Source organism: Anguilla anguilla, chromosome 1 (genome assembly GCF_013347855.1).
Source record: "Anguilla anguilla isolate fAngAng1 chromosome 1, fAngAng1.pri, whole genome shotgun sequence".
NCBI classification, from domain to species: Eukaryota; Metazoa; Chordata; class Actinopteri; order Anguilliformes; family Anguillidae; genus Anguilla; species Anguilla anguilla.
Genome location: NC_049201.1, coordinates 512,501 through 571,598, shown reverse-complemented (window position 1 = coordinate 571,598; position 59,098 = coordinate 512,501). Strand labels below are relative to the sequence as shown.

General features: G+C 48.4%; 4 protein-coding genes and 1 long non-coding RNA gene across 6 annotated transcripts; 2 read left to right on the top strand and 3 right to left on the bottom strand.

The window, feature by feature from the left end:
• Window positions 1–12,313: 12,313 nt before the first annotated feature.
• LOC118223867 lies at window positions 12,314–23,862 on the bottom strand. Its single transcript, XR_004764514.1, has 3 exons — window positions 23,691–23,862; window positions 23,200–23,271; window positions 12,314–13,064 (listed from the first exon to the last, which is right to left on the bottom strand). It is a non-coding gene; the product is annotated as an uncharacterized LOC118223867 (long non-coding RNA).
• An 86-nt stretch (window positions 23,863–23,948) lies between these two features.
• LOC118223858 (T-box transcription factor T-A-like) lies at window positions 23,949–30,343 on the top strand. The gene is made up of 8 exons (XM_035410869.1): window positions 23,949–24,257; window positions 25,403–25,667; window positions 27,657–27,791; window positions 28,250–28,311; window positions 28,454–28,515; window positions 28,991–29,164; window positions 29,603–29,726; window positions 29,997–30,343. The coding sequence occupies exons 1-8, from the start codon at window positions 24,073–24,075 to the stop codon at window positions 30,250–30,252; spliced, it is 1,263 nt and encodes a 420-aa protein (XP_035266760.1). The 5' UTR covers window positions 23,949–24,072; the 3' UTR covers window positions 30,253–30,343.
• Window positions 30,344–34,252: 3,909 nt separating this feature from the next.
• Window positions 34,253–37,981, bottom strand: gpn2 (GPN-loop GTPase 2). Of its 2 annotated transcripts, none has more exons than XM_035403584.1 (6): window positions 37,842–37,981; window positions 36,759–37,242; window positions 36,343–36,499; window positions 35,720–35,880; window positions 35,265–35,395; window positions 34,253–34,824 (listed from the first exon to the last, which is right to left on the bottom strand). In XM_035403584.1, exons 2-6 carry the CDS (start codon window positions 37,185–37,187, stop codon window positions 34,752–34,754), a joined length of 951 nt encoding a protein of 316 aa, XP_035259475.1. In that variant the 5' UTR covers window positions 37,188–37,242; window positions 37,842–37,981; the 3' UTR covers window positions 34,253–34,751. The 2 variants fall into 2 exon arrangements, with proteins under 2 accessions (XP_035259475.1, XP_035259485.1); XM_035403594.1 differs by lacking the exon at window positions 37,842–37,981 and adding an exon at window positions 37,681–37,794.
• A 643-nt stretch (window positions 37,982–38,624) lies between these two features.
• On the bottom strand, window positions 38,625–43,536 carry gpatch3 (G patch domain containing 3). The gene is made up of 7 exons (XM_035381055.1): window positions 43,050–43,536; window positions 42,251–42,720; window positions 41,871–42,045; window positions 41,628–41,687; window positions 40,116–40,237; window positions 39,541–39,668; window positions 38,625–38,821 (listed from the first exon to the last, which is right to left on the bottom strand). Exons 1-7 carry the CDS (start codon window positions 43,486–43,488, stop codon window positions 38,656–38,658), a joined length of 1,560 nt encoding a protein of 519 aa, XP_035236946.1. The 5' UTR covers window positions 43,489–43,536; the 3' UTR covers window positions 38,625–38,655.
• An 8,679-nt stretch (window positions 43,537–52,215) lies between these two features.
• nr0b2a (nuclear receptor subfamily 0, group B, member 2a) lies at window positions 52,216–54,288 on the top strand. Its single transcript, XM_035405960.1, has 2 exons — window positions 52,216–52,971; window positions 53,547–54,288. Exons 1-2 carry the CDS (start codon window positions 52,404–52,406, stop codon window positions 53,786–53,788), a joined length of 810 nt encoding a protein of 269 aa, XP_035261851.1. The 5' UTR covers window positions 52,216–52,403; the 3' UTR covers window positions 53,789–54,288.
• The last annotated feature ends 4,810 nt before the right edge of the window (window positions 54,289–59,098 follow it).

Below are 59,098 nucleotides of genomic sequence, written 5' to 3'. Positions count from 1 at the left end.
AATGCACTTTTAAGAAGGCATTGGCATTATGATGTCACAGTGCGGTAAGAGAACAGAGGCAGAGGGACATCAGCAATAAGCTTGTGATTAACTCCCCCACACATACGCACACAAACACAAAAGCACACACACACACACACCAATTTCATATCCACCCCTGGACCCATGGCATCCTATGAGTGTGGGGTGGGGGCGGGGGGGGGGGGGGTAGGCTGGGAGAATGGGAAAATTTTTAATAATTAAACATATTCTTAAGAGACCAGCCATGATTTCTGTTTACTTACTTTCATTACACCATATGTCAGGATAAAAAAGCCATTCAATTTTGCTCAGTAATTCTGTTGTATTTCTCCAGAGATTGTTTTGTTTCTGAAATCATTTTTCAATCTAGTACTTTAATTTAGGTGTTATTGCTGAGGCAGGAGAAACAGGGCCGCCGTGGATCACAGCTGCACAAAGGCCTTCAGCGTAATAACGCCCAGCAGAAAGGCCTTCAGCATAATAACGCCCAGCAGAAAGGCCTTCAGCGTAATAACGCCCAGCAGAAAGGCCTTCAGCATAATAACGCCCAGCAGAAAGGCCTTCAGCGTAATAACGCCCAGCAGAAAGGCCTTCAGCGTAATAACGCCCAGCAGAAAGGCCTTCAGCGTAATAACGCCCAGCAGAAAGGCCTTCAGCATAATAACGCCCAGCAGAAAGGCCTTCAGCGTAATAACGCCCAGCAGAAAGGCCTTCAGCGTAATAACGCCCAGCAGAAAGGCCTTCAGCGTAATAACGCCCGGCAGAAAGGCCGGGCTCCTCAGGGAGGAGGTGCAGGCTGGGCTCCTCAGGGAGGAGGTGCAGGCTGGGCTCCTCAGGGAGGGGGTGCAGGCTGGGCTCCTCAGGGAGGAGGTGCAGGGCTGGGCTCCTCAGGGAGGGGGTGCAGTTATGGGTGCGCTCAGTTCTGCAATGGTATGTGGGGGGGGGGGGCATGTTTCCATAAGACTAATAGCCCACTAGCATGTGGGGTTTGGAGATCTGTTGGTTGGAGGTGTGAAATGGTGTGCAGAGGATGATGGGGTGCAGGTAGATATAGAGGTACAGGTAGAGGTAGAAGTACAGGTAGAGACAGAGATACAGGTAGAGACTGTGGTTAGGGTTAGAATGATTACCTCTCCTTTCCTCCTCTCTTTTCTTCCCTCCTTTCTCTTCTCCCTTTTCCTCTCCTCCAGGTACTAATCTGTGCCCTGGGCCTGGGTCTCAGTTTTGTTTAAGCAGGTCTTGAGAGGGGTGGGGACTACGCCACCCTCTTGTGATTGGTCAGGGTAGTGGGCCTCTGTCACCCCCAAGTCTGCCCCCAGTTCCCACCATCTGTGTAGTTTCCCTCCAGTGAGAATGACCCCCCCCCCAAGCCGGAACGTGCCCCCCCTCCTCGGCTCACGCCGGCACACTTCAGGCGTGACCCCCCCCCAGCCCCCACTTAAAGGGTCCCGCACACCCCAGCAGCTGTCTGTGTAAACAAAAGCAGGTCTGGGGGGGCGGGGCGGTGCTGGGCAGGAGGGGGCGTGGCCCCGTGCTATTATCCCATGTGACCTGGAGATTACTGAACTTGGAGGCGGGGGGGGGGGGAGGGCTCTCAAACAGTCTCCATTCAAACTGTGATAAAGGAGCACGCCCCCCCCCCCCCCACTGATTGGCCTGCCAATCACATCAGACTTATTCTCCTCTGCCAATGCTTCTCTTCCTCTACTCCTCTTCCTTAGCTGTTCTTCCTCAACTGCTCTCTCACTGCAGTACAGGACATGTTATACATGAAAGGTCTAACTGCACTGTGTGTGTGTGTATATAGAGAACACAGAACATAAGAATACAATCATACATAATCAGAAGAACAGGCCATTCTACCCATCCAAGACATTCAGAGATGTGTGTCAATTCAAGAGAGCAAGTATCCTCACTAGGATGTTCTCCCAATATCTTAGTCTGTTATAATTATCTTCCCGGCTCTGTAGCCCCAAAACCAGGCAGACACCAGAGCCCGTCCTTACCCAACACCGTGCAGGTAATAAAGCGGGTTCCAAACACATCAGCTAAGAGAACACAAGCTACACTAACAAAGCGGGTTCCAAACTCATCAGCTAAGAGAACACAAGCTACACTAACAAAGCGGGTTCCAAACTCATCAGCTAAGAGAACACAAGCTACGCTAACAAAGCGGGTTCCAAACTCATCAGCTAAGAGAACACAAGCTACACTAATAAAGCGGGTTCCAAACTCATCAGCTAAGAGAACACAAGCTACACTAATAAAGCGGGTTCCAAACTCATCAGCTAAGAGAACACAAGCTACACTAATAAAGCGGGTTCCAAACTCATCAGCAAAGAGAACACAAGCTACACTAACAAAGCAGGTTCCAAACTCATCAGCTAAGAGAACACAAGCTACGCTAATAAAGCAGGTTCCAAACTCATCAGCTAAGAGAACACAAGCTACACTAATAAAGCGGGTTCCAAACTCATCAGCTAAGAGAACACAAGCTACACTAATAAAGCGGGTTCCAAACTCATCAGCTAAGAGAACACAAGCTACACTAACAAAGCGGGTTCCAAACTCATCAGCTCAGAGTGTGGAACACAGAGCCACAGAGAGAAAGAGTGTGAGAGTGAGAGTGGACAGAGAGAGAAAGAGAGTGAGAGTGGACAGAGAGAGAAAGAGAGTGAGAGTGAGAGCAGAGGGAGAAAGAGAAAGATAATGAGAGCAGAGAGAGAAAGAGTGAGAGCAGACAGGGAGAAAGAGTGAGAGAGTGAGAGCGGAGAGAGAGCGAGAGCAAGGGAGGTAGAGGAGGCATCTGCATGCCTGCTTACTCAGTCAGTGAAAGAAAGAGAGAGAGATTGTGATTATAAAAATACTTTATTAAATAAAACTGCTCCTCTGTACAATTAGAGAGAGAGCCAGAGGAAGAGACAGAGAGAGCAGGCGATGGGGGAGAGAAAATATAGAAAGAGAGACAGAGCAAGAGAGAGAGGGAAAGAGAGAGAGAGAGCGAGAGAGAGAGAGGCCAGCAGTCTCTCAGACAGTTTTGTAGAGGCACAAATTTAATGTAAGGCTCGGCTCCCTCTGTGGGGCAGAGCGAAAACCTGGCATGGATCAGGGGCGCATGAGGAGGGAAGCCACACACACCCCCAGTTCCCACAGGGCTATAGGGCTTCCCGTTAAAACACAGGGGCTCACTTTCCCCATCTGATAGCCAGCTCCAGTGAGTCAGCCCCAGCCCCTGAGTCACCCCCACATCCAGGCAGCCAGAAACACAAATCCAGCGCACACGTCCCCCAGGAACATCACGTTGCTCTGCCATTTCCACAGCCCCCTCTTCATCTTTAATAACCGGCTATCAAAAACATCATCACATACTGCCATACAATACCATCATCATTATCACACACAATACCATCATCATCATCACACACTGCTATACAATACCATCATCATCATCATCACACACTGCCGTACAATACCATCATCATCATCACACACTACCATACAATACCATCATCATCATCACACACTACCGTACAATACCATCATCATCATCATCACACACAATACCATCATCATCATCACACACTGCCATGCAATACCATCATCATCATTACACACTGCCATACAATACCATCATCATCATCACACACAATACCATCATCATCATCACACACTGCCATACAATACCATCATCATCATCACAAATTGCCGTACAATACCATCATCATCATTATACACTGCCATACAATACATCATCATCATCATCATCAACAAGAACAACAATTCAACAACAACAAAAACAACACCACAACAGCAGTAATTTGTTTATGTATATTATGTATATATAAAATACATATACAGTCAACTGTCATTATCTATTATGCAATAGATACGATTCCATACCATTTTAGTGATATATGATTACACCATGGTTATAACCAGCAGGTACTGTAGACCTTCAGAAACTTATGATGCTTGTGACCAACAACCAAGATCCCACTGGTCTGGCGTTCATGATGTTGCGTAATTTCCTTTATCAAATCGCACTTCCTGTTGAGGATCAGGCTGCAGTACTTACTGCTTCCTGTTGAGGGTCAGGCTGCAGCGCTTACTGCTTCCTGTTGAGGGTCAGGCTGCAGCGCTTACTGCTTCCTGTTGAGGGTCAGGCTGCAGCGCTTACTGCTTCCTGTTGAGGATCAGGCTGCAGCGCTTACTGCTTCCTGTTGAGGATCAGGCTGCAGTACTTACTGCTTCCTGTTGAGGGTCAGGCTGCAGCGCTTACTGCTTCCTGTTGAGGATCAGGCTGCAGCGCTTACTGCTTCCTGTTGAGGATCAGGCTGCAGTACTTACTGCTTCCTGTTGAGGGTCAGGCTGCAGCGCTTACTGCTTCCTGTTGAAGATCAGGCTGCAGCGCTTACTGCTTCCTGTTGAGGGTCAGGCTGCAGCGCTTACTGCTTCCTGTTGAGGGTCAGGCTGCAGCGCTTACTGCTTCCTGTTGAGGGTCAGGCTGCAGCGCTTACTGCTTCCTGTTGAAGATCAGGCTGCAGCGCTTACTGCTTCCTGTTGAGGATCAGGCTGCAGCGCTTACTGCTTCCTGTTGAGGGTCAGGTTGCAGCGCTTACTGCTTCCTGTTGAAGATCAGGCTGCAGCGCTTACTGCTTCCTGTTGAGGATCAGGCTGCAGCGCTTACTGCTTCCTGTTGAGGGTCAGGTTGCAGCGCTTACTGCTTCCTGTTGAGGGTCAGGCTGCAGCGCTTACTGCTTCCTGTTGAGGGTCAGGCTGCAGCGCTTACTGCTTCCTGTTGAGGGTCAGGCTGCAGCGCTTACTGCTTCCTGTTGAGGGTCAGGCTGCAGCGCTTACTGCTTCCTGTTGAGGGTCAGGCTGCAGCGCTTACTGCTTCCTGTTGAGGGTCAGGCTGCAGCGCTTACTGCTTCCTGTTGAGGGTCAGGCTGCAGCGCTTACTGCTTCCTCGGTCACTGTGCAGCACCAAACTGCAGCTCCAGCAGCAGGAGAGATGCAGTGAGCATGTGCACCTCACTGTACCCCACTGCACCCCACTGTACCCTGCTGTACCCCACTGTACCCCACTGCACCCCACTGCACCCCACTGTACCCCACTGTACCCCACTGTACCCTGCTGTACCCCACTGTACCCCACTGTACCCTGCTGTACCCCACTGTACCCTACTGCGCCCCACTGTACCCCACTCCACCCCATTGTACCCCACTGCACCCTTCTGTACCCCACTGCACCCCACTGTACCCCACTGCTCCCCACTGTACTCCACTGCACCCCACTGAATCCCCACTGCACCCCACTGCACCCCATTGAATCCCCACTGTACCCCACTGTAACCCATTGTACCCCACTGCACCCCACTGTACCCCACTGCACCCCACTGTATCCCGCTGTACCCCACTGCACCCCACTGTACCCTGCTGTACCCCACTGCACCCCACTGAATCCCCACTGTACCCCACTGCACCCCATTGTACCCCACTGTATCCTGCTGTACCCTAAACCAGGCACTCAGACTAAGGGTGCCGCAGGGACAGAAGCCCTGAGTGGCAGCTGAGGGCTGCACTAGGGCGTATCCGTGGAAACGGGGCTGCAGATGGAGGGGGGCCTAAACAGGGCCTCACATCCCACCCATCACCATCCACCCCAACCCAACAAATAAGCAGATGCACAGAGAGTGTCTGGCACAGCGTAGCGTAGTTAGGGAGTGAAATATGGGCTGGGATTCAGAGGGGTTAGGGGTGAGCACCCCTGGAGCGCCCCCCCATCCCGCTGCCTGCACAGGCCCAGGTAAGGACCCCCTGCGTGGAAAGGGCTTTAAGCGGGAGGTTAATCTTGCACACAATCACAGCACATGACAGCCCCACAATGGCTGCCGCTCTATGATGTTACCGCCAACAGCAGGGCATTCTGGGTACTCCCTGCACCAGTGCCAATCAACCGAGGGCAGAGGGGCGAGATGGATTAAGACAAGAAAGGGGGGGGGGGGGTTGAAAATTTCAAATTCAAAACACTTGAATATCATGTGTGATCAGGGTGTGTCTACATACAGCCCCACATTACCCTGGGAAACACCTCAGGTCAATCAGAAGCCCATTTTGAGGATTCTGACTGTCAGGAAAGTATCATTACGGAGGTGAGTTCTGTCAGGGATGCACCGCAGGTCACACCCAGTCTCTGCTACTTCCCCTTTCTCCAATTATTCATTAAAACATTTTCTGAGTATGAAGTCACATTCAAATGGGTGATTGTATGAAATTAAAAAACAAAAAAACATTCTAGCTTATGCACAAAAATATAAAACAAAAATACTTAGTGAATATATGACACAAGTTACTGCACATTAATAACACTTCAGTGTTCACTCTGAAACAAGTGTGGAATGCAAGGTAACAAGGGCGTTCAGCATGAGACTGTTAGAGGTGCACGACTGACACAGGAAAGTAACAAGAGCAAAGGATTCTGGGAAACAGAGTTTTCACCATATTGCACAACCGAGGAAGGCACCATTCCACACACTGCAGTTCAACAGCAGATGCGTGGTGTGGGCGCTAGCCACCCCAGGGTTTCACAATGTGTAAGCCGGTTATGAAACGCTAATGCTAACGGGGAGCACGCCTTATTGCTGTTCAGGGAGGAATAGGGGGTGGGGTTTTGGCATTTTGGGGTCCTGCCCATCATTAGCCCTGCATCCCAACAGGCTGGAACTCTGAGACTAAGGGGGACCCCTCCATCTGCGCCCCAAATCATGCAGTGACCCCCATTGGCATGGATGGTGGGGCGGGGCCTAGCGGGGCGGGGCTGTGTGTGCTTTTTCACATGGTGCTTTTCCCAGGAGACGCCCATCCGCCTGCCTCCCTGCTGCGCTCCGGCGTTCCCTGTGAGGACTGCCTCCCTGCTGCGCTCCGGCGTTCCCTGTGAGGACTGCCTCCCTGCTGCGCTCCGGCGTTCCCTGTGAGGACTGCCTCCCTGCTGCGCTCCGGCGTTCCCTGTGAGGACTGCCTCCCTGCTGCGCTCCGGCGTTCCCTGTGAGGACTGCCTCCCTGCTGTGCTCCGGCGTTCCCTGTGAGGACTGCCTCCCTGCTGCGCTCCGGCGTTCCCTGTGAGGACTGCCTCCCTGCTGCGCTCCGGCGTTCCCCGTGAGGACTGCCTCCCTGCTGCGCTCCGGCGTTCCCTGTGAGGACTGCCTCCCTGCTGCGCTCAGGCGTTCCCTGTGAGGACTGCCTCCCTGCTGCGCTCCGGCGTTCCCTGTGAGGACTGCCTCCCTGCTGCGCTCCGGCGTTCCCTGTGAGGGCTGCCTCCCTGCTGCGCTCCGGCGTTCCCTGTGAGGACTGCCTCCCTGCTGCGCTCCGGCGTTCCCTGTGAGGGCTGCCTCCCTGCTGCGCTCCGGCGTTCCCTGTGAGGACAGGAGCCAGAACAGCGGAGTGACTCGACTCGGCCTCGGGGCTCCTCCCTCCAAACGCCAGAGGGCCGGTGGCCAGAGGAATGAATCCCGGGAACAACATTTCAGAGCCGGGAATCCTGGGAACAACATTCCAGAGCCGGGAGCCAAGCAGCAGGAATGGGGGTCTGTACCAGGCGTACAGGAAGCGGGTGTCTGTACCGAGCGTACAGGAAGGAGGGTCTGTACCGAGCGTACAGGAAGGGGGGGGGGTCTGTACCGAGCGTACAGGAAGGAGGGTCTGTACCGAGCGTACAGGAAGCGGGTGTATGTACCGAGCGTACAGGAAGGGGGGGAGTCTGTACCGAGCGTACAGGAAGGAGGGTCTGTACCGAGCGTACAGGAAGGGGGGGGGTCTGTACCGAGCGTACAGGAAGGGGGGGAGTCTGTACCGAGCGTACAGGAAGGAGGGGAGTCTGTACCGAGCGTAAAGGAAGCGGTGGTCTGTCCCGGGCGTACAGGAAGGAGGGTCTGTACCGAGCGTACAGGAAGGGGGGGGGGTCTGTACCGAGCATACAGGAAGGAGGGGAGTCTGTACCGAGCATACAGGAAGGGGGGGAGTCTGTACCGAGTGTACAGGAAAGGGGGGGGGGGGTGTACCGAGCGTACAGGAAGGGGGGGTGTGTACCGAGCGTAAAGGAAGCGGTGGTCTGTCCCGGGCGTACAGGAACAGGTGGTTTGCAGTCCTGAATGGGAGGATTAATTAGCCACACCAAGTCTGATTCAGAATTGCAGAAGAACTGCAACTTATGTGAAGTGAAATTATAAAATGTATAATATTAGTAAGAAAGATTAAAAACAGTTGCAGGATTAAAAATATGTTGATATTTATTTCAATGTTACAAGTAAGTGCTATTCAGTAATTGTGAACCTTAGTCTAGTCTGTTCAATAGAGCAGATGTCAAAATGCACATAACCTTGAAATAAGAACATTTAATAAATGATGAAACATGAATAAAAGGTCATCATTAGGCTTTATAGTAACCGTGGCATAACAAGTTGCATTTGGCAACTCCACACAAGAGCAACGAAACTTTGTTGCAAGCACATTGGGTGAGACGGAGGGGCGTCGCCTAGGTGCGCTACATCTTGAATGATCAGTATTTTTCATTTCATTTTAACTGTGAGTGTCATAACCATGTATTTGCGTCCGTGCGCGATGACTCGTCACTGTCTTTGGTTTCAAGCGTTTTAATTCGCCTTTTAATTTCAGCCGCAGTCTAAACATTCTGAATGCGCCTTTACGTACAACCAAACTGCAACTCGCAACTGGCTTTATCCGTGTGTCTGGAGGTCAGAGTCTCGCTCCCGAGGGAGCGAGAAGCTCGTGATCGGGATTCGGAAAATCTGCTAATGTTTACTTAAAAACCCCCACCAAAGTAGGAGGAGTTGGCCGCGTAAACCATAACTAGACATCGTCGTTTTAAATGTAAAATGCCACGGTTTGTTTGTAATTTCCTTAAAAATATGGACTTAAATGTCTGTCTAATAAAACTCCGTTCCGGGTTTTGAAGGTGGTTTTATCTCCAACCTACTGTCTGTGTGTGCGCTTTGAAGGACGTAGCACAGATCCACAACCTTACTGATTCTTCCACGCTTCAGTTATGTGTGTAGGTGATTGTGTTTTTGCCGCAGATATACCGAATTTCAAGATATTTCACGGTAGAGACCCCAGTAACAAAATGGTTTCTGACACCTTATTGGAAATCTCTATACGTTTAAAGGCAAACTTCTCCGAGAAGCAATGAACAAGAGAACTAGTTTGCTCTCTCTCTCTCTCTCTCTCTCTCTCTCGCTCACACACACACACACACACACACACACAGGCGCGCGCGCACCCACACACACACACACACACACAATGCATTCCAGTGTCGCTCCGCTTGTGATTCGGCTGCCTGCTCGCTGTTCCTGGAAACTCCCGCCTTTAATTTCACGAGCGAGAGCGAAGAAGCGAAGAGAGGGACAGGAGGAGCGCTCTAAGCGCGTGGAAAAGCGAACTCGAGCCAGAATAACCGCAAGAAAATATTATTCGTCAGAGCATCTTTTATTTTTGTACAGATATTTATATAATTCGATGATATATAAAATCCGTTTATTACACATAAAATGTTCATAATACTGAGCAGTCTAGGGCAAGTCTGTGGCACCAAAACAAGAGCTTTGGTTTGAGTAAATGAAAATGCCCATCCAATATAAATAGGTTTAGATAAACGTACACACATGAATGCAGCTTCTCACTGCAATTTAAAAATGGAAGAAAATATAACTAGTAAACACTCCCAAGCTTAATATTGTCAAATTTTATATTTTGTCTCAAAAAAGTGTGTATTTACAAAATGTATATTTCTGTGATGATGTATGATTTACATTCACTCCCATGTTTTAACACAGTTATTGTTGAGAATGCGCTCTTACTAAAACAAACTGTCCTGGTGCTCCCAGCCCACTCCCCTCCTGTCCCACAGTGGAACCATCGCTTGTTCATGCATATTTATTATTGTACACAATATGGGGGAGCTAAGCTGTCACATTTGAAGCAAATTTATTTTTGCATAAAGGTCTACGGGTGGAATCTCGTGGCGACTGTTTTATTTGGAAGGGATGACTGACAGTTTCAGAATCAGAGTCGTGTGGAAAACCAGATTCCACTGCCCCTAAAGTGACAGTTTATGGTCTGTGATTTGGTTTCGAGAGTGATTGCCAGGCAACTAAACTATTCAAAGGCAGAATAAAATAGCCATCTGTTCTGGGCATTGTAAAACTGAATTAATTTGACATGATCCTGGATTTAAATGTCAAATAACTGTCTGGGAAGAAACTACAAAGCAACCACTTCCTGAAAGCTGCACCAGCTAGCCTTTTTATGTCAGACTCATTTCATCTTCCTGTTTTTACCCCTCCTCACTCATGATGTGAAGCTCTGTGAGATAGATTGTGTGTACATGCTTAGTATGTGCATCTGTTTGTGTCTGTGTGTGTATTAAGTATGTGTGTGTGTGTTTAGTGTGTGTGTGTGTGTGTGTGTATTTAGCATGCGTGTGCATGTATTTTGTGTGTGTGTGTTTAGTGTGTGTGTGTATTTAGCATGTGTGTGTGCGCGAGTGTATATCGCTCAGTGAACTTTAACACATTTCACTGTGATGCTATCTGTCTGCAGTCGCTGGGCAGGTCAGCCTGTCTCACAGGCCTAGCTGCGCTGACACAGGACATGTGACTGCAGTGCAGCTGCAGCTGTGATGTCACAGTGCGATGTCACAATGCAGGAGGAAGGAAGAGGTCAGTCAGTCTACAATAACTCCACTATTACACTCAGCCACACTGTCTAATCACAGCTACGTACCAACATTCACTATGACATTTGTGTGTGTGTGTGCATGTTCATGCGTGTGTGTGTGTGTGTATGGCTCAATCCTGGAATGAACAGAGGAAGAGGCCATGTGTAATCTAGAGCCATTGACTCTTGGGACCACTGCCACTCACTGACTGAAGGCTTTAAACGCACTGGTTATGGGCAGACTAATGTTTGTTTGTTCATTTCCAGAACCATAAAATCTACTGTGAGAAGGACTTTACAACACTACTACACTAGCAGCACATTAAAACATGTGTAGATCACACACACACACACACACATCTATCTCTCTATCTATATATATTTCTGAATTAGTCAGATACCAAGTCAGTTTACAGCAAATTTGCACGAGTAGCCAGCTTTGTCCACATTCAAGAGTTTTCTGCCCACCATCTCTACCAACAGATAACGCAAAGACCAGAGGCTGCAGTCTCATTTGATTTGCAAATATAAGCACATTGCAAAGCGCTCGTCAGCCGCATCGCCTAACAGTATTATCGGTTTAACGGAAACGAACAATATCATGAAAGAAAGGAGAGCGCCACTAAGCGAGGATGGCGTCTATTTTGGATTTGGTTTATTTCGCAGCCTTTTAATTAATTAAGCAGCCTGTTTTTAATTGGGAAAACGCCGTGCAAGCGAAACGAGCGCTCCTATCGCGGGGTATCTGGTGAGGGTGACCAATAAAAGCTCCAGCAAACTGCGGCTCTTTTATCTGCGTAATTAGAAATGCGCACGATGAGGGAGGGCCGCGGAAAACGAATGTCAACGAGCAGACGGCAAAAAAAGTTAAAATAGATAAATACTGCTCACCACTGCCACCTCGTGGGAAAAAAGGCAACGTCATCATAAAGTCACATGCTTGAGACACAGTTAACACCTTCCTGCAGTGAAATATTAAAACATGCCGGGGCGATAGAAGTTTTGAAATAACTGTAGCAGTCTGTTTAACCGATAAAATTGCTAACCCTTGTGTTTATGCTCCAGCACATAAACAGTAGGTAACACACACTTTCCATGCCCGTGAATAACAGCTCGCATGTGTGATTACAACTCAGACAACTATGCTCTTCCACCTGATTCTCCCCGGATTACCTGTGTCCTACCCATGAGGCTCACCCTCTCCAAACCGTCACACACTCACACGCGCGCGCGCTCACACGTGTGGTTTGGGGTGAAGCCGCAGTTTGGTCGCATGCTATACGCGCCTCATGCAGCAGCACTGCGCTGGAGTAGGGAAACGCGATCAGCAGTAAGCACAGACTGCAGCGCGGCTGCGGACTGCATTAACATCACCACTTACACTGAAAACAGAGCCATTTTAAATGCGTCCAGAATTAAACAACCATATCCCTGCAATCAGTTAATCTGCTCTTGGGAAGTGTGGATGAACCAAGCTAATATTCCCCAATCATTCAATAAACATTACTGACATTAGAACATTTTTCTCAATCTATATAATATTTATTCAGTGTGAAAATGGTATGTTTATGCGCTGAACAGAAAGCCACACAAACAAACCAAACAGGCCCAAAACAGTTCAATCAACCCTGCAGGGTCTTACACAGAATGCAGGCTCTTCATTACATCTCCACCCTCTGCTTTCATATTGCAGGAAGGTTGAAAAGCAGTATGTTGAAACTGCAATATCAGTTGAATCCTTCTTTCTACGTGTAATACATGTTTGGATAGCTGTTCCAGTTGACATGTAGTTCTGTGGACTCAGTGAGGTTTTAACGTGAGGTTTGAACTTCAGCTAAGCACCGAGTTCCAGTGAAATCCCACCGAAATCGGTCGGGAAGTCTGTAGTACGGCAGCTCCGGTTATTTTATTTACATTCCAGAATATGCGCATTTTCCGTTTTCCATACACTGTGAACATATGAAACTGTTTTGTTTCCAACACGCGATTTCAATTTTTTTTTACTTGTGATTTATTTTGGCCTTTAAACGCCAAACTGGAAACTTTGCTGCCATGGAAGTATTTAAACAGACTCTCAGAACTCTTGCCCCGCCAGTACAGACACACCTGTTCTTCTCGTTTACCTGGAAGTCGCGTCACTTCCTGTTCCTCAACCGTCAGCCCGGGATTCTTAAAGGGATAGGCTTTATTTTGTTTATAGATTTTTATTCTAGCCTTAGTTTTGCAGAGAGGCTCTGCTGAGATCGATGTCTCTTTGCGGGGAGGCTCTGCTGAGATCGATGTCTCTTTCTCTCTTCTTCAGAGAATCCCTGCCACAGACAAGCAAACATTAAAAGACACATTAAAACAGCGCAAATAAACACTACCACATACAATATTAAAAGAAATGAAGTTGACTCACACCAGTATTATGTTAAAAAAAGTGAATTTTTTCACTTTTTAAAGAACACAGCACTCTGGTAATTTCTTGCAGATGGTTCAAGCTAAATGGGGTGTATTAAGGAAAAGCCATTTTACCAAACTCTGAACTGTGTCAAGATGCAGTAAAAAGCATTTGATCATTAGTCTGAGGATGAACTTCGATGGATGGAGCAGTTAAAAAGTCTGCAGTGATAGACGGAAGTTTGCCAATAAGGACTTTGTAAAGGGCTTTGGAAATGTGCCAATGTAACCATCTGGGATGGCGCAGTTTCAGAGTGCCAGTCTCTCAGAGGTGTTCAGTGCCAGTCCCTCAGAGTGCCAGTCTCTCAGAGGTGTTCAGTGCCAGTCCTTCAGAGTGCCAGTCTCTCTGAGGTGTTCAGTGACAGTCTCTCAGACGTGTTCAGTGTGCCAGTCTCTCAGAGGTGTTCAGTGCCAGTCCCTCAGAGTGCCAGTCTTTCTGAGGTGTTCAGAGTGCCAGTCTCTCTGAGTGCCAGTCTCTCAGAGGTGTTCAGTGTGCCAGTCTCTCAGAGTGCCAGTCTCTCAGAGGTGTTCAGAGTGCCAGTCTCTCTGAGTGCCAGTCTCTCTGAGGTGTTCAGAGTGCCAGTCTCTCAGAGGTGTTCAGTGTGCCAGTCTCTCTGAGGTGTTCAGAGTGCCAGTCTCTCTGAGGTGTTCAGTGTGCCAGTCTCTCAGAGGTGTTCAGTGTGCCAGTCTCTCAGAGGTGTTCAGTGTGCCAGTCTCTCAGAGGTGTTCAGTGTGCCAGTCTCTCTGAGGTGTTCAGAGTGCCAGTCTCTCAGAGGTATTCAGATCATTATTTGATGTTTGATGATCTTTGCATGAACAGAAGTGACACTGTGCACTGTCCCAAACAGGGCAAGCTCTGTGACATCACTCCTGGCCAGGCACTCTGGGTAATAACTGTTGGGTCTGAACATCAATCTTTTCAAGGCTACAATATACATTGGACCGAATATACACAAAACACTAATATGCACTAAACCAGCCTGGGACACCATTTAACCCAAATAACCACCCAGATCACAGGAGAGACTGTTCCCCTAAGTCTGGGCCCTGAGCGTCACCCCAAACTGCTGAGGCAGTGGAAACATTTTCCTATCTTTAGGGGATCCTGGCACACCCCAGGTTCTTGCACGGTCGCGGTTCTTTTTAGCGCTGTGTTCTGCCGCATGGTTCTGATGGCTCCCCAGAACCCGGGCCCGCTCGCAGCGCGTTTTCCCCACTTCATTAATTATACACACTTCAGTCCATGAATACGGCCATTCTGCCCTGTGTGCGCAGAGCTGGTGTGAGCAGAGCTGGTGTGTGCAGAGCTGGTGTGAGCAGAGCTGCGCAGAGCTGGTGTGCACAGAGCTGGTGTGAGCAGAGCTGCGCAGAGCTGGTGTGCACAGAGCTGGTGTGTGCAGAGCTGGTGTGAGCAGAGCTGGTGTGTGCAGAGCTGGTGTGAGCAGAGCTGGTGTGTGCAGAGCTGGTGTGTGCAGAGCTGGTGTGAGCAGAGCTGCGCAGAGCTGGTGTGAGCAGAGCTGCGCAGAGCTGGTGTGTGCAGAGCTGGTGTGAGCAGAGCTGCGCAGAGCTGGTGTGTGCAGAGCTGGTGTGAGCAGAGCTGGTGTGCATGTGTTTATACAGCGCACCCCAACGTTTATAATGAAATTCTCATGAATAAAATATAGCAGCTTGCTCCTCCACGCAGGCCTGCTCATTGATATTCATGCTCTCCCTGCTTTTGTGTTCAGATGCGAGGGCCAGTTTGCATTTCTCACGCGCTGAAGATAAATTGAAATGTCCTCACAGCCATTTCATAACAGCGCACGCAGCCATAATATACCGCCTCTTATTTACCCCCCCCCCCCCCAGCGTTGTGTGACTCCAGCCTGCCTTATATAATGTGATATGATAACAAGCAACAAAACAATATTATGTTCCCCTTCCCTTTAACTCTGGATCATAGCCCTGCCAACATATTGAAGCTATCATTTTTTTTAGCAGAAGCAGTGTAATAATGAGTTCCCATGATTCAGCACTTGGAGGAATGGGAGGTTCATCTGGTGAAAATAATCTAATACACACATTCGGCCCAATGGGTCAGAATTAACAGGAGTTTATTGAGTTATTATCCTGTATGCAAGCACGCGCATAGCTTCTGATCTCCTATGAGATGAGTATCTTTATCTTAGAGGCACAGTGACTGACACAACGCACAAACGCTCAGACGCACAAACCATAGACGCACACTCAACACTCAAACACACAGACGCTCAAACAGGGCCGGTCCGTGGCATAAATGGTCTATTCGGTTGTTTAGGGCGACAATCGCTAGGGGGGCCACACGACCATGAGGGGTTGGGCACGCGATCCAATGTTTATCTAAGGTAAATAACGTTATTTTCGCAGTTACGTTATTCATCCCTTATCGCGGAACTAGCGGTATAAATTTTAAACGGAATGGCAACCGAACATTTCATAACAATGTAATGTAAGAAGGATTTTAACAAGCGAACCACCCCCCACCCTCGACAGAATCGAACACAACGCCGCCGCCCCCCCCCCCCCCCCCCCCCGACGAAATCCAACAGCTCTCCCCCCCGGGTCGGACAGATCTCCCAAAATCCAAAATCCTAGCGCCGGCCCTGCGCACAAATGCTCAGACGCTCAAACGCTCAGACGCACAAACGCTCAAACACACAAACTCTCAGACGCACACACGTTCAAATGCACAAACGCCCAAAAGCACAAATACTCAAACGCACAAACGCTCAACTGCTCAAACACACAGCGAATATTACTGCTTTCAGCCGTCCGCACATTGCTACTAATTCCATTCCGTATCCTACAATTCAGTATGCTATTTTCAGTAGTTATAAACCCTACATATTTATAGTCAATCCTGTGTGCGTGTGCATGCGTGTGTCTGTGTGCGCGCGTGTGAGTGTGTGTGTGTGTATGTGTGTTTGCTTGTTAGAAGCCAAAGCTGCTCTTCTGCTTTAGTTCTGTAATTGTGCATCGTGTCAATATGGGAAACGAAAGCTTTGACTTAGTAACAGTAAAGTCCTGCAGAGGGCAGTGTTCGTCTGAGAGTGTCCCAATAGGAGCGCACTGCTGGAGTGGTGTGATGTTATTTTAAATGAGCAAAGGGACCCACTGAGCTCAGAACCATAAACAGTGTTAAATAAAAGCCTATTTACTGTTGAAAAAATTATATCTGCCTGATAAAACCTGTAAATATTACAAAACAAAAAATCAATCCCAGAATAGAACAGCGAGTTAACACAGCTCAGTAAACCCCCTGGTTGGTCACCAGCTCTGTACTTGCCAAGCACTCAAAAAAAACAAACAAAAAAAACAAAACAATTTCTTCCAAATTAAGGCACAACTCATGTTTTTTTTGTACAGAACGCAAACAGTTGTCGTGGACATTATCATTCTTAGCCACAAGAGGGCGTCCAAGCATCAGAAAATTGAGAAAGCAGCAGCTCTGGGCTCTAGGCCGAACAGCCGGATATCATCTCACAGGACCCGACTGAACTCGTCATTTCTGAATAGGAAAGATCCTATTTTTGCTATACAGATGCACACGTGCATATTTATTTTATCACACATGCAGTACCACCATGGCCTTTAGGGGGTAGTGTGTGGACGTTGGTAGCTCCATATGCTGGCTGTGGAGGGTTTATTGTGCTCTAATGGGAGGCTTTGATCTGTGGCAGCATTTTATTGTTTGTGCACCTGGGGCAGTGGTGCTGGACTTTGATTGGCTGGCAGAAGAGGATGCTCACACACACATTTCCTGAAAAGTGCGCAGACGCACATGACAGACTTTTTCTGAAAAAAGAAAAACATTTAATTAATTAAATGATTAACATTTAATTAATCACCTGTACTGTTGTACATGACCTTTAATGAATAACCTATGAGGCTGTAATTGACCAAATTGGGTGGCTTGGTATGATCGTGTTTGAGTGTGTGTGTGTGTGTGTGTGTGTGTGTGTGTATGAGAGTGTCTGTGTTGTTGGTTGCTCAGCTGGGAGCACAGACTGGTCTGTCACTCTGTTTTCTCACACTCTGGTGTCTACTGACCTCAGCTGCACAAATCCACCCCCATCAACACAAATCTATCACACATGCACCCAGAGAGAGAGACAGAGAGAGCGAGAGAGAGGAGGGGTGAGGGACACACAGCAGGAGAGGGAAGGAGGTAGAAAGGGAGAGGGAGAGAGAAACATGTCACATGAGTCACTGCTACAGAGAACTGAAACATATCTGACACACACCTGCTGTGATTAACTGTTTGATTGGTGGATGATTGGTAGACAGGTTCCAGGATTCTCTCATGGTCAGGGCGGTTACTCCAGTTGTCATGGTGACAGTGAGAACATTGCTGGAGTTTTGCAAGTCTCCCATATGCCACTTGCTTGCTCTACACAACCCCACACACCTGAGTTTATACCTGCACAGCCCCCACACACCTGAGTTTATACCTGCACAGCCCACACACCTGAGTTTACACCTGTACACCCCCACACACCTGAGTTTATACCTGCACAGCCCCCACACACCTGAGTTTATACCTGCACAGCCCACACACCTGAGTTTATACCTGCACAGCCCACACACCTGAGTTTATACCTGCATAGCCCCACACACCTGAGTTTATACCTGCACAGCCCACACACCTGAGTTTATACCTGCATAGCCCCACACACCTGAGTTTATACCTGCACAGCCCACACACCTGAGTTTACACCTGCACAGCTCACACACCTGAGTTTATACCTGCACAGCCCACACACCTGAGTTTATACCTGCACAGCCCACACACCTGAGTTTATACCTGCATAGCCCCACACACCTGAGTTTATACCTGCACAGCCCACACACTTGAGTTTACACCTGTACACCCCCACACACCTGAGTTTACACCTGCACAGCTCACACACCTGAGTTTATACCTGCACAGCCCACACACCTGAGTTTACACCTGCACAGCCCACACACTTGAGTTTACACCTGCACAGCCCCCACACACCTGAGTTTACACCTGCACAGCCCACACACCTGAGTTTATACCTGCACAGCCCACACACCTGAGTTTACACCTGCACACACCTGAGTTTATACCTGCACAGCCCACACACCTGAGTTTACACCTGCACAGCCCACACTTGAGTTTACACCTGCACAGCCCACACACCTGAGTTTATACCTGCAGAGCCCCACACACCTGAGTTTATACCTGCACAGCCCACACACCTGAGTTTATACCTGCATAGCCCCACACACCTGAGTTTATACCTGCACAGCCCACACACCTGAGTTTATACCTGCATAGCCCCACACACCTGAGTTTATACCTGCACAGCCCACACACCTGAGTTTATACCTGCATAGCCCCACACACCTGAGTTTATACCTGCACAGCCCACACACCTGAGTTTATACCTGCACAGCCCACACACCTGAGTTTACACCTGCACAGCCCACACACTTGAGTTTACACCTGCACAGCCCCCACACACCTGAGTTTACACCTGCACAGCCCACACACCTGAGTTTATACCTGCACAGCCCACACACCTGAGTTTACACCTGCACACACCTGAGTTTATACCTGCACAGCCCACACACCTGAGTTTACACCTGCACAGCCCACACACCTGAGTTTACACCTGCACAGCCCACACACTTGAGTTTACACCTGCACAGCCCACACACCTGAGTTTATACCTGCAGAGCCCCACACACCTGAGTTTATACCTGCAGAGCCCACACACCTGAGTTTATACCTGCACAGCCCACACACCTGAGTTTACACCTGCACAGCCCACACACCTGAGTTTATACCTGCAGAGCCCCACACACCTGAGTTTATACCTGCACAGCCCCACACACCTGAGTTTACACCTGCACAGCCCACACACCTGAGTTTATACCTGCAGAGCCCACACACCTGAGTTTATACCTGCACAGCCCCCACACACCTGAGTTTATACCTGCACAGCCCCACACACCTGAGTTTACACCTGCACAGCCCACACACCTGAGTTTATACCTGCAGAGCCCACACACCTGAGTTTACACCTGCACAGCCCCCACACACCTGAGTTTATACCTGCACAGCCCCACACACCTGAGTTTACACCTGCACAGCCCACACACCTGAGTTTATACCTGCAGAGCCCACACACCTGAGTTTACACCTGCACAGCCCACACACCTGAGTTTACACCTGCACAGACCACACACCTGAGTTTACACCTGCACAGACCACACACTTGAGTTTACACCTGTACACACCTGAGTTTATACCTGCACAGCCCCACACACCTGAGGTTACACCTGCACAGCCCACACACCTGAGTTTATACCTGCAGAGCCCACACACCTGAGTTTACACCTGCACACACCTGAGTTTATACCTGCAGAGCCCACACACTTTTCAGAAATGATCATTTTGTAAGTTGCCAGTGAAAAATGAGCTGAAAGCAACTGAAAGCTGCACACCTGTGATTCATAACTTTGCCACGGAGACCCAACATAAACACAACCTGAAAGGCGCTATAAACACAAGTGCCACGCCCCTCCCTCCCACACCTCACACCTGTGATGAGCGACAGGAAGTGGGTTCGAGAGCAAACACGACAGCTCTAGTGGCCCTAACCCTAACCCTATCCAGCTGTATAATTGAATACAATGTAAGTCGCTCTAAATAAGAGCGTCTGCTAAATGCCTGTAATGTAATGCTGGTCTTTGCGAACATTTGCATATCATACCTGTGGCAGGTGAGAGTCTCATAGAGATTTATACCTGATCTGATCTGAGTGTGGTGTAAGCACTGAGCATCAGGACACAGAGCTGCTCAGGACGGGTTCAGAGAGATTAATAAAGTTGTAAAGCTAAATTTAAATGTCCTTCATTTCAAATTTACTTAAAATAGGGGGGAAATTTTATAATACAGTTTTGAAGTATAGGCACAGTACAATGATAAACCATCAGTTAAAAACGTGCAGTAAATGTAAAAAAATCTAATAAACATCTCAAAGCACAGCTGGATGGGGTCTACAGGAATCAGAGGAATCCTGGAGCCAGGCCAGTGAAACAGCTGATACTGGGTTAGCCCGCAGATCAGCAGGGGGGCCGGCTGAGTTCTCCCCAGGAAAGGTGCACCAGAACAGGCTGCCCATTCTACTCAAAGCCCTGGTCTGAAGGCCTCCGCTGGGCCCCCACCCTTCCACCGCCGATCTCAAGGCTAACCCCTCTTTTCCCAAATGAAGCAGGGGGGGGGGCACTAGGATTTCCTGAACTTGAAATGGTAACGCGAAGTGAGAGACATACCTGTGATTCAATCCACATCAATACCATGGGGGTTGGGGGGATGGCGATGGGGTGGTGGAGGGGGGGATATGGTGGGGGGGGGGTCACAGCTGCGGTTTCGCTGGAGGTGTCTTAATCAGCTTCAGTGGCCTCAGGGTCCCGCCCCCCCCCCCCCCCCCCCATTCTGCAGCGTTTCAGCCCAACAAACAAACATTAACATACAACAGAGCTGCACCAATAGAAACCCAGCTCTTTCCTGCTCATCTCTCACACACACTCAGAGTCCTGTCCCAAAAACAGCGGACAAGTCGGCCATTTCCAGAAAATACCTGCTTGCACATTCCATAATCTCCATGGCGACGGGAGTAAAGTAAGCCCACCTCCTCGATTTGTGAAGACTTAAAATCCATCATACAGCCCCACCCCCCCCCACCCCACCCCAAAAGCAGTAATGATGAAGCAGCTCTTCCTCTCGCTCCTCTTCCTCGCGGTGACGGGTGTTTGCTCGGTGTGTCTCAGGCCTGACTCACCCCCTCCTCCTGTTTGCTTATTTAGGCCACAGTGCTCTTCTGGAAAATATGTAGCATCTCTAACGGCCCCTTTGTGAAACAGCAGAGCCCTGTAATATTTCACACCCCGGTGAGAGCGCTCCACTGCTGAGGCAGACCGCAGAGGTAACCCTTCCCTGCCCTGACGCGGAGCTCAGCTCACACGCATGCGATTCTGCACTGTGTCCTGTACGAGTCTAACTCTACAGCACAACTGAGTCCAACTCCACCCTTTTTAAGAGGCACAGCTGAGTCTAACTCTACAGCACAACTGAGTCCAACTCCACCCTTTTTAAGAGACACAGCTGAGTCTAACTCTACAGCACAGCTGAGTCCAACTCCACCCTTTTTAAGAGGCACAGCTGAGTCTAACTCTACAGCACAGCTGAGTCTAACTCTACCCTTTTTAAGAGGCACAGCTGAGTCTAACTCTACCCTTTTTAAGAGGCACAGCTCAGTCTAACTCTACAGCACAGCTGAGTCCAACTCTACCCTTTTTAAGAGGCACAGCTCAGTCTAACTCTACAGCACAGCTGAGTCTAACTCTACCCTTTTTAAGAGGCACAGCTGAGTCTAACTCTACAGCACAGCTGAGTCCAACTCTACCCTTTTTAAGAGGCACAGCTGAGTCTAACTCTACAGCACAGATGAGTCTAATACTATCCTGTCCATAGGCTTGGCCAAACTTGAGACAACTGAACATCTGCATCACCCCAAAAACTGAAATAATTTCCACAACACAATAAACACATAATCAATATGGAATTCAGAACATTCTTCTTCTTCTTCTTCTTCTTCTTCTTATTATTATTATTATTATTAGCTGATGGGTTTAATAGATGTGTAAATGGAGAAAGTTGTGTAAGTGTTAAAGCAAGGTGCAGAGAGATTGGACTTCCTGTACGCAGCTGGCGTGAGGCTTTCTCGGGTTGGGGGGGGGGGGGGGGGGGGGGTAGGGGGCTGGGGGGTCTCTAAAGCAAGTACAGCCCTCAAAGCTTTGCCAAAACACTCTAAACCTGTCCCGAAACCATTCCAGAACTGAGCAAAAAGTCAATCAATAAACAGGCCCAAAACAAATATTGTTTTCATGATATCTTTCATGACAGCTGGACAGTTCTGTCCTGTTTCAACAGCACAGTACAGCAAACAAGATGAAGGTTCAGATCAAATTCCCAGGCCAAAGGTAATTTATTACTGTAATAAAATACGTAATTATTTTTTCTTAATAAACACAGGGGTGTTATGATGGGGGGTGTTAGCAGATCTACTGCACAAAATAGCCCAAGACTGAGAAAATTCATTGCAAATGAAGAAGTATTAAAAATCCTTACAAACAGAATTTAACAAAAGTTATTAAAAGGTTAATCAAAATGTAAAAGTACACTTTTTCTGAACTAAATCCCAGGTAGTGTACTTAAAGTGCAATTTCATTTCACTTTCCAGAAGTAAACTAAAGAATTAAACTAAAGTAAATTAAAGAATTTAAAGTCTTATCAATTTAGGACACAACTTTTAAAAGTACTTCATAAATGGCATACTTAAAGTATAGTTAGAACTGCTTTTAGTACACATGAAATTGGCCAATTTAGTTTTACAAAGTAGTTAAAATGTACTTAAAAATAAACTGTAAGAGTATATGTACTTGAGTATATTTTTTTAAAATTAACTTTAATATGTAATACTTCAGTAAGGGAAACTCAACCCAATATAATAATTTAATAATGTAGATTTTATCCGAGATAGTGTACTTCTGATCTATAACATTTTCAAAAAATTAAATAAAGATTTTCAAGCAGGGTAATAACCACATAAAAGTGTGGAACATAAACTTAAACTACTGTATTTTTGAAATTCTTATATTTTTGTTAATCTTAGGCTACGTTTTATCTCTCGCTTTATTCATATAACATCAAAACAAAAATGCATGCATGCATGAAACTATGATCACTGACATACAGTTGACCAGAATATTAGTCCCCGAGTGAAAATGCTTTAATTTTCTGAAAACCTTGGAGAGGAGAACTGACTCTATTGTCGTGACCTCAGAATTCGCGGTTCGCTGCGAATCCGGATTTATTTTTCAATTCCACCCAGAGGAAGAACTAATCGCACGTTGAGACCGAAGGGCCCATTAACGCGATTCACGTCTCACCTCGCGCTTGTCCACACCTCCGCGAGGACAGGAACACAAAGGTGCGGCAATCGCCGCTGCATAATGGCCCCCCTGTAAACACGAGATTTGTCACTTGTGTATTTTGGTCAACAAAAGATTAGCCATATTTGCTAATATACAACTGAGTTCAAAGGCAAGGATTGCCGAGACTAGAGTTGTAGAATCTTTCATCCTTCCACTTTTAAAGCAGGGGGCATTAACCTGAATATTAAGATTAGCCTTCTCGGAAACGTACCATTGCGAACACCCTCATAGGCCTACAGCCTAGGGTACGCCTACTGCTCAGAATAATCTTTTCCAAAGTTTTTTACTTTGTATTGCTAAAATAGCTGATACTTACTTCAAAATGCATTTAAACTGCAAATAGTAATTAGTTACAAAATGAATACATAAACAAACTTAAACCATGAATTAGGCTACTAGTCTAAATAATTGAGTAGGGCTAGCAGTGGGCTCAGATAAAAACATACCCCGAAGCCATAGTCCAGGGAAGTCAAAAGCGAAGTTTGCTTGGCCTTCCAAAAATAAAAGGTGAATTAATGGGGTGCGCCATTACGTCATAAAATTTGGTTATTGTATTGAGGAGATGAGTCACCTTGTTTTTAGGAAGATAGCTAGGCTAGGTTTTCAAAGGGCCGAGACCACATAGCCAACGGGGCGTAGTCTGTGTCAGTAGACCACACCTACTTTCCACACGTAGGCGTTGGTGGGCTTTTAAACGGGCAGTGTGGTGTCTTTGAGTTAGCGCAATTGTTAACTGATCCTTTGGGGAAAGCAGGGATTCTGTTATCTGCTGAACCTGCGAGGACTTCTTCATTTCTTTGGACCTTTTTATCGCGACCATTCGGAGATATGAGTTCCTCCAACACTGACCAACGGCTGGACCATCTCTTGAGCGCCGTTGAGAGCGAGTTTCAAAAGGGCAGCGAGAAAGGCGATACCTCCGAGCGGGATATTAAACTTACCCTGGACGACGAAGAACTCTGGACCAAGTTTAAGGAGCTGACTAACGAAATGATAGTCACCAAAACTGGCAGGTCTGTTCTTTTAAAATTAAAAGTCTAAAGATGAAAGACAAAATGCGGCCAACAGGCCTACTGTGATAATGCCTATATACAGCCCAAGGCTGGACATGTTAAAGTCAACCCAGCGATTGACCCATTTCGGGCGGAACAAAACAAGAATTTCAAAGTTGACACATTACATTTATTTCAAAATTCTCAAAATGTACGCTTCGGAAAAGACTGGAAGACCGTCTATAACCCCAGGGCTACGGCTGTTGATGATATTGACCTAGCCTATTTATTAGGCTAATAAATGAAACATAGCAAATAGAGCAAATAATCTTGGTGCACGTAAAAAAGATTAAAGAATTAACACACTATTATTAAAAACAATGTATATTTGTTTGTTCAGCAAGCTATTTGCGGCCAAGGGGTAGGCTATTTGAAGGGAATTCAACAGAAGTAGTCGAAGGGAACTGAATTTGCGGATTTTTTTCTCACATTTTAAAATCATTACCTTAATATTTAATTAGCATTCAAAAAAAGCTTGCCATAACTACCATTATTTTTTTTACTCCAAGCAAGATTAATTTAAAATAATTTTCACTTTATTTGTAGCACAGGCAGGAAAATGTTCAGTGTTAAATCTTACTGTGTACATATGGTCCCAATTGGATTTATGTAGGCTAGTCCGTTAGAATTAACACTGAACATTTTACTGCGTAGGCCAAGCTATTAATCACTGTCTGTTTATTCGACTGCGTTTATAATGTGTCAGCAGTACAGTTTTTACTGGTATTGCGTTAGGAATTAATACTTTAAAATGACATAAAATATATAAATATCTCTAGTATCCGACTTATTATTCGTTATTGTTATTGGCTGGATCGCAACAGCGGGGCCAGCCCTACAAACGCGAATGTCTGTGACTGTGACTGAGTGACTGAGTGAGTGAGTGATGACGTCACACCATTGGTCGGCCAGTCCAGCCATATACTAGGTTTTGACCTGGTCTTGTTTTTCTGTATTTCTGTATTTATTGACATTCTTATCATAATAACCAGATTTCTGTGTTTCTGTATTTATTGGCATTCTTATCATAATAACTGGATTAAGCAGACCTCCTTATTCTATATAGAAAATTATAAATTATCAGTTTTTTTTCGTCATATTTTCAGGCGGATGTTCCCGGTGCTCCGAGCGAACGTGTCGGGCCTCGACCCAAACGCCATGTACTCCGTTCTTCTGGACTTCGTGGCGGCGGACAACAGCCGGTGGAAGTACGTTAACGGGGAGTGGGTGGCGGGCGGGAAGCCGGAGCCGCAGAGCCCCAGCTGCGTCTACATCCACCCCGACTCACCCAACTTCGGAGCGCACTGGATGAAGGCGCCGGTCTCCTTCAGCAAAGTCAAACTCTCCAATAAACTCAACGGGGGAGGACAGGTAATGACGTGGTATTAGTGTTGGGGAAGGACGGGTAATGATGCGGTATAAGTGTTGGGGAGGACAGGTGATGATGTGGTATTAGTGTTGGGGGAGGACAGGTAATGATGCGGTATAAGTGTTGGGGAGGACAGGTAATGATGCGGTATTAGTGTTGGGGAGGACAGGTGATGATGTGGTATTAGTGTTGGGGGAGGACAGGTAATGATGCGGTATTAGTGTTGGGGGAGGACGGGTAATGATGCGGTATAAGTGTTGGGGGAGGACAGGTAATGATGCGGTATTAGTGTTGGGGGAGGACAGGTAATGATGCGGTATAAGTGTTGGGGGAGGACAGGTAATGATGTGGTATTAGTGTTGGGGAGGACGGGTATTAGTGTTGGGGAGGACAGGTGATGTGGTATTAGTGTTGGGGAGGACAGGTAATGATGCGGTATTAGTGTTGGGGGAGGACGGGTAATGATGCGGTATAAGTGTTGGGGGAGGACAAGTAATGATGCGGTATTAGTGTTGGGGGAGGACAGGTAATGATGCGGTATTAGTGTTGGGGGAGGACAGGTAATGATGCGGTATAAGTGTTGGGGGAGGACAGGTAATGATGTGGTATTAGTGTTGGGGAGGACGGGTATTAGTGTTGGGGAGGACAGATAATGATGCGGTATTAGTGTTGGGGAGGACAGGTGATGATGCGGTATTAGTGTTGGGGGAGGATGGGTGATGATGTGGTATTAGTGTTGGGGGAGGACAGGTAATGATGCGGTATTAGTGTTGGGGAGGACGGGTAATGATGTGGTATTAGTGTTGGGGGAGGACGGGTAATGATGTGGTATTAGTGTTGGGGAGGACAGGTGATGATGTGGTATTAGTGTTGGGGAGGACAGGTGATGATGCGGTATTAGTGTTGGGGAGGACAGGTGATGATGCGGTATTAGTGTTGGGGAGGACAGGTAATGATGCGGTATTAGTGTTGGGGAGGACGGGTAATGATGCGGTATTAGTGTTGGGGGAGGACAGGTAATGATGTGGTATCAGTGTTGGGGGAGGACAGGTGATGATGCAGTATTAATGTTGGGGAGGACGGGTAATGATGCGGTATTAGTGTTGGGGGAGGACGGGTAATGATGCGGTATTAGTGTTGGGGGAGGACAGGTAATGATGCAATATTAGTGTTGGGGAGGACAGGTAATGATGTGGTATTAGTGTTGGGGGAGGACAGGTAATGATGTGGTATTAGTGTTGGGGGAGGACAGGTAATGATGCGATATTAGTGTTGGGGGAGGACAGGTAATGATGCGGTATTAGTGTTGGGGGAGGACAGGTAATGATGTGGTATTAGTGTTGGGGGAGGACAGGTGATGATGTGGTATCAGTGTTGGGGGAGGATGGGTAATGATGTGGTATTAGTGTTGGGGGAGGATGGGTGATGATGTGGTATCAGTGTTGGGGGAGGACGGGTGATGATGTGGTATTAGTGTTGGGGGAGGATGGGTGATGATGTGGTATCAGTGTTGGGGGAGGACGGGTGATGATGTGGTATCAGTGTTGGGGGAGGATGGGTGATGATATGGTATTAGTTTTGGGGGAGGACGGGTATCAGTGTTGGGGGAGGACAGGTGATGATATGGTATTAGTGTTGGGGGAGGACAGGTGATGATGTGGTATTAGTGTTGGGGGAGGATGGGTAATGATGTGGTATTAGTGTTGGGGGAGGATGGGTAATGATGTGGTATTAGTGTTGGGGGAGGACGGGTGATGATGCGGTATTAGTGTTGGGGAGGACGGGTGATGATGTGGTATTAGTGTTGGGTGATGAGGCGGTATCAGTGTCCACCTCTCCCTTTGCTCCTGGTGGTATCAGTGGCCCATGCTCTTTCACACGTTATGCATTTAGATTCTCATCTGTGCTTTGAACCGAACGATGTCGTGTGCTGCCCACCGTACTCACACCCGTACGCAGACAGCGCTGACCGAACGTTGCTATGCACGCAGATAATGCTGAACTCCCTGCACAAGTACGAGCCGCGCATTCATATCGTCAAAGTGGGCGGAGTGCAGAAGATGATCAGCAGCCAGTCCTTCCCGCAGACGCAGTTCATCGCCGTCACCGCCTACCAGAACGAGGAGGTGAGGAGACCAACCCTAACCCACCTAACCCTAACCCTAACTCGCCTACGAGAACGAGGAGGTGAGGAGACCAACCCTAACCCACCTAACCCTAACCCTAACCCTAACCCGCCTACCAGAACGAGGAGGTGAGGAGACCAACCCTAACCCACCTAACCCTAACCCTAACCCTAACCCTACCAGAACGAGGAGGTAAGGAGACCAACCCTAACCCACCTAACCCTAACCCTAACCCTACCAGAACGAGGAGGTGAGGAGACCAACCCTAACCCACCTAACCCTAACCCTAATCCTAACCCTACCAGAACGAGGAGGTGGGGAGACGCCATTCTCTGAAAATGGAGCTCCTTTTATTATTCATGGAAAAACACATTTCAGCTTCACATGTCAATAAATAATAAGAAATAAGATCTTGTAATTGTGTTATAACTAACCTTATAATCCTCATCTTCTTCTAGATTACAGCTCTGAAGATCAAACACAACCCATTCGCAAAAGCCTTCCTGGATGCAAAAGACCGGTAAGATTAATTTTTTGTTTCTTAAAGAGATAACACTGAATTTGTCGATATGAATTTTGAAAAATGTTTAAATGAAGACCATCCTGTCGGGAGGACAGCTGTTTGATTGGTCCCTTGATGGCCTCTTTGTCGTTAATTACAGGAGTGACCACAAGGAGGCGCCAGACCAGAGCGGGGACAGCCAGCAGTCTGGATACTCACAGAGTGAGTGTTTCAGCCCTCCTTTTCACAGACAGACAGAAAGGCAGAAGCAGGGGTGTTTCAGTGAGGAGACAGACAGACAGTCAGAAGCAGCGGTGTTTCATTCAGGTGACAGACACCTGCCCTGTGATGGACAGCGAGTTAAAGCAGTGCCATCAGGGGCTGTACTGCCGTCCCTGAGCAGGTGATTTACCTGAGAAATCACAGGGACTGCAGTACAGCCAGCACCACTAAGGGAACTCACCCAGAGGTGAATCAAGGCCGTGTCAGATGATGGTGATGATAATGGTGGTGATGATGATGAGGATGGAGATGAGGATGGTGATGATGATGGTGTTGATGGTGATGGTCATGATGATGGTGATGGTCATGATGAGGATGGCGATGATGATGATGATGGTGGTGATGATGATGAGGATGATGAGGATGGAGATGATGGTGCTGATGGTGATGGTGGTCCTGTGCTCTCTCTCTACAGTCGGAGGCTGGTTTTTACCCAGTAACGGCTCCTTCTGCCCCAGCAGTAGCCCCTCCCAGTTCAGCAGTGGCCCCGCCCTCTCTTCAGGGTCATACTGTGAGCGCTACTCTGGTCTAAGGAGTCACCGAGCCACGCCCTACCCCACCCACTACTCACACCGCAACACCGGCACCAGTAAGAGAACTACACCCTACACACTACACCCTACCCCACCCACTACTCAAACCGCAACACCGGCACCAGTAAGAGAACTACACCCTACACACTACACCCTGCACACTACACCCTACCCCACCCACTACTCACACCGCAACACCGGCACCAGTAAGAGAACTACACCCTACACACTACACCATGCACACACGTGTATATCAGAGTTCATCAGGGAGTATCAGGGTTTATCAGTGAGTATCAGCATTTATCAGGGAGTATCAGGTTTTATCAGGGAATATCAGGGTTTATCAGGGAGTATCAGGATATATCAAAGTTCATCAGGGAGTATCAGGGTTTATCAGTGAGTATCAGCATTTATCAGTGAGTATCAGGGTTTATCAGTGAGTATCAGGGTTTATCAGGGAGTATCAGGGTTTATTTGGCTCTTGTCTCTCTCAGACGGCTACATGGATAACGGCTCTCCTGGCCTGGCAGCCCATGACAGCTGGTCCTCCTTGCAGATCCCCAACACCAATGGAATGGGCACGCTCCCACACTCCACCAATCCCAGCTCCAACAGCAGGTAAACTCTGCCCCTGCACATACTGTCCAATCACAACGCTCTGTCCACAGGGACACTGACTGGTTGTGGGTTGGTGTGGTTTTGGGTGGGATTGTGGGTGAGGTACTCAGTGCTGATGGTTGTTTCTGTGTGTGCAGTCAGTACTGATGGATGAGGGTTGTGTTTCTTTGTGTGCAGTCAGTACTGATGGTTGTTTCTGTGTGTGCAGTCAGTACTGATGGTTGTTTCTGTGTGTGCAGTCAGTACTGATGGTTGTTTCTGTGTGTGCAGTCAGTACCCCAGCCTCTGGTCAGTGTCGGGGACGTCTCTGGGCCCCTCGGGGTCCCCGCCCGGGCCCCTGGGGAGCAGCCTGACCTCCCAGTTCCTGCGGGGCTCGTCCGTGCCCTACTCCGCCCTGCCAGGCTCCGCCCCCTCATCAATGTACGACAACAGCCTGACGGAGGTCAGCGCCGGTGACGCCCAGTTTGAGACCTCCATCGCTCGGCTCACCGCCTCCTGGACCGCGCCCGTAGCACAGACCTACTGACCCCGCCCCTCGACCCAGACCCCACACCCAGACCTACTGATCCCGCCCACAATCGCCCCCCCCTCGACCCAGACCCCACACCCGGAACCCAGACCCCGTCCCCTGACCCAGAGCCCACACCGGGAACCAGACCCCACACCCGGAACCCAGACCCCACACCCAGAACCAGACCCCACACTTGGAACCCAGACCCCACACCCGTAGCACAGACCTACTGACCCCACCCACAATCGCCTCGCCCCTCGACCCAGACCCCACACCAGGAACCCAGACCCCACACCCGGAACCGAGACCCCACACTTGGAACCCAGACCCCACACCTGGAACCAGACCCAAAACCGTCCATCCAACATTCCACACAGGTGGGGCTTCAGTACAGAACATTCCATGATGCCCCCCCCCCCAGTAACACACATAGTCAGCCTGTCCATTCCAGTGTAACAGAAGGGCCATGCGCAGAAAAGGAGTTTCTCTCCCTCGCTTCTTTGGGCTCATCGCCATAGCAACCACTGCTAAGACAGTCAGACAGGAAATGGGTGCACCGCCCCTGAGAAGCTCCACCCCTGAGATGCTCCGCCCCTGAAAACACTGACCCTGAAAACACCGCTGCAAGACAACTCTTCCTAGTGAGGACCATTTTATTCATGTTAATTATTGTTGTTGTAATTAATAAAAAGAAAACACTATTCACTGTGCTTACAATAATAGTTCGAATATCAGGCATATCAGTTAAAATTAATCTAACTGATATGCTTGATAAACTCTGTACCTACAGTCTAAGCTACAGGAGGAAGTCTGTCTCTATGACAGCCCTGTTTATCTCTACTGCATCTATTTTCCATCTCTACTGCATTCATTCTCCATCTCTACTGCATCTATTTTCCATCTCTACTGCATTCATTCTACATCTCTACTGATTCATTCTCCATCTCTACTACATTCATTCTCCATCTCTCTCCATCTCTACTGCATCCATTCTCCATCTCTACTGCATTCATTCTCCATCTCTATTGCATTCATTCTCCATCTCTATTGCATTCATTCTCCATCTCTACTGCATTCATTCTCTGTGCCCTGTGGGGAGAAAACCTGTAAATATTTGTTGTTTGTATTTGCTGGACGCTTTATTTATGTAATTTTAAAAGTAAATTAAAGTTTTTTTTTTTCTTTTTTCAAAGGTTTCCATTTTCCCTGTGTTTGTGTAAAATGCGTCTGCAGCCACTCCACGCTCACACAAAATGGTTGCCCTTCCTCTCCTCACTCACAATTAAAAACTTCCTTCTTTACAGGTTTTTGCAGAGCTCAAACTCAATTAACAAAAAACAATTAGCAAAAAAGGAAGACTGTAAAAATGCCACATGTAGGGGGCTAGAATGCAAACTGCTTTTATAAACACAGAAAAGCAAGTAGACTAGAGCCAGGCTAGGAGAGGCTATGCGGATGGGAGAGAAACAGATTAAACTGATCAGAAGAGGTTAAAATCTTAAAATTGGTTCACTGGTCCCAGGCTTCTCCTCAGAGTTGTGTGAAAAGACGAACCCCAGAGCTGGGTAAATTCCACACGGACAGCAGGAAGCACAGATTAACTGGCTGGGATCCACAGAACAGTCAGTGACTGGATCACAAGTAGCAGAGCTCCCTTGGGCTCAGAGGACAGTGGACCAACCAACCAATCATGTTGGTCTTTGATGGATCATTTGTACGGCGCAAAAATAAATTCACAAATATATTCACAGACAACTGGGCGACCCCAAAGATGAAAACACCCTTTCCCTCTGCGGAAAACAAAAGTAAATCTGACCCAAAAGTACCAGAGATTTTACAGCCAAACAGCCCAGCTCTCTCACCTCAGTGCGAACTCTCCTCCTCAGCCGTCTGAGTTTGATTAAGGGAGATGTGGGGGAGAGGGGAGGGGAGGCATGGGGAGGAGGGTGAGTGGGCCACAGTAAAAGGGGTTAAATCTGTTTAAATTATATCTGCACAAACAATTTAACCCACAGAGCATGTACGAGGTCAGAGATGGTTTTCCTGAAGTGCATGGGCAGCCCTTACCTGCGAGTGTGTTATTTCCCCTAGAGTCCCTCATATCTGCGGCTCCAGGAGAGAAATTTATTCACCCAGACACGGATGGCTCCTTCTGATTGGCTGGTATGAATCATTACATCGCTGAACAGTAAACATGGAATAAGAGACAGCCCAGCTCCTTGCAAGCTCCTGTGAGAGTAACTCAGGGTTCAGACATGGCAGCACATGACTGCTCAGTTATTGCAGTAATTCTGATGGCGGTGTTGTGGTGGACTGCAAAAAAAACAAGTGGGAGTGTCTGGGGGGGGGGGGGGGGGGGGGGGGGTCTCGAGTCACTCCCACTGGTGCATGTGTTTGCCAGACACCCCCCCCCCCCAGCCCTGACGGGTCCTCTGATGTCTGTGTGCTTCCTTAATGAAGACCTTTTCGGACCCTGGTGAGACATTGCTCACAGCTGAGAGCACGCTGCACTGTGTCCTCTACAAGCCCCGCCCCCAACCCCCAAACACACAACACACCCACCCACCCAACCCCACCCGCTTCCCCCACCCCGCCCCTGCCCACCCATCACCATGGCAACCCCTGTGCTTCGTCCAGTATGTAAACAAACAGCCAAATATTCCCAGAGCTCAGCCCCTGTCTGGATTTAGCACACCGAGTCGCTCTATCAGGGCTGGATTTAGCACACCGAGCCCCTCTATCAGGGCTGCATTTAGCACACTGAGCCGCTCTATCAGGGCTGGATTTAGCACACCGAGCCCCTCTACCAGGGCTGGATTTAGCACACCGAGCCCCTCTATCAGGGCTGGATTTAGCACACTGAGCCGCTCTATCAGGGCTGGATTTAGCACACCGAGCCCCTCTATCAGGGCTGGATTTAGCACACTGAGTCGCTCTACCAGGGCTGGATTTAGCACACTGAGCCGCTCTATCAGGGCTGGATTTAGCACACTGAGCCGCTCTATCAGGGCTGGATTTAGCACACTGAGCCGCTCTATCTGGGCTGGATTTAGCACACTGAGTCGCTCTACCAGGGCTGGATTTAGCACACTGAGCCTCTCTATCAGCGCTGGATTTAGCACACCGAGCCCCTCTATCAGGGCTGGATTTAGCACACTGAGCCGCTCTATCAGGGCTGGATTTAGCACACCGAGCCCCTCTATCAGGGCTGGATTTAGCACACTGAGCCGCTCTATCAGGGCTGGATTTAGCACACCGAGCCCCTCTATCAGGGCTGGATTTAGCACACTGAGCCGCTCTATCAGGGCTGGATTTAGCACACCGAGCCCCTCTATCTGGGCTGGATTTAGCACACTGAGCCGCTCTATCAGCGCTGGATTTAGCACACCGAGCCCCTCTATCTGGGCTGGATTTAGCACACTGAGCTGCTCTATCAGGGCTGGATTTAGCACACTGAGCCGCTTTATCAGGGCTGGATTTAGCACACTGAGCCGCTCTATCAGGGCTGGATTTAGCACACTGAGCCGCTTTATCAGGGCTGGATTTAGCACACTGAGCCGCTCTATCAGGGCTGGATTTAGCACACTGAGCCGCTTTATCAGGGCTGGATTTAGCACACTGAGCCGCTTTATCAGGGCTGGATTTAGCACACTGAGCCGCTCTATCAGGGCTGGATTTAGCACAGTGAGCCTCTCTATCAGCGCTGGATTTAGCACAATGAGCATGCTGCACTGTCTGAGATAAAAGCACCACCTGGTGGGCCAAAGATGTAACTACACCTCCCTGTATTTTGTCAGTGAAGTAAAATTAGTCTTTGTACGTATATTAATTGTCGTTCCCAACATGTATGTACATAGTTACAAAACACCCAATGAAAAGTTGCCAGTCGCTAAGAAAAAAAGAAAAACGCATCCCTGCCTCCCTGCAGAGGCTAAGTTTTGGGATCCAGTCCTAATCTGACCCCCGAGGAACGTCTACAGTAGGAATTACAGTAAGAAAATCACACCAAACACTATTATTATTATGATTATTATTATTTTAATGATTATTATTATTACAGTCATTATTAATTATTATTATTAGAAGAGCCAGGACTCTAGTTAACCCCCTGTGGGTTAACTAACATCCTCTCACCCCTAAGAAACAAACATCCTCTCCGCAGCGAAAACTCTCGCCCAGAGTGCAGCGTCGGAGCTTCAGGAACATTCCTGCGCCGCGCTTCAGCACGTTTAGCCCAAATTATACCTGCAGCCGCATCACAGGGCAGCGAAAACCTCAACACACAGCTCAGCCAGTTCTCCAGCTGGTGCACTGTCCAAAGGGCCCTCTAGGGGGAGGCAGAGAGCACTCCTGTCATTAATAGGCCCACTGGCCGTGGCGTTATCGCCGAAGTACTGAGGGGCAGCACCAGTATCCAGGCAACCAGGACCATCCGCCAGCCCGGCCGCCCGTCCGCCCGTCCGTCCGCCCGTCCGTCCGTCCATCCGTCCACCCGCCCGCTCTTCCGTGTGGAGCTACAGGTCTCTCACTTCGTCCTCCACGGTCTGGTCGCTCGCACCCACGTACCTCTCCTGTACCCCCAGAGTGCTGATGCTCAGAGTTAAAGACTCACACAGCACAGAGGAAGTGCTTCCAGGTCAAACAGCCTTACTGCTCATCTGACAGGAAGTAACCATAGCACAAGCACTGCACTACACAATATATCACACCTCACTCCACAGTGCCCTGCATCCGCTACTTTTGATTGGCTGCACAATCCCCAGCATTCGCTACATCTGATTGGCTGCACAATCCCCTGCATTCACTACATCTGATTGGCTGCACAATCCCCGCATTCGCTACACCTGATTGGCTGCACAATACCCTCCATTTGCTACATCTGATTGGCTGCACAATACCCTGCATTCCTGGCCCACTTTGATTCCTTAGGTTGTCATGACAAATGATAGCAGATCTTTCAGGTGACATACCTGGTTAATAAAGGTAAAGTAAATAAACCTAATCATCCTGGTGTTTATGAAGGATACGCGTCGAAGTGGAAGTCCACCCCCACAGCAGCGGACATCAGGGTCTGGATGTTCCTCTCCTCCAGGTCCCCGAAACAGTAGCCATTGGCCTTATCCACCACCCGCATCACCTGCATCATGCTCTCTTTGTCCTGGGGTCAAAGCCATCCATTCACTATCACACCCAGACTATCTGCTAACAGTACTGGTGCTGTACACCTTCATTATTATTCATGAGACCAATCAAAACTGAGCTTCATTTGTATCAATAGGGAGACAGAACACATCTGACTATTCCAGAGAATCTGTCACATCCTCATACGATTTAAAAATACTCCTTGTGTCTTCACAGGTACGCAGTCTCACCTGCACAGGGGCACAGTCTCACCCGCACAGGTACACAGCCTCACCCGCACAGGTGTACAGTCTCACCTGCACAGGGGCACAGTCTCACCTGCACAGGGGCACAGTCTCACCTGCACATTGAGCGGAACGAAGGAGACCAGGCCGTAGTCCTGGATGACCTCAGCCAGCTTCTCGTTGAGACGGAGGAACTTCCTGAAGAAGGGGTCAGCAGCCAGGTGATCCAGCAGGTAGGACAGGTCCAGCACCTCCGTGTAGTAGTCCAGGTTAAAAGCTGAGAGCCGCAGAGTGGAGAGAAGGCGTGAGCAGGCCGTGTGTGGGGCTACACTGTGGGGCTCAGGTACAGTACAGGAGTGGTCATCATTAACACAATCAGCTGCATGAGAGCCTCCATCACCTCCATAACCTCCACACTCACACCCAACCCACCTCCCTCACCGCCAGTGTGATACACACTGTAGGACGCATACAGTCTCACTGTGACACGGACACACAATCACACAGTGAAACAGTGACACAGTCACACTGTGCTGTAATGAGAATCACCGTTAAGCAGGGGAGGAGCAGGGGGCAAGGGAGGAGCAGGGGGCAGGGGACGAGCGGGGCAGGGCAGGAGCCGGGCAGGGGAGGAGCAGGGGGCAGGGGAGGAGCAGGGGGCAGGGGACGAGCAAGGCAGGGCAGGAGCGGGGGGCAGGGGAGGAGCGGGGCAGGGGAGGACTGGGGGAAGCCTGCTCACCCAGCTTGCCGTACTGCTCGATGAGGTCCATCTTGGACAGCACATTGACGTGTGGCAGCTCTATATGCAGCATAGTGGACAGGGACGTGCACAGAACGGAGATGAACTTGGCCGGATCCGTGCAGTAATGAGAGTCGACAAGATGCACTGCCGTCAGCTGCACCCGGAGGAGGAGGAGGAGAAGGAGGAAGAGGGACGAAGCAGGTTAGCTACCTGCAGCCAGAGGAGCACTGCAGCTTCATTACAGTTAACAAACACTGGACCTCCAGCCCCAAATCTTTGCACAGGCACACAAAAACAGCCATGGCTATAAATGTGTGTAAATGTATATCAGTGTATGTAAATGTGCATAAATGAGTGGAAATATGCATAAAGTTGTGTAAATGAGCATAAATGTGGGTAAATGTGCACCTCACCCTGAAGTTCCACTGGGCGAGTTGGGAAAAGATGTTCTTCACCGAGTTCTGGTGGGTGTAGAGCTCCACCTGCCCGGGGCAGTCGAACAGGAAGTAGCTATCGGCGTGCGGCTGCAGCTTGGCCTGCAGCCAGTCCAGATTGGCCTGCAGGTACTCCATGCAGTACAGCAGGCCCCCGTTAGGCCCCAGCTGCAGCCCGTCCATCACGTCGTCCAGGGTGACCAGCTCGGACACGTCCACCGCGCAGGGGTACGGTAGGCCCTCGTTTGCGGGGTCCAGGTTCACCACCGCCACCTTCCGCCCCAGGAGCCCCAGGAACTCGGCCATGCCCCGGCAGTACGTGGTCTTTCCAGAACCCGGAGGCCCAATGACCACCTGGCCGAAACGCAGGGAGGGGGCTGCGGGAGGAGGGGCAGGCCTCGCGGACATTGCTGGAGTTTCAATCGGGAGTCAGGGTCACGAGCTAATCACATGATAACGTAATCTGGCGAGAGAAAAAAAGCAGGTTGACTTCACTGCACTTCTGAAAGGGGTGGTATGGTGCCACGTCAAAATTAACATAATAAATTATAGTTTCTTTCATCGTTTTAATATTGATTTAGGCTAACGACACACTGTTTTGCTTAAGACATTTTAAGTTACAGATATATTAGTTGACATCCCTATGAAGGGTGTTAAGCTCTTATGAATGTAGACGCAGTTGATGCTAAGTGTTACCATGTGACAGACATATGACATAGCAAGCAGCATCATGAGCAAACTGAATTGAGACAAAAGGTTTCTTTCACATAGCCAAATGTGTAACGCAGTAGTACAGCCATGCAGCGACACAGTTACTAACACTTACACATTTGCTGCGTTCACTGTTTATTCAGTAAACTTAGGTTAGGAAGATAGCACGAGCTGCCAAACATCCACTTGCCTTAGTGAGTTAATGTTTCCGGACAACGGATACGGTAGCTTAAGTTAAGTTAGCTTAAGGTGGTCAGTTCGGTTCCTCATAGGGACTGAACTAACGGTTCGGTTATACCCCGTTACAGAATAATTCGGAAACTTTAAACATACGTTAGAACAACAACTTACCAGTCCACACCACACGAATGTATTCACCTTATCGCCGGCGCGCAAATGGTCATAACGCGGAAACCAGTGCGTACAGCTTATGATACCGTGTAGCAACGAAGACGAACACATCCGTTCCGCTTTGTCAGATACACCCGCTTTAGCTGAATATTCTTTTCTTTTGGAATTAATCAAGTAAGTACTTGCATCGTGTTATAGTGTGAACGCAGTGTTCAGCTCTCTTATATACGCATTAATTGTTTCAGGGTTGTAAATTAGCGGTGGCAATGTGGTGCAGTGTATACAGAAACTCCGTGTGTAAGTGTGGTGCTGCTGTTGTATTTTAACGGAGAATGGGGCTTAACCCGAGCTGATTCTGAAACCCTCAACCTGACCGCATAATTGAATAAAATTGTATGTTATGTGTGCCATTCTGGTTGACGGTAAAGTAAATGAATAAAGTATTAAAAAACAACATAAAATATCAATTATAATTTTTTAAAAATGGAAATCACATTTCAACAAGTAATATTTTCATTAACAATATACAAAAACATACATTTTACACATACAATAAATCTTTTACATACAATAAAAACCCTGTTCCACCTAAAAGAACACAGGTTGAATGGCTTATCGGGCTCATTCCACTGACAGGTTGAGGTTAAGATTCTACATGAAGGTTCTTGGCAGTCAGATTCAGCACCAGTCCTGCGTATGCTGTTTGAGGTTTCTGCTGCATGGACTGTCTCTGCTGGTGTGGGCAGCTTCAGTGCAGGCTGGGGGTTCTGGATCAGCGGAGGGGGGGGGGGGGGGGGGGGGGGCGTTTTCTGGGTCAGCGATGAGGGTGGCTTCTGTACTTCATGCTGGTGGTTGCCTGGCGACGCAGTAGCGTGTCGCCCTGGTCCGTGTCTTTGGGCGGGTCATAAACCGTGGATATGAGGAAGTGTGGGCGGGGCTTCTTCACAGGAAGGAAGGAGTTGAGCTTCTCTCCGTGGTACCTGAGAGACAAACAGCACAGGCAGTATTCAAACGCTGTTTAAACAGGACTTACAGGATAACAGGGTTGTGGGTTTGAGTCCCAGGTAGGACACTGCAGTTTTACCCATCAGCAGGTACATAATCTGTGATGCTTCAGTAAAATATCCAGCTGTATAAATGGATTGTATATATAAATGTCAGCTGTGTAAGTTGCCCTGGATAAGTGTGTCTGCTAAATACCTAAAATGTAAATGTTAATGTAAATGGTCAAGATCTAGTGGGTGTGGTCTGAATGGGCAGGTGTGGTGGGCGTGGTCTGAATGGGCAGGTGTAGTGGGTGTGGTCTGAATGGGCAGGTGTAGTGGGTGTGGTCTGTATGGGCAGGTGTAGTGGGTGTGGTCTGTATGGGCAGGTGTAGTGGGTGTGGTCTGTATGGGCAGGTGTAGTGGGTGTGGTCTGAATGGGCAGGTGTAGTGGGTGTGGTCTGAATGGGCAGGAGTAGTGGGTGTGGTCTGAATAGGCAGGTGTAGTGGGTGTGGTCTGTATGGGCAGGTGTGGTGGGATTGGTCTGAATGGGCAGGTGTAGTGGGTGTGATCTGTATGGGCAGGTGTAGTGGGTGTGGTCTGAATGGGCAGGTGTAGTGGGTGTGGTCTGAATGGGCAGGTGTAGTGGGTGTAGTCTGGATTACAGGTGAACAGCACATGTTGATCAGGAAGAGGATGGGACAGGGGAACTCACCCAAAGCCCCTCTTGCATTTGGGGTGCTGGCCTTCAGTCTCCAGGGTGTCTGGTATCCCGGCTCGGGCCTGTCCCAGACCGTCCCCATCCCGCCAGCCCTGCCTCTCCATCAGCTTCCTGCCCACTCCCTGCACATGGAGCACATAATCCCCATTACACAGGGCAGGGCACTGCACTATACACGCTCTGTGTCCCCCATTACACAGGGCAGAGCACTGCGCTATATACGCACTGTACCCCAAATTACACGCACACGCCCTGTACCCCCCATTACACACACACGCCCTGTACCCCCCATTACACACACACACGCCCTGTACCCCACATTACACACACACACGCCCTGTACCAACATTACATACACATACGCCCTTTACCCCACATTACACACACACGCCCTGTACCCCACATTACACACACAGCTCATCACATTACAGCAAGATCTAAAATCATGAATGATCTCAGTACTGAAGATAAAGGAGTGGAACATCTGGTTATTAGAGAGTATCTGTGATGACAGTCTCTCCTTACTCAAGAACTTCTGATTTGATCAGCCAATTGACATGCTCTCCCACCTTTGTGAACCTCTCGAAGCTTCCGATTGGCTGCTGCTGGACAGACACCTTCTCCAGCCCCTCCCTGAGCCTCCTCTCATGGCGCATCTGAACGTAGTCGCGGGAGTCCATGTCTCCTCCATCTAAGCGCAACAGACTCCATCACACCTCCATCTATCACACCTCCATCTAAGCGCAACAGACACCATCACACCTCCATCTATCACACCTCCATCTAAGCGCAACAGACTCCATCACACCTCCATCTATCACACCTCCATCTAAGTGCAACAGACACCATCACACCTCCATCTATCACACCTCCATCTAAGCGCAACAGACTCCATCATACCTCCATCTATCACACCTCCATCGAAGAGCAACAGACTCCATCACACCTCCATCTATCACACCTCCATCTAAGCGCAACAGACACCATCACACCCCCATCTATCACACCTCCATTGAAAAGCAACAGACACCATCACACCTCCATCTATCACACATCCATCTAAGAGCAACAGACACCAACACACCTCCATCTAAGCGCAACAGACACCACCACACCTCCATCTATCACACCTCCATCTAAGAGCAACAGACACCATCACACCTCCATCTATCACACCTCCATCTAAGAGCAACAGACACCACCATACCTCCATCTATCACACCTCCATCTAAGCGCAACAGACACCATCACACCTCCATCTAAGAGCAACACAGACACCATCACACCTCCATCTATCACACCTCCATCTAAGAGCAACACAGACACCATCACACCTCCATCTATCGCACCTCCATCTAAGAGCAACAGACACCACCATACCTCCATCTATCACACCTCCATCTAAGCGCAACAGACACCATCACACCTCCATCTATCACACCTCCATCTAAGAGCAACAGACTCCATCACACCTCCATCTATCACACCTCCATCTAAGCGCAACAGACACCATCACACCTCCATCTATCACACCTCCATCTAAGAGCAACAGACACCACCATACCTCCATCTATCACACCTCCATCTAAGCGCAACAGACACCATCACACCTCCATCTAAGAGCAACACAGACACCATCACACCTCCATCTATCACACCTCCATCTAAGAGCAACACAGACACCATCACACCTCCATCTATCACACCTCCATCTAAGCGCAACAGACACCATCACACCTCCATCTATCACACCTCCATCTAAGAGCAACACAGACACCATCACACCTCCATCTAAGAGCAACACAGGCACCATCACACCTCCATGTATCACACCTCCATCTAAGAGCAACACAGACACCATCACACCTCCATCTAAGAGCAACACAGACACATCACATCTCCATCTATCACACCTCCATCGAAGAGCAACACAGACACCATCACACCATCTGCAGTAAACTGCACACACCCTTCCGTAGCAACACTAAGCAGAAAAAGAATACGCTGCTTTAGGGCAAAGCCACTGATCAGAGGCAGGGGCCCTTAAAGAGGCCCTTAAAGGGGTGTAGAGATAAGGGCACCTTTGTCGTAATAAACGCTCATGTCCACGTCCCAGTCATCTGCCGTCTGCTCGTCGAAATCTGTGCAGGCAAAATCAGAGCAGGAGAAATCAGAGCAGGAGAAATCAGAGCAGGCAAAATCAGACCAGGAGAAATCAGAGCAGAAATCCGTCATTCTGAACACTTCAGCATTACAGGCACTTTAATTCCATCGTGCGGCTGAACGTTTCACACGTGCTCCAATGAGAAGCGCCAGTGCCTTACCGCCCTCCTCCTCCTGCCAGTACTGAGCGTCGGTGTAGAACACCAGGCCGGACCCTCCTTTCTCCCACTTGAGCTCGATCTCCTCCTCGTACAGACGCTCCTTGCTGCGCTCCTGACTGGTCACGTCCTCGTGCAGGGCCTCATGACGCTCCCACTCCTCACAGCGGTCATCGTCCTGGAAACGGCACATGCATGCGCACATGCACACACGTGCGCACACACACACACACACACACAGGGACACATACACACACTCTGAGTTAAGCGCTACACAGACACACGCACTGTGCACACACAGGCACGCCACAGAGCAAAGAGCCCGCAGCAGACACAGCGGCCCCATCGCTGGAGAGGAAGTCACACACGCAGGCCGTACTCACATCATCAGGGCCCGACTCAGACTCCTCCCCCTCCGGCCAGGCTGTTTCCGGGGCAACAGAGGGAGCGTTCTCCCCATGGGGGTTTGCGCTGGCACAGGGGGAGGTGCCCACGGCCGGGGAGGTGCCCCCAGCAGGACTGCTAATCTCTTCTCCGCCCGCCGTGTAGACCCCCTCCTCCAGCTGAACGGTGCTCGTGTCCTGGTACAGGAAGGGCACGTTGCCGTAGCGACGACGGGAGCCAGTCTTGGGGAAGGTGAGGCCGAGCTGGCGGATGAGGCGGGGCGGCAGGCGGCAGGCCTGTATCAGCCGCAGAAACACCGTCACTGGCGTGCCCACGTTACCGTTGGGCATCAACGCCGGGGGGTTCAGCTCCGGCAGACCGCGCAGGTCCAGCTCAGTGAAGCGCTCCGTTAGCCCCGTACCCCGCCGTTTCAGCTCCGCCTTCGTTTTATACGGGAACCCGTCTGCGACTGAGCCCAGGAGAGAAACATGTCAGCCGGAAATCACGCCGGCTATGCCGCACACTGACAAAACATAACGCGATAGAACCTAACCAGAACTTCACTTAAAGTGACACACTCATTTTAAGCTGTTTGAAGACCTGCAGTAAGTTAATACTCTTAACGGGTTTTTTAGTGAATAAACTATTAACATTAGTTATTGTTATAACACTGATAAGTAAAGCTACTAAGTTGGATGGTAAGCAGCCAGTCTGGTCACTAGTTAAGAACAGTGGAATCGCCGTGTGATGCATATTTGTTACAGGTAATCTATCTAAATACGAGCGGAGTTACCGTACCTGTCTCTTCAGATACCTTTACCCTCCTGATCACACACCGTCTTGCGAGCCAGTTCCCTTTCGAATCGATCCACTGATTCCCAGCGTACATCTTCACAAATCTGTCCGCCTCTCCGGCTGGGACCGACACAACACAACAGCATGTTTTCTCGTCTTTGGACGCGACGACGCGTCTGCTGTTCTCCGAAGACTCGCAGTTCACTTCAGCTGCGTTGGTTTCCTGCGGAACAGCAAGCGGGTCGATCGCAGTCTGCTCTGGATCTTTTATCTGTCCGGACCCCGCTGGGTCCTTGAGGACCTCCGGGCGGTGTCGGTAGTGGAAGCAGAAGAACCCCCCGCTTTCTATAAACTGACTGAAATAGTTCCTTAGGTCAGCTGATCGAAATGCTGCTGGAATATTACTGACAACAAAATACAAAACATTTGCGATCTCCGCCATGACACCTCTGAGTCACTAGAACGTATTTTTCCGGTTCGTCATACGTAACTTCGCCATTTCCGGTTACCATACCACTTCCTAGTAACAGGCTTAGCAACAGTCTACGGCTCTGATCTGTACCAGAGCGGTGCTACTCGACCAAACGAAGAATATAAACCTCAGCTCTGATGTCAAGGCAGCTAAAGGCGGATTTGGAAGGAATTAAACTTTATTATACATTTTGAAGTCTCATTCTGTGCATGGTTGACGTACAATTATGGCTGCACAGTAAATTCATCACACGCTCGATTTGATCAAAAGGCTATTCAACGCTTTATCTTGGATCAGGGGTACACTATGGTGGTGCTTGTTTCTGTTTTCACTTTAAAATCAGCAACCAATTCTTATGAAATCAGTCGTTTTTTAAGCACTTATTCAGTTTTTCAGGAGATGGGAAGGTCACCGAGTTCTGTACAAAATGTGCTTGAACGTATTTATTTTTTGACATGACAAGCATGGACAGCTAATCTAAATTTGTATTAACTTTGAATGAGGGACTGTTTAGTGCAGTTTGGATGATCTATCTAACCCTCTCTGCTCTGTCCCTGTCTGTAGAAAGTGGGGGGGAAATTCATAAGGAGGGCAGACTGTCTGGTCTTAATAAGAATCAAAGAGAAAGGTTTTCAGGGTTGACTCAACTCCTGCTGGAAAAGTGTTTGGCGTTTATAGTTTCAGTCAGACTGCAGAACCACTCTGGTGACTGTGGCGACCTCCCAGCTGAGGAACATTCTGCAGACGTGACCGTCTAATGACTTAGAGAATGGCTGTTCTGCAGGAGTGAAACAGGGCCCGTTTGAAGTTTATGAGGCTAAATTAAATGTAAGCCCCACCCACATCCCTGGAGCACAAATATTTAAAAAGGGACATTTTAACGGTATGTTTGTTTCAGGAACTTCTCAGCCTCATGCCAGTCACCTCACTTACAGAACCACAGAAAACCCCAACCCCTCCCCCCTTCACTCCCCCCCCCCCCCACTCAGAAACTGCCTCCTTCCTAACCTAAGCATTCTGTAAATGAGAATCTAAGGCTTCGTGCAAAATTACAGCCAGCATCTTTTCTAAATGGAAATGCATACACTTTACATACTGACAGTAAAGGATGCTGAGTCTTCAAAAGGACACTAGATTTTAGCTCAGTTGCACGTGTACGTTGTACAGATGCTGACTGGGTCCCACTCCCACAGGACACAGACTCTTAATTCCTCAGCACGCGTTCCAGTACAGGGAGGTGAGTTTAACTGAAGGAGCGCGCTCACAGGGAGGTGAGTTTAACTGAAGGAGCACGCTCACAGGGAGGTGAGTTTAACTGAAGGAGCGCGCTCACAGGGAGGTGAGTTTAACTGAAGGAGCGCGCTCACAGGGAGGTGAGTTTAACTGAAGGAGCGCGCTCACAGGGAGGTGAGTTTAACTGAAGGAGCGCGCTCACAGGGAGGTGAGTTTAACTGAAGGAGCGCGCGCTCACAGGGAGGTGAGTTTAACTGAAGGAGCGCGCTCACAGGGAGGTGAGTTTAACTGAAGGAGCGCGCTCACAGGGAGGTGAGTTTAACTGAAGGAGCGCGCTCACAGGGAGGTGAGTTTAACTGAAGGAGCACGCTCACAGGGAGGTGAGTTTAACTGAAGGAGCGCGCTCATAGGGAGGTGAGTTTAACTGAAGGAGTGCGCTCACAGGGAGGTGAGTTTAACTGAAGGAGCGCACTCACAGGGAGGTGAGTTTAACTGAAGGAGCGCACTCATAGGGAGGAGAGTTTAACTGAAGAAGCGCACTCATAGGGAGGTGAGTTTAACTGAAGGAGGCCCACAACTACGCTGATGACCAAATTGAACCACCCAATAAACAATGGAAAGCTTCAAAGTTGCATATGCAAATGTACCGCTGGTCACATTAGTACTAAATAATATTGGCTGCCAGGAAGCAAGTTATGTGATTGTGGAAACACTGGGCCCCAGCATTGGGGGGAAAAATCCAACATGCATTGCAGACCGTCAAGAATTGTGTCCGTGCAGCCTCGGGTTGTAAAGTACAGCTAGCTACCTTCTCTTCTTTCGTTCCTGCAGGACATGAAAAGCAAATGGGATTTCAACAGAACAGATGTCCTCGGCAGTTAAAAACGCAATGGCCAGATCCCCCATATCCCCCATATCCCCCATATTCAGTTTATCTTATTCTCTGGCATGTCCTTCAGCAGTGACACCGCCAACCAGGAGCATTGCTGCCACCTACTGGCGGTTGGAAAGAGTGACCAAAGCCCTGCCGAAGGTGTGGAGTGGGTACGTACATTACATTACATTACAGGCATTTGGCAGACGCTCTTATCCAGAGCGACGTACAACAAAGTGTATAACCATAACCAGGAACAAGTATGACGAAACCCCTAGAGAGAAGTACCGGTCCAAGTGCAGGGAACAACCACATAGTTCAACTTGGACCCTGAAGGTTAAACTGATTAACACTAACACAACGAGAACGGCAACAACGCAGTCTATGGAAAAAATACAAGCAGTAGTTAAGACAGTTAATGCACCTAAGTCACCTACGAAACAGCTGCCTAGTTACAACCCTAAGCTTACAGTCATTTACAGGGGGGTAGGGAGGAATGGGGAGAGGTGCAGCCTGAAGAGGTGAGTCTTCAGTCGTCGTTTGAAATGGGTCAGTGTCTCAGCTGTTCTGACCTCCACGGGGAGGTCATTCCACCATCGTGGGGCCAGAACAGACAGGAGACGTGTTTTGGAAGTGCAGGTGCGAAGAGGGGGAGGTGCTAGGCGTCCTGAGGTAGCAGAACGGAGGGATCTGGCTGGCATGTAGGGTTTGGCAACCGGCAACATTCCCTAAAACACTTAATGCCAGAGTTCCGGGAAGCCATAATGGCATGTTTTTTCGTGACAGCTGTGATCGGGGCAACATTGTTCTCTGTGACCATCAGTTGCACGAGCAGGCAAATATTCCATCGCTGTTATGGCAATGTGCCCTTCCATTTATCTGTTTGTGCATCCGTGTATGTTTAGAAAAACTGAATCAAGTTTTTGTACGTCTGTAACTATCTTGTAGACTACTGCTATTCAGAATGAGTCAGAAACACAAATATGATACCTCCCCAAGTTATCTCTCTCTCACTCCCTCCCTCCCTCTTTCTATCTGAGTGTTTTAACACATACATTTTCATGTAACTTATATTTTATTACATAATAAAACTGGAAAAGGTTTTTTCAGTTACGTGTGAATTTCTTGGTGATTTCCTACAGCCTGCAACAAGCGGCCCTAGTAATTACATAACAATAATAAAGCGATAATAAAGCTGATCTTCATAGGAGCTCCAGACACGCATTTCCCACAGAATACGAGTTCAGCGACCTTTAACATCGAAGTGAAAAAAACCTGCCAAATTCCTCGGCCTTCAACTTCATTTAATGACCGAGTTTTAATTCACAGGCAATAAAAGGAGTGATCACAGAGAGCTACTGGAAGAAGCCATAAAATACTAAACTGCCTCTTTTCAGCTCTGAAGCTTTAACGAGCCGGAGCGCGTGCTCAAGGCCAGGCTGAGTGGCGTCTCCAGGGTTACCTGCGGTCACGCCTCAGCCTGGATCCCCCCCCCCCCCTCTCCCTCTCCCTCTCCCCCCCCCCTCTCTCTCTCTCCCTCCCTCTCCTCCCCCCCCTCTCTCTCCCTCTCCTCCCTCTCTGGTCAGGGTGGTACTTTCAGGGAAATACTGTATGTTAATTAAAAATGGTTATTATTGTTAAATCATTTTTACGACTCTAATGATTCTTGCCGTGTCCAGCACCAAACTCAGTAATAATGAGGTTTCACAGTTTGATTTTACAGCAGTGGGGAACATGTTTACAGCAGTGGGGATCAGGTTTACAGCAGTGGAGAACATGTTTACAGCAGTGGGGATCATATTTACAGCAGTGGAGAACATGTTTACAGCAGTGAGGAACATCTTTACAGCAGTTGGGAACATGTTTACAGCAGTGGGGAACATGTTTGCAGCAGTGGGGAATATCTTTACAGCAGTTGGGAACATGTTTACAGTAGCAGGGAACATGTGTACAGCAGTGGGGAATATCTTTACAGCAGTGGGGAACATGTTTACAGCAGTGGGGAACATGTATACAGCAGTGGGGAACATGTTTACAGCAGTGGGGAACATGTTTACAGCAGTGGGGAACATGTGTACAGCAGTGGGGAATATCTTTACAGCAGTTGGGAACATGTTTACAGCAGTGGGGAACATGTTTACAGCAGTGGGGAACATGTATACAGCAGTGGGGAACATGTGTACAGCAGTGGGGAATATCTTTACAGCAGTTGGGAACATGTTTACAGCAGTGGGGAACATGTTTGCAGATTTTAGGGCTGGCCGTCTCCCACGGTGACGCTTTACGGCGTCCTCTGTGACTGTCTCGGGCAGCCCCTCCCTGCTGTAAACATGGCACTCACCTGTCTGCTGTGACACTTTTACCAGGTGAGTAATGCACAGCAGGAAGTGGCTGCCTCAGCCTCGTACCTGTTCACCTGTCTGGTTCCTGAGGCTCAGGGCTCTGCAGTCAGGAAGCTCTGCAGTTACTCACTACAGATAGAAAGATCAGTCATCAAGCCCAGTGTTCAAACACGCACAGTGAATGTAAAACTATAAGACATTAAATGTCACAATACACACAAAATTTATGTCTTACATTTTTTTATATAAATTATGAAACATACTCATATAGTAGGCCCCAGATGTTGAAGAATTATTATGAAGGTGCTTCTCAAAATGTTTTTAGTGAAGTCATATAAGTTGGCCAAGACCTGCACTCAGTCCAAGTCTTTAACTGGACTCATAATGAGAAGGTTTTTCTATTAAATAATGAGTGTGTGTGTGTGTGCGTGTCTGAGAGAGAGAGTGTGAGTGTGTGTGTGTGAGAGAGTGTGTGTGTGTTTGAGTGTGTGAGAGTGTGTGTGTGTGTTTGAGTATGTGATTGAGAGTGTGTGTGTGTTTAAGTGTGTGAGTGTGTGTGTTTGAGTGTATGTTTGAGTGTGTGAGTGCGTGTGTGTGTGTTTGAGTGTGTGTGTGTGTGTGTGTGTGTGTGCGCTGTGTGAGAGAGAGAGTGTGAGTGTGTGTCTGTTTGAGTGTGTGAGTGTGTGTGTGTCTGTGTGTGTGTGTGTGAGAGTGTGTGTGTGTGTGTTTGAGTATGTGATTGAGAGTGTGTGTGTGTTTAAGTGTGTGAGTGTGTGTGTGAGTGCATGTGTATGTTTGAGTGTGTTTGAGTGTGTGTGTGTGTGTGTTTGAGTATGTGATTGAGAGTGTGTGTGTTTAAGTGTGTGAGTGTGTGTGTGAGTGCATGTGTATGTTTGAGTGTGTGTGTGTGTGTGTCTGTGTGTGTGTGTGAGAGTGTGTGTGTGTGTGTTTGAGTATGTGATTGAGAGTGTGTGTGTGTTTAAGTGTGTGAGTGTGTGTGTGAGCGCATGTGTATGTTTGAGTGTGTTTGAGTGTGTGTGTGTGTGTGTGTTTGAGTATGTGATTGAGAGTGTATGTGTGTTTAAGTGTGTGAGTGTGTGTGTGAGTGCATGTGTATGTTTGAGTGTGTGTGTGTGTGTGTGTGTGTGCGCTGTGTGGCCAGTACTGTGAAGGCTCATAAGGGCTTTATTGCTGCTGTGAAAGGCTGTGACCTGACCTTGACTGGAGCAGCAGGGATTTGTATCCAGTCTCATCCCATCCTCTGGGCAGGAGAGCAGTATGTGTCCTGTCTTCTTCCTATTCTTCTTCTTCTTCAGTCCGTGCTATGCCGCACACACTCTCAGGGGCATTACAGCTTAGCATGTCCATTTCACACTATTTTACATTCCACAGACCACACACAATACAGTACACACAATACAGTATAGCCAGTGACCATTTTACACCATACAGGACACACACAGTACTGCAGGAAAGCCAGGGACTATTTTACACCCTACAGGGCACACACAGTACTACAGGAGAGACAGTGACTATTTTACACCCTACAGGACACACACAGTACTACAGGAGCCTGGGACTGAAGAAGAAGAAGAACTGTGGAGCTGTAATAGCTCCATGCACTGTGAGCCAAATTTAAATCACAGAAAAACATGAGCTGATCGATTGCTTGCATCACAATTCTTGATGCCAGTGGATCAATTTACGAAAAAAAGCAAGAATGAAATAACAGCAGTGAATGCAAGGTCAAAGAACCGGACTTTGACCCTCGCCTCCCAAAGCCCCCCAGGCCCCGCCCCCCTTCCCAGCATCCCTGCTGTGACATAACCCTGCACACGGCTGTCAAGGTCAGAGCCCGACATCACAGGACCCAAAACCTGAGAGAAAAGTTAGTAAACAGGAGGAGGACGGCAGGGAGCTGGGGAGGGGAGGGGAGGGGAGGGGAGGGGAGGGGAGGGGAGGGGAGCAATTTGCAATACAAATATGAATTTGTATCCATGCATCACACAAATATGAACCTGGCCCAAGGCCAAAGTTGTCAAACTTTAAAAAGGCCAAAGTAAGCTAGACATTAAAAATTAGCAACAGATATAATGCCAGCAGTCTCCCATTGCAGGTACTGCATGATAATGCTGCATATTAACGCTGTGCATTGAAGCTGAATATTAATGCTGCACAGTGAAGCTTTTTAAAAGGTTTTATCTGTGCAGTGACCACCATCCACACCAGAATCCAAGACAATTACAACCCCATTATTATTCATCAGAAAACTTTGGTGAAATGCTCAAATCTAATCTGAAACACAGAATCAGAACATCATTCACAATGGCTCCAGTCACGTCAGGCTCAGCCTGTCAGTGTGTAACAGGTTTGTGCTTTGTAGGGTGGATGTGCAGATGCCTTACAGGTCTGACAGTGTAAGTGAACCATGCTCTCTAACTCCCCCTACAGGCCTACTGCTGTCTGTGTTCAGCATGGTAAAAATACGAGCTCCGCGCTGATGTGCAAATACAGCAGCCTTGAAGAGCTGAAGTTACAGGTATGAATAGAAAGCCAAGAAACTCACAGAACAATCCACACAGCAACTGCACTCACACTTCACACTGTGTGTGTGTGTGTATGTATATATGTGTTTGTGTGTGTGTGTGCGTATATATGTGTTTGTGAGTGTGTGTGTGTGTGTATGTATATGTGAGTGTGTGTGTGTGTGCGTGTGTGTATGTGTATGTATATGCGTGTGTGAGTGTGTGTATGTGTGTGTGTATATGTGTGTTTGTGTGTGTGTGTGTGTGTGCGTGTGTGTGCACTGGGGTATCTAGGTGTGCCATTCTTTGACCGCTGAAATCTGCAGGTAAATAGACACGTACCTGCTACCAGTATCCTTTCACAATAAATCGATTTGCTTATCAGAGGCAGGCCTCTGTGCTAGGCACCACGCAGATAACTGCACTACTGCAATAAGCACATGGCCTTCAGAGACCGCCTGTCTTATTTAGGACAAAAAGGCCCTGCTCAGGACACACAAGGCATCACTGACAGACATTTTACAGTAGGTGGGGATTTTGGGCCCCACCACCCCAGAAAATTTTGTGCTCTAATATTTTTTGAGGGCCCCTGCCAGTTAGGACCCTTAGAATCGTCCTTACTGCAGCAGTGGTCCCGTTCTCGGCTGGTGTTCATAACCAATAAATTATAATGACCTGTGAATTATTCTTAATTAGACACAAGTAAAGTCTCAGGATGGATGATTAAGGTCTTAATGTAAATGTTGCCGATTTACATCACAGAACATTTAATCAGTCAGAATTAACAAATAATTTAATCTCCTGTAATGTGCTCTGGACTCCTAATGGCTGGAAGCGGACGGCTGGTCTGTGGAAGATGACGCTGGTCTGTGGAAGAGGACGGATAGTCTGTGGAAGAGGACGCTGGTCTGTGGAAGAGGACGGATAGTCTGTGGTAGAGGACGGATGGTCTGTGAAAGAGGACGGCTGGTCTGTGGAAGAGGACGCTGGTCTGTGCAAGAGGACGGATAGTCTGTGGAAGAGGATGCTGGTCTGTGGAAGAGGATGGCTGGTCTGTGGAAGAGGACGCTGGTCTGTGGAAGAGGACGGCTGGTCTGTGGAAGAGGACGGCTGGTCTGTGGAAGAGGACAGATAGTCTGTGGAAGAGGACGTTTTCTCGTTCTGGTGCTGGTGACGCCAGCGCTGAGCTGATTAGTTAAGACTCTAATAGATGTCGGTGACCAGCAAGTCGCTGTGCTTCTGTGACCCAGACCCAGGTAACTCAGGTGTGTTTGGTACACAGGTAATGTAAGTGTATTTGTGGCACAGGTAACTCAGGTGTGTTTGCTTTGGCCCCCTTCCAGCTGGTTAGGTGTGAGCTGGCAGCGGTCAGGGCTGTTTGGCTGGATTGCCCTGGCAGTCCTTGGTAGCTTGGTACCGGCTGGGGTAATGATAGAGGTAAACAAGATAAGTGCCCCCCCTCCCCCACAGACCTGCTAATCAGGTAGATTCCATTGAGAAAAGCTTATCTCTCCCCACAGGGAGGCTGCCAGCCCTGCGGCTGTGTTTCACCGGGGAATGCGCTTTAATGGGGGGTCAAGGTTGCTGTGGGAGGGCCTCTATAAATATGAGCACCGCTGAGAGGAACCGGCACACAGGGGAGAGTGCAGGACTCAGCACACACCTGGAGCTGCTTTTCAGCTTTACACACAGCGCTGCAGAACACACCTGGAGCTGCACACACCTGGAGCCGCACACACCTGGAGCTGCACACACCTGGAGCTGCTTTTCAGCTTTACACACAGCGCTGCAGAACACACCTGGAGCTGCACACACCTGGAGCTGCACACAACTGGAGCCGATTTTCAGCGTTACGGACAGTGCTTCTGCAGCTGAGGCTGATTTTCAGCATTACAGTGCTTCTGCTGGACCATGTCTTATACAGAGATGACTACTGGCTGCCAGTGTTCTGACTACAGGTCCCAGAAGCCCAACGCCATCCTGTTCAACATCCTGAGCCAGACGCAGCGCCCCAGCCTGAACTACAGCTCCGCCCCCCCACACAGCTGCCACTGCCAGATGCTGCGCACCGTGCGCCTGACCACGCCCGGCGACACCTGCCCGGTGGCCTCAGGTGTGCTGGTGAAGACCGTGCGCTTCATGCAGAGTCTGCTGTCCTTCCGGCAGCTTCCGGCGCGAGACCAGCTGGCCCTGCTGCGCGGCTGCTGGGCGCCCGTCTTCCTCCTGGGCCTGGCACAGGAGGGCGTGGACTTCCAGGTGACGGACGCGCCGGCCGCCAGCATGCTGAAGAGAATCCTTCTGGAAGGGCAGGAGCCGCGAGGCCCGGAGGGGGCGGAGTCAGAGCGGGCGGAGTCGGACCAGGCGCGGCCCACGCTGGCTGCCATGCAGAAGCTCAAGTCCTGCCTGCACAAGTTCTGGAGCCTGGATCTCACGCCCAAGGAGTATGCCTACCTCAAAGGAGCTGTGCTCTTTGACCCCGGTAAGACCCAATCACAGCCCATCTACCGCAGTTACGTCATCAGGGTAATTCTACTGAATATTTTGGATTTAATTTATTTGGGCAAAATGTGGATCATTTGATTGATGGTGTTCATGGTCCTTCAAGGGTTTTATGACATAAACACTAACTGAGAAGGGAACACAGAGAGCAGGTGGAAAAATATTTAAGTATTGAACCTTGAGTGGTCAAATCTGGCAATGGATAATCAGCCACATGTCAAGGGCAGCCCCTGGTTAACAGTTAACAGCACAAAGCCTGCTGCGTTTAGCCGGACAGATACATGAAATAAGATTGTTTGTGAAAAGATGGTGTCACATTTCAGTAAGGAACATTGTGTAAAATACTTGATATACTATTGCAATAAACTTCAATTTTACTTTACGCTCAGTTCCCGTCCATTAACCCTCTTCCTCCTGGTCAGTCAGGTCTGGTTCCTGCAGATGGTGGTTCACAGACTATGGGGTTTAGAGTCAGTCAAATTTGTCAGTTAAACTGATGTGCAGAATCCCCGTTCTTCGGTTCACCCTGTGCTTCTCCGTTTGTCCCGTGCCCAGATGTGCCGCAGCTGAAGTCGGCAGCGTTCATCGAAGGTCTGCAGAGGGAGGCTGAGCGCGCGCTGCGGGAGGTTCTAACACCTCTTCACCCGCAGGACAAAGGCCGCTTCTCTCGCATCCTCCTCACCGCGTCGACACTCAAGTCCATAAACCCGAACTTCGTCATCGAACTCTTCTTCAGGCCGGTCATTGGGCCGGCGGACCTGTTTGAGCTTTTGGTCGAGATGCTTTTCAGCTGTTAAGACATTAGCGTGACATTCGCGTGACTGTTTTCAAGACTTGCGCACACCAGGCGCGTAAATGGCCCACACGCTGGAGCGCAAAGGGGGAGACGCAGCCGAACCTGCACAGTCCCGGGTGTTGGGGAATTGGGCGGTCGCAGCCGAACTGGGAAAGGGGCGGCAGAGAAGGTGTTTGGGGGAAAAACAAAGAAGCACGTTTCGCTAAAATGTGTTTCCGCTTTGTGTACAAGTTCTACCCGAGTAGAATGCATTCTCACTGACGTTCCTATTGAATTGTTTAATATAGCCTACTTCGTTTACATTCATTTGTTGCACATCATAGGCTAATTTATGCAGATACATAGGGAACAATTCTTAATGTTAGGAGAAAAAATGAGATTTGTTTTGGTCTGTGTACACCGATGTAGCCTGTCATTTTCGTATATGTGTTGGTCACAACTTGGATTGAAGCACTGTTTTCTGTATAGAACCCAAGTCTGCAGTGCTTGTGTGTGTGTGTGTGTGTGTGTGGGGGGGGGGGGGGGGGGGGGGGGTTGAGAAAGAGAGAAACACTGGCTGTTGTTTTACTGTGTTTTATAGGCAGTTTATATAAAGGATGACTTAAATACTACAATAAATAATTTTGTAAACAAACAGTTGTTTTTTTTTCTTGCGCTGCTAATACATACAAGTGTTAGTCAGCGGAAACTTTTTTCCCAGAAGTGCCGGAAACTGATTTAAATTCCATACAGGCCAAGTGCATTTCATTTGTATTTTCTTTTAATAATGAAGGTTTCAACAAACAATTGTATAACGAATAATTTATAATTTAGGTTATTCATTTGTTTATAAATGAATAATGTAAAGATCGTCTGGTGACATCGAAACGTCCGTTTCCTGATTTTTCTGTGGATTAAAGCCTGAACGTAAGAACAAGTTTGTTCTCTGCCTTTGTCTAAAACGAGTGCTCCAACTCCACCTTTTCCAGGAATCTGTCCACTTCGGAAGTCTTTCTTTTTGTCTCGGCATTTTTCCACGGTTGCTAAGCACCCATCATTCTCTTGTTCTCTATAGTGCGCAGGCGTATCTGTTTTGTTAATTGAATTTGATACAGATTACCTAGGGATTTGTGTTTTTATATTTTAGGCTTAATGCTTATCAGAATTCAGAGCCTACGTTTTTCAATACAGTGGCCTACTACTATTTCAGCAACAAGGAGACGTCTGATTAAATAAAGAATACAAGGCTCAGTCGAGTTTCCTAAATTGTTTCCTTTATATTTTTAGCATATATATGACTTTCTTAAATTTTTAAATAAAGGCACGTAGCCTTTTCGCTTTTTTATATAAATTGAGATTTACAAATAAACAAAAGGACGAAGGTTTGAATAATATATTGTTTTTAAAAAGTGTAATTAGAATTGTATAGACAATACTGTAAATTTAGTTGATTAAGACACATTTTGTTGCAGGGTCTTTAGCTGTTTAACACTGGAAATATAAAAACTGGATTATAGTTAGTTAGTCTAGAGCCCACGATCACAAGCAAACGGGGGCAAACTTAATTTTAATCGAATCTTTAGTTGGAGTATTATGTATGTTCTATCAGAAATATTCTTCTCGCGACCTCGAGTGAAATATGAACATTTAAATTGAGTAAATTTGATTTTCGTAATATGGCGCTTCGATTACATCAGTGGCAAACAGGAAGCTTGCGCAAGACTTGTCCCTGAACTGTGGGGAGTACCAGGCAGCGCCGGCGCCGTGTTTGCGGGGCTGACGGTGTTTTCCTGCCTGTTTTTCATGGCGGTGACGGAATCGGGTCGATGACACGCAGGTAATTCACCCGGCCGCGTGCTGCCAGGACGGCACCTCACTGATTTATCGCACCTGAGCTATCGCGAGCGAATAACAGCGATAAAAGTAATGGCAATAAAAGTGTCCGCGCTCGCCTAGTAAACGTTCCGTGCTGTTGTCGGTTGATGCTTGAAGAAAGTTTAGTTAAGCTCCATATTGTAGACTCTATTTTCAAACGCTACGTCGTTTATTCCAAAGAATATGAACATGAACATAGAGCCGCAGCGTCCGTTTACACAAAAACTATAAATTACTGTGCCTAAAACACGTTTTACAAACATGGCCACATTTTATAAAGGGCAAAGTCTGAAACACTTTACCCGAGTTCCACTTTACACAGTGATTTAAGGATCAGAAATGATTTTATACTAAATAAGGACCCACACACTTCTTATGTCGTTTGGGACACTCACACCAATATGATCCCTTAAAAATCTGCATGTGACATTCTGAGAAACTGCTTGACTGAAAGGTTCTGGTGTATATCTGGTCATAGATCCTGCTCTTGAAAGGTTGAGCCAGCTACAGTCAGCCTCAATAGCAACCAATCGCAATGCCAGATTCTCCTAGACTAATCAGCACCCGAGAGCACCATATTCCAGCACTAAGCACACAGCCATTATTGATGTACTTTATCCGCGTTAATAAGGGAGGTTGAAAACACAATCACTTACAGGCACGAACAGTCCCCGTCTTCAGCACGTTTTCTCCTCCGGAATTCAGGAGGACTGACAAAGGCATTTGCTTAGTGTTTGTCTCCCCCTAGTGGTTACTTCAGAGACATACAGATAATTAAATGCATCAGTTATCGCTTTTGCAAAGTGCATGCTGTCATGCAACTCGGGCTGATGGGCACAAACCTGGATGAACAGCAACCACAGAGCAAAATTAAATATGAACTATAGCAAAGCACAGCAGTCACAGAGCCAGCAGCCACACCCCCATGCACCCTGACCCTGCTGAATGGCTGAAGCTCATTGGATGGGAGCACTCTGGGAATACTAAATTGCAGGTGGATGAGGTGTTGGTGTGCCAGTAGGTGGCAATCTTCCCATCGGTCAAATAAACCCCAATGCCCCAGTGAGGTGCTGGGGACGCAGTGCTATAGGAGACATCAATTTTCAGATAAACTGAGGTCCTGACTCACTGTGGTTGCCAAAGATCCCATAACACTCATCGTAAAAAGTAGGGGGTTCCCCCTGTGTGCTGGCTAAATACCCCACTGGGCTCTCAACCAGCCACCTAATCATCCTGCAGTTTCCCCCAGAGTTTCCCTCTCCCCCTCAGTTGATGTGTGGTGAGTGTACTGGCACAAAATGGCTGCCATGCAGGTGCTGTACATTGGGGGAGTTTCCACCTTATCACTATAAAGCATATTGAGTGTGCGAAAATAGCTAATCCCTCAAAACTAATCCCTACACTAATCTCCCAGCACTGTGAGTTTACACTAATCCCACAGCGCTTAGTTTACGCTAATCCCACAGCACTGTGAGTGTACACTAATCCCACAGCACTGAGTTTACACTAATCCCGCAGCACTGTGAGTTTACACCAATCCCACAGCGCTGAGTTCACACCAATCCCACAGCACTGTGAGTTTACACTAATCCCCCAGCACTGTGAGTTTACACTAATCCTGCAGCACTGTGAGTTTACACTGATCCCCCAGCACTGTGAGTTTACACTAATCCTGCAGTACTGTGAGTTTACACTAATCCTGCAGCACTGTGAGTTTACACTAATCCTGCAGTACTGTGAGTTTACACTAATCCTGCAGTACTGTGAGTTTACACTAATCCTGCAGCACTGTGAGTTTACACTGATCCCCCAGCACTGAGTTTACACAAATCCTGCAGTACTGTGAGTTTACACTAATCTCACAGCGCTGAGTTTACACTAATCTCCCAGCACTGTGAGTTTACACTAATCTTACAACACACAGAGTTTGCACTAATTCTACAGCACTGAGAGTTTACACTAATCCCAGTAAAACTGAGCCTGGCTGAGCTCCAGAGTTCCACCTGCACAGATGCAGGTGGATCAAACCCAACAGAGCCCCTCAGTAAAGGCAAACCTGCAGAGTTACTGACTAATCACACATGAACGGGGTTGTTGCAAAACAAGACATCCACCAATTTAAATCTGTTACTTACAAAATGAACATATTTTTGAAGACTGAATCCTCAGTATTTTGAAGATATCAAGCAAAGAACTTCTGACAATATTTTTTCTAAAATGGATCTCTCTCATTTTGAAACCAAACTCTTTAAATATTAAAAAAGCAAAATAAATAAATAAACTGGCTGATTAACAAAACAGAATTAGTTATAAAATTCCAAAGGAAACTGAACTTTTTTTTTTCCTCATGCAGTCATGGGAAGAACAGTGTGCTGCTGGGGTGGGTACATTAGTCAGGCCTTCAGTGTCAGATTTCACCCCCCACCCCCAACAACCCTCTATTTGTGCATAAATCTATGTGTCACTTGGGGGGGGGGGGGTTGTAATTGTAAATGCAACACAATGACCCCCCCCCCCAGGTGCTCACAGGAGACTACGTTTTCTCTGAGATCAAAAAACAGGCCAGACGAGTTTTTGGCGTGTGGGGCATGGGTGGGGGGGCCAGGGGCATGGGTGGGGGTGGGGGCGGGGGCGGGGGGGCCAGGGGCATGGGTGGGGCCAGGGGGGGGGGGCACACTGCAGGCAGGCCGGGACACGGAGCGGACCCTGGAGGTGTTGAGGTTGCGCTTGTGTGGAACTGGGTCGGGATCTGCAGTTGAAATGGTAGCAGGGCAGAGGGTTCACGTCCCCAAGAGGATGAGCAAGACTGAGAAATGCAGGATGTGTGTGCGTGTGTGCGTGCGTGCATGTGTGTGTGACAGAGACAGAAACCACACCTTCTCACTACCGACAGCTGTACTGTCACAGCTCTGCACACACACGCACATGCGCACACACACACAGGTTCTGACCTCCCTTCCTGTGCTCCAGGGACTCACAGACAGACAGACAGATGTGTGCATGAGGGGGAAATGCCTGTTCCTAGAAGGAATTGTGACAGCACATTGACCTGGACCCACACGCCCAGTTCCCTCAGGACATGCCGCCATAATTATAACAATAATAATACTTAGTAGTGTTCCACTGTAGTCTGATTCTGCCCTTATCAGTGCATTTTCTGTTCTCTCAATGTCCCCCCCCCCCCCACACACAAATGAAATGACCTCTAATGACCTCTTAAACACCCAGAATGCAAAGCTCTTGAGTGCACAGCAGCAGTGAGTCAGGTGCAGTGCCTGGTTACACAGATTTCAGTATGCGCAGACCATATGCGCAGGCCGCATGCGCAGACCGTATGCGCAGACTTCACAGACCATAATGATCACACTACATTTAATAATTCAATCTATTAAATCTGACACAAATATTTTTACTGGGTGATATCACAAAGGTGTAGGTGTAGAAAGGTGTAGAGTCT

Bases quoted from the DNA above. Each gene is read 5' to 3' on its own strand.
- gpn2 (XM_035403584.1), bottom strand. From the start codon at position 37,187: ATGTCCGCGAGGCCTGCCCCTCCTCCCGCAGCCCCCTCCCTGCGTTTC. The intron at 36,500-36,758 runs GTGAGGTGCACA...CTCCGGGTGCAG, and splicing joins TCGCCCAGTGGAACTTCAGG to CTGACGGCAGTGCATCTTGT. The intron at 35,396-35,719 runs GTGAGACTGTGC...CTTTGACCCCAG, and splicing joins TCGTTCCGCTCAATGTGCAG to GACAAAGAGAGCATGATGCA.
- gpatch3 (XM_035381055.1), bottom strand. From the start codon at position 43,488: ATGGCGGAGATCGCAAATGTTTTGTATTTTGTTGTCAGTAATATTCCA. The intron at 42,046-42,250 runs GTGAGTACGGCC...TGCCGTTTCCAG, and splicing joins CTGAGTCGGGCCCTGATGAT to GACGATGACCGCTGTGAGGA. The intron at 39,669-40,115 runs GTGGGAGAGCAT...CTCCATGTGCAG, and splicing joins GCTTCGAGAGGTTCACAAAG to GGAGTGGGCAGGAAGCTGAT.
- LOC118223858 (XM_035410869.1), top strand. From the start codon at position 24,073: ATGAGTTCCTCCAACACTGACCAACGGCTGGACCATCTCTTGAGCGCC. The intron at 25,668-27,656 runs GTAATGACGTGG...CTATGCACGCAG, and splicing joins AACTCAACGGGGGAGGACAG to ATAATGCTGAACTCCCTGCA. The intron at 28,516-28,990 runs GTGAGTGTTTCA...CTCTCTCTACAG, and splicing joins GCAGTCTGGATACTCACAGA to TCGGAGGCTGGTTTTTACCC.
- nr0b2a (XM_035405960.1), top strand. From the start codon at position 52,404: ATGTCTTATACAGAGATGACTACTGGCTGCCAGTGTTCTGACTACAGG. The intron at 52,972-53,546 runs GTAAGACCCAAT...TCCCGTGCCCAG, and splicing joins AGCTGTGCTCTTTGACCCCG to ATGTGCCGCAGCTGAAGTCG.